This window comes from Diadema setosum, chromosome 10, assembly GCF_964275005.1.
Source record: "Diadema setosum chromosome 10, eeDiaSeto1, whole genome shotgun sequence".
NCBI classification, from domain to species: Eukaryota; Metazoa; Echinodermata; class Echinoidea; order Diadematoida; family Diadematidae; genus Diadema; species Diadema setosum.
Window position 1 is genome coordinate 13,371,104 of NC_092694.1, and position 72,089 is coordinate 13,443,192.

Genomic DNA, 72,089 nt, shown 5'->3' on the forward strand with positions numbered 1-72,089 from the left:
ACAAGCAAGAATAGCTTTTTCGTATAATGTACAAGCACGTCAACAGTACGCGGCAGTTTCTTTTTGATTGGACTGCCGCTATCTACTTTCAGGAGATTAAGTTTGCTACGCTGAACGTTTCACGTTATAAAAGAACCTTCTTCATCCCCATCCGGACAATAGAAAGCGTCGCCTACATCATCATCCCCATCCCGACAATAGAAAGCATCGCCTAAGCAACCACATCCTGTGTACCACCGATGTAGTTGTTGTTGTTCTTTTAGTTTTGTGGAGCTCTCTGGCGGGTGTGCCGGGTGGGCAATTTACTCCAAAGAATATATTCAATTTAAATATACACTTAAATTCAATTATAAAAACCTACACTACTTCTAATTATTTACAAAATCTAATAATAATGATAATAATAATAATAATAATAATAATAATAATAATAATAATAATAATAATAATAATAATAATAATAATTATTATTATTATTATTATATATATATATATATATATATATATATATATATATATATGTGTGTGTGTGTGTGTGTGTGTGTATCAATATTTACAAACGAGATATTTACAGAGAAAGAAAGGGGACACGTTTTAAGAAAAGATATCGCCTGCCTATACTCCTGCACCGACATGCAGGGTTACGCCGTTCCCGTCGGCAAGCAGGTAGAGGACCCGCCCGCCGACGCCGGTGAGGTCTCGGCCTTTCCCGGGGGCAGGCGCCTCTAGTGTTAGCCTATAATATATGATAGGCGAGGACATCATGGAAGAGGAGGGATGATAGAAGAATAGAGGAAAGGGTAAGGACAGAACAGAGAAAACAGACACCGATGCTTTTCGTCCCGTCTCTTTGTTGGGTATGTCGGAGCACTAGACCATAAAGTCTTTGTAGATCCGAGCATGCATCGTAAGAGGGCTTGCTCCATTCATTCGATTTGAGCGACATTATAAGTCGTCTTTAAGATGACAATAGCCTATCAAACACAAAGTTCAAACTTGATGCGCCTCTCTAGCCTGAAATGACTATTCTATATAGACACTGAGGTGTCCAACAAGTTCAAGAAAAGGAAAATTTGGCTCTTGCATAGAAATGGGCACATGGTGCAATTCAAAGCATAAGATACTCATTCATAATTGTAAACTTACCCCAACATTTGAAAGAATGCATGTAACTGAAAGAAAATATCTTTAATATGTTAAATGAAACAAACCATTGGAAATCGGAGAAATCTCTCCACCTGAAGCTTAACAATGTATTGTTATATCAATAATAGTCAAGTTTCTTTACAACTTGTCGTAGCTACCATCAACCTTCTTGGCGACCATTTCTTCGCACTCAGCCGGAAAAGGACAGCTGAAACAAGTTCTGCAGTCGAATTCCCGTTTGAAAGCTGGACAGAATCTCTCCTCCAGCTCTTAAGTATTACAGGACGACATAGATTTTAGCAATTATATTACAACCATCACGAAGGCCGACGACCAGTTAAAGTAAATGCCGCAACAGAATAAAAAGGTAAACCCGGTGTTAAAATACAAAGATTTGATTCAATGGTGTGTCAAAGAACACAAATATCAATGTATTCTACAGCAACAAAAATGACAGAAGTTAACGGAGTTTGACAAAGAACGACGACCAGCTGAAATAAGTATTAGAATGATAGTCTAGTTCCCGTTTGGAAGTCGGACAAAATCTCACCACCTGATGCCAAACAATATTATATCAATAACAGTCAAGTTTCCTTACAACTCGTAGCTACCATCTTTTAATATCATCACAAGCCCCTTTTTACACTTTCACGGATTGCTTCACGAATGACCACGGATCGTCATCCGTGGTGTTCCGGCATGCAAAATATCGATTTTCCTTTCAATGCCGGTGTGAATGCAGTCCCAACTGGTTGTCTACACGGACAAGTACGGTAGCTACAAGGACACGTACGGTGCCTACACGGACAGACAAGGAATGAACGCGGACCACAGCGGAAACGATACGGAGCTAACACGGATATCAAGGAAGAGCACGGATGCAACTGGGTCCCTTCGCGGTGTTTACGCGGATATCCCAAAAAAGTTGACACATTACATTTGCTTTTTCTTAAGATACTTTATCATTCTTGGGCGACATGCTTCCAGAGCTAAGTAATATGTAACAAGCACACCAGAAAATCTACAGCAGATTACATACGCATCTGCTTGTCGACATCATAAAGGCATATCTCTTTGTTGCAAAATCTGATTTTGCGGGAACATAACAACATAAACAAAGCAAAACAAACTAAGACAAATCAACCCCCCCCCCAAAAAAAAAAAAAAAAAAAACAGCAAGAAGATGTGTGTGGGTCACTGAAGATTCTCATGCGATATAAACCTACTAGAGGAGTCGATTGGCTGTCCTGATGGGTGAAGATGTGAGCAAATTTCATTGACTTTCTGAGCTTGTATTGGAAAAAAATATACACGAATTTTTCATCCCGGATGGAGCCGATGCTAATACGGACTTTCCGATGTCTTCACGTAGGCAACACGGAGTAGCCGGTGCCTACAAGAAAGGAATACGGATGCAACACGGAGTAGATGGTGCCGACAAGGAAGAGTTTGTATTGATTTCCATCCGTAATGTCCGGGATGAAAAATTAAGCAAGCTCACTTTTTTTTTTTCGGCGGACATGCCGGATGATCAAGGATGATGTCAGATGACTTCACGAAGTCAACACGGTCATGCCGGAAATAGTACGGATGACCTCGGACCGACGATCCGTGGTCATCCGTGATGCAATCCGTGAAAGTGTAAAAGGGGCTTATAGCGACCAATTCTTCGCACTCGGCCGTGAAAAAAAGAGTTCCGTGTGTGTGTGTGTGTGTATGTGTGTGGTTTATTTTGTATGTGTGTGTGTGTGTTCCCGAAATTAAGACATCATCTCCCGAAACATAATGGCAAGTGAAAACATTTGCATAATTTTCCTTTGGTGCTAGTTTCTGGTTGCGGAAAGTGGGCGAAAAAAAAAAATCCGCCTTTACAGTAAAGTTAAAAGGCGAACGCAGATGACATTCTATGGTATGTTGACAACATGAAATCAATTTTTTTCTTTGTTTTGTTTCTTTTTCTAAGAATAACAAACAATAAGAACAGTTAACAGGGATCGACAAAAGCGGGATGGACAGCTGAAACAAGTTCTTCAGTCGAATTCCCGTTCGAAAGCTGGACGGAAGTAAATGCCGCAACAAAGTAAAAAGGTAAACCTGGTATTAAAATACACACTGATTCAATGATGTGTCAAAGAACACAGAAATCAATGTATTCTATGCAGCTACAAAAATGACAGAAGTCAACGGAGTTTAACAAAGAAAGACAACCAGCTGAAATAAGTATAAGAATGTTAGTCTAGTTCCCGTTTGGAAGTCGGACAAAATCTCTCCACCTGAAGCTTAACAATTAATTCGATAACAGTCAAGTTTCCTTACAAGTCGTCGTAGCTATACCATCAACCATCTTAGTGACCAATTCTTCGCACTCGGCCGTGAAAGAGAGTTTCGTATTTTACCGAAACCAAGACATCATCTCCTGAAACATAATGGCAAGTGAAAACATTCGCATAATTTTCTTTTTGCGCTAGTTTCTGGTTGCGCAAAGTGGGTGAAAAAAAAAAATCCGCCTTTACAGTAAGGTCAAAAGGCGAATGCAGCTGACATTTTTTGGTATGTTGACAACATGAAATCAATATCCCTTTTTTAGCATAACAAACAATGAGAACAGTCAGCAGGGATTGACAGCTGAAACAAGTTCTGCAGTCGAATTCCCGTTTGAACGCTGGACAGAATCTCTCCGCCCGCTCTAAAATTTTACAAGACGACATAAATGTTAACAATGATTACAACCACGCGAAGGCCAACGACCAGTGGAAGTAAATGCCGCAACAGAATAAATAGGTAAACACGTTGTTAAAATACAAATATTTGATTCAATGTTGTGTCAAATACCAAAAAAAAAAATCAATGTATTCTACAGCAAAAAATATGACAGAAGTTGTCGGAGTTTGACAACGAACGGCGACCATCAAATAAGTTTTGCAACGATGGTCAAGTTTTCGTTTGTAAACCGGACAAAATCTCTCCGCCGTGTTTCCTACGCGTAAAGACAAGATAATACAAATTCAATGTCTATCGACTGCGGTCAAGTCTCCTTTCACATCGCCGTAACTACCATTTGCACAAAAGACGGAAAGTCAGCCTGTTATGCCAGTAATGGTAATTCGTCGGGACGATATGCGACGTTTTAGATCACACGGATAACGGGCTTTATGCTGTGACAAGTAAAGCTGAACAAAACATAAACTTGAACACGAACGGCATTGAAACGAAGCCATATAGTCAGGACGTTTCCCGACGGTTGAACAATGATTCGTCGGGAACGATATGCGACGTTCTTAACAAAAAGAAACGCAAGGCACAATAGAAGCCGAACTTTGAAAATAGCTAGTAAGTCGGGACGAAGAGCGACGATTAGTGAAAGGGAATCCTTTCTCTATCGTCGCTTATCGTCGGGACGAATAAACAAAGGTATGAATAGAAAGTACGTGTATTCATATGCACGGTTGCTTATTCATATGCACGTGACGCCTGTTCATATGCAAATCATCAAACGTGCACAATGCGACATCGTCGCGACGAAGATATCTCTCTATCAGGTTTTTCTGTGGTGCCTAAGTTGAAGGTGAAAAGGCACACACACACAAACACACAACTATAAAAAAATGAAACACGTTGCAGACAAATGATTTCAGCTATGAGTGCTACGTCTTGTGTTCATGGATGGGAATTCTACTCAGTATCTATGTTTCGTATATAAGGGAAGGGAAGGGAAGGGAAGATCCCACCCCATTAGAAAATACAACCACGACTACTTAGTGTTGTGGAATCGGGAAAGAAGACACTGCAACCAAAATTAATGACTGACTGAAGTTAGTTATAAAGATGCTTTTTCCAGTATTTCCCCTCATTCTGTAACATTCACAGTGCCCAACACTGCTGATTTTTGTCTATTTCTGATCCCCCTTATAACAAAATCCAGTGGGAAGAGAAAGCCGGGATTTCTGTATTGGTCAAGTATGTTGGTAGAAGAGTCTACAAAAGTGGGGAAATATTGTGATTTATAACGAAAACGGCATGGGACACTTTACAGTGAGAAGACATGTTTTCTTTTCTGTTCGTAACTCCGTTCTGATACTTGGAGTGAAGGTTATTACGCGGAAGTGCTGGCCTCATTCAGCCTCAGTTAACGCAGTTGAGGGCGTCGAGATTGCCCAGGTAGTCGGCCCCCAGCCACGTGTCGTACTCATCGCGGTCATCGACGTCGCTCAGATGCTTTGTCGAATCCTTGAAGAGGAGGTTACTGCCGCCGAAGTCCGCCGAATCGAACATCTTGAAATTGGTTCCGGTGTCACTGCCGAACAGACCCTGCATGTATACATTGTATGACAGGAAGAAGGGGTGCAGATTATGATGAGCGAACTGATAAAAGCGAATCGCCCGAATTCACGGAGGTGGTTTTGAAGATTAAATAAAGGGTAGCACGCGTCCAAAGGGTCGTAAAAAGGCATACCTTGACCTTTTATACGCGTATGGCCTTTGTTAGTGTGGGCGAAGAATCACGTACCTATAGATGCTCTTTGAAATTCGCATACTAGTAACTCATAGATTGATTCAAACTTAGTATGTAAGCTCGGACTGGCATGATAGCTCATTTTTTTATTTTTTTTTTTTTTGGGGGGGGGGGGTGGTAAGGAAGGCAAAAGGGGAGGGGAATGCGGGCAACCATTTTGGCAATCGCAACTGCCCAATTAAGAGGCAAATTGATAACGTAAAGATATAAATTATCACCGATACAGATCACTCAGGATACAGCGTCAAAATTTAATGAATGGGGAAGTTGTATCCCAGTAATATTGCATGGGTGCCATCAATTAAATTGTCTTCCAAAACTGTAAGAACAGAAACAAGTCATGCGGCCTCACACTTAAATAGCTTCTTTTTTTTTCTGGCGCCGAAATGCATTTCATACTAATCGAAAACGGGCAATTAAACTCTATACAATTGTATTTTGAAACGCTTCGAAAGTAGCGACATCTGGAGATGTACCAAAACTCACTTTCACTACAAAATCTGTTAGACAATTGAAATGCCACTTATGACACAATGTTGCCATTTTGAAAACAAAATTTCGTTTTCTCACCATGTAATACACTCCACTGTAATAATAATACACAATGCCAACGGCATTTTGTTATCAGGATCAGATCAAATGGATTAAAAAAAAAAAAATCATCTTTGAGACCTGAGCCTGGTCCAGCAAGTCCCAGATCTCCTCCCTCTCAGCCCCCGTTTTGTTGGCGGCGGTCACCACGACGTGGGCGGGCACTCTGGCCAGGTTGCAGCTCATGAACTGGCCGACGGGTGCCCTCGACCCGTTCAGACACAGCAGCTCGTAGTCCGAGCCGACGAGGTCAGCGTTCCATCCGAGGCTGTCATGGTCCTCGTCTTCGAAGTCCGTATTTTCTGCCACCGTGGTGTGCTTCACGAACGCGACGTCACCCTGTCCCTCCGCAAGGCACCTGTTGTACGTCATCGAAAGAGATGAGAAAGTAATGACCAAAATTGATTTGAAGATTAGACTTACGCAGATATTACATGATACATGATAACACTTGATGTAACAGGGCTACTTCAAAGAAGTTATGATGACAAGAACAAATTACACTGTTGGCCTCAATGGCTCATGTTAACGACACCATGAATTATGTAAACGATGATAACTAAAATGATAATTATATGTAACCGATTAATCAATCATCGAGCCAGATAAGTCTTTTTTCAGAACGCCTGATCCGACCTGCGGCAGCACTTTCAATAATCATTTTAGTACCGGTAATCCTCCAATTCTATTAATCCTATTAGTGGATACCCGCATTATAGAATGCAAGATGTCGCCACTAAAGAAGCTAAAGCTTTGTTTGATTTTTGCTTGTTGTATGTGTGTGTGTGTGTGTGTGTGTGCGTGCGTGCGTGTCGTGCGTGCGTGTGCGCGCGCGCGTGTGCGCATGTGTGTGCATGCATGCATGCATACATGTGCCAGAGACATACCTGAAGGCGCCAGCGTAGCCATAGTACGGTTCCACACCGCTTCTGGCGCAGTGGCGGTCCCCTGTCCCTCTACACCGGCTGCACAAGCTGGCTGGGTTGTCGCCGTTTGGATCGTATTTGGACGATTTTGCACCAGGTACGCAACTACTATTGAAAAATTTGCCTGCAGGTAGAGGACATCGATAGAATGCATATAAACGGTGACAATAGCAACTTAGTTATCCTTAGATAGCATAAGGCATCTCAGCGGGAATTGGATCATTGCACTTTGCATATGAAATGGCACAATAATGGAACTGGATGTTTCTTGGTCCTGACAAAAACACGAGGATCAGTGTATTCTGGGATGAACATCAGAAAGCCTAATTGTCAAAGATAACAACCTTATCAGGCCAATCCCGAGTATTCTTCTATACAGCGAGTGGATGCGGACTGTGACAGGCAATTATAACAGGGTAGATTATAGTTACGTCGTCCATCAGTCATCTTCAAGAATGCTACATGCAGTCCAGTCCAGGAGATCCTGTTCGTTTTTGTGAAATCTGGCTGAGTAAATCAACTGAATTCAGGATGTAGAATTGCCTCATACATGAAGCCTATCGTGTATTATTATCGACACATTTCATATGACCAGAATCTAAAACTAAAATTCAAACTCTGGCAGGTTTCGTCTACCCAAGATATTAACATCAATTTGCTGATATTTATTGATGTCTTATGAATGAAAATTCAGCCATTCATTAGATATCAAAAGTATTAAACCATGCATCGAGATCTATTAGGTCACACACCCACCACCCACCTACTGCTTCCGGCACATTACACGTGGTGCTGTTAACAGTGATGTACCCCTGTCTGATCAGCGTTCCGATGGGGACGTTCCATCCAGACGTCTTGCCAATACCGGTGTGGCAGGATCTTCGCCCGGCGAGGTCGTCGAGGCCGAAATTCGTTTCCTTGCGTGCGACAGCGACGGCCCAGTAGCTGGCATCACCCTGCTCATAGTCCTCGGCAGCAACCGGAACCACGTGATGCTCACGTCCACCAGTGTACAGATCTCCCCCATCAACGGTCATCACGTCAGCATAACCCGCTGTTCGTTTGTTTTCCGAAAAAAAAGACAAGTCAAAAAATCTCGTATTTGGTGTAGACCCCCTTTCTTGTATCTTAATAGCCTTTATTATCATCGCAATGCAACGCTAGAACAATGGACAACCTCGTCCCTCATTTTGATATGTACACACAATGTACGCTTTCCGTTTTTTTATTTTCTTTTTATTTCAGGCTGTCTTCTGTATTCTTATCCCATAATACATACTACCATACTTTGTCAGATCATCGTTTCTTCCATTATCCTAAATAGCTCCCAGTCAACTTTTTAAAAATTCTATTATCGGTTTATTGTACATGTAAATATCCAATACGTCCTATTGTTTGTGAAAACATAAATAAGATATTTGTAATTTAATGTCCAATTTAGAAGATTTTACGGAAATTGAAATTGAAATACAAAAAATGGAAAATCATGTTTTGTTTTCGTTGTATAATCTCGCTTCTTTCTAGTTAAAAGGTGATTAAATTTCTTTTAATTTCTTCACTCATACCAACTCGACGGGATAAATAACCATAGAGGCAATCATTCTCAGCTGTCTAATGTCGCCTAAAAAGATATAGAAACTGGTTGAGAGATGAAGAAGCGTTTGTAGGAAATGAATAGGAAAGAAAGTATGCTCCAAGTAATTCAGAATCGTTTTTGAGGCAGTAGAAACGACGGGAATAGAAGGCCCGCTTCTAACTAAATTTCACGTGATTTCAACAGCAAATTCTGTAATCTTGGTAAACAAAAGCAAAGGAGATAATGTAAACCCACAAAAGGATTAGTAAAAAAAAAACTTTCAATTCCCCTTTTGGATTGTTGATGACTTTTGGTCATCCACACTTGAATAGTTCGTTCATGAATGCGCCCGTTGTTTTGCGTCAAAACATCCTATGGCCCTTTTGCGGTCATCTCGAAGGTACGTGCTGCGTCATGCGCGCTGGCGGCTCACCTGCAATTCTCTCCATGCACGTTCCCACACCTTCCTCCTCGTAACAGGACAGCGCCGGGGTGAGGCCGGCGGCGCTGAAGGCTGCCTTCATGCTGCGACACTTGCGGGTCTCGTCGATGGACGTGGTGCACCATCTCAGCGTGTTTGGCGGACACCTTTTCAGGCCTGTTTCAGATAAGCAGATTTTTTTTCAGATTTATTCAATTTTTACAGATTTATTCAAGTTTTTGTGGATATGCTGAACAACCTGACATCGGCCTGAAAGGGGGGGGGGGGGGGAGGGGAAGGATGTCTCATTCACTACCTAGAATATAGGTGTCATGAACAAATGAAGGATCGTATATGCCGCTTATCACAAGGGCTAGGAGAAAAAAATAGAGATCGAATTTCATAGAAAATTAAGGAATATACAATGATATACCTATCTTTTCTTTGGTTTGGTTAGACGAAAAACCTTTTTGAAAAAAAAAATCTAACCTGCAATGCTGTTAGCATAGCCTCCCAGGTATGTCTTGTAAGTCTGGGGTATTTGCAAATCCTTTAGAGAGCGTGCGTAGTCCTTGAAGAGAAGATCGCGGTGCTCCCCCGAATCGAACATGCGGAATCCCCTCGTGTTGTCATCGGCAGCGAATAGCGGCTGGATTAAAATGAGAGAAAAATTAAGAAGAAAATGCCGAACACGGGTATGATATGATCGTGACGGCCGTAAGCACACATCGTATAAGCATCGACGGGGCTGATTACGTACAAGAGGTCGCATGGCGTTTATAGGAAGTATGTTCTTTCACAGGGGTTTGATTCTACTGTCTTTGATATACCTGACGGAATCATCAGTAGTGCAAAAAAAAAAAAAAAATCGTCAGAATAGTGAATCAAGTAATGCCTTTAACTGTATAATATCATGAAAAAAAGAATTATTCCAAAAAAATAAGAGTCTCTTCTTATGATAAGGATCGACTTTGGCCGTAGCCCGGTGGCCCGAGACCACACACACACACACACACACACACACAAATGATGTCGGGCCACCATGGCCACCAAATTTCCAAATTCAAGGATTTTAGTGGTCCCAACGTTAATGTCGAGCCATGATATATGCATAGGCCGACATGTCACTATAATTTTAGAGGATTATCTCTGTTACCACCACCATCACCAATATACGAACAGAGAAAAGAAAATGAATAAAATAATGGAAGAAATGCATACCAAAGCTGCCCTTAGTACTGACTGGAACGCCTGAATATCGTCCACCGACTTGGTAGGAGAAGTGACCACAGCGTGCGCAGGGGACTATTTAAACCAGATTACGGAGAACATTAGTAAACACATTATTCACAATTATACATACACACACACACACACACACACAATATATATATATATATATATATATATATACATATATATATATAAATAATATCAGTCTCTCTGATATATATGTATATATATATATATATATATATATATATATTATGTGTAAATAAATGCCTATATATCATGAACATACTTATTCTATACTACATAAATGTTAACAAGCATGAATGAATAATATTAATATCAATAATCAATATCAAAATCATGTTCAGTAGAAACATACCGACGGAATGGCTCCTTACAACCAAGCGCAAAAAAAAAAAAAAAATCACATCTAATTACACGATTAAAAAAAGCTATTACCATACGCTTATGTGATGAAATAAAAGGAAAAGGAATAAAGATTAAAACAATCAAGTGAATACATTGACACAGTTTGATGGTGATTTCTCTTTAAAAATTCATTCCAATGGTTGTATTAAGTATACGTAAATCTTCAATGTTCTTGACATTATATTGATGTAGTGGATTATAAATGCCGTCTTAAATAAGTAGTCAACATTGTATTGTTCGTGTAGAAGGGAAAAGAACATTGCTCATTGATAGAGCTCTTGATCCCTTGTCAAACGGACTCGCTGAGTGTCATGGGATCTATAGTGAATTCATGCATAATTATTATTATTACTATTCTAGCGTACCTTGGCAAAGTTACAAGCGGGGGCATCATCGATCGTTCCCCGGGATCCATCGGGGCAGAGCAGGCGGTAGTCGTTCGGGTTGAGAGCGCTATTCCACTGGTCTCCAGCAGGCAGACCCATGTTTGCGAGGAAGGCCTCTGGCTTGATGAATGCTACATCACCAGCGCCCTCTACGAGACATCTGTAAGTGGACACCGAGACCATGTTTTATATAATTATCATAATTCATAGACGTATGACTGTGCCCGTTTGAACAAATTGATATCCTAGTACCCTAAGGATCCTATCTGCCATGTTTAATTGAATGGATCCTTCACTTGGCTGTCACGAAGAAGCTGAATAATGTAAACTGTTCATACTCATGACGACGCAAGAAGGAAGGCGCACGACTTACATCGGCCGATGATTGCAATACAGATCGCTTGAGCCTTTGCCACATGCAAGCTAAATATGAAATGCGGTTAGTTAATAATTGAATAAGGCTCGTTAAACATAGTTAAAAGAGACATTGTAGCACCGATAATTTCTCTAATGTATTTTGACGCTTATCTATTTATTTTTTTATGTTGCAACACTTAACATTTTACCCTATTTCGTTTCCAAATTGGGGAACCTGTTGGGCGCTGGGTCGCTTGGGTATCGCCAAACCTAACTGCATGTTGTCATATTAAAAACGAACAGATTATCTTTAACGAATGAGTAAGCCCATTTAAGTTTTCAATTAACAAACCTTTCTCCGTTTTCGGTCAATCGAGCCATCGGACTAATGTGCACTAGGCCTTTGGAACCTTCGGAATAACGAACCTTCCGATGTAGGTACGTACCCTAAAGGAATAGCGAACCTTCGGGGTTACGAACCTCCGGAATGAGAAACTGTAACCCTCTCAACTCCCCCTCTTTGACTCTTTGTCTTTGTTGGTCTTAGATTGTTCAATTACCTGAAAGCTCCGGCATAGCTCTGATAGAGTTCCGATGAATCGGGCGGGCATTGCGGATTGGTACAGATTCCACACAAGTGGGCGGGGTTGGTGCCGTATGGATTTTTGGACGCGGTGAAAGCACCTGTTGTAGAATGGAAATCAAACGCAAAACGGGGAGAAGATTAACTTAATAAACTTGAACATTCTCTCCATATGATATAAATGCATACAACACACACACACATACGCACCCATCCTTACAAAAATCTCTAACCTTATAATCAGTCTTAATCCTGATTATGTAAAGACGTATCCTCCCCCTTCTCAACTCTGATTCATCTACTCAGCTTTGTAATTCACTGTATAGTAAGTTGTCGTGAATACAGATGGCCTTACATTACACTGCATACTAATGTTGCATCTAAATGTTCTAAGAGCATAATGGTTTCCAGCATGTAATAATATTATGTATAATGTGTTACGTATAAGAGTAAGTCTTTGATGGTTCCTTGAAATTTGCTCCTGCGACAATATTGCTCGCATGGACTATCTGCACGCTAAGCCAAACTGAAATTCTACCCACAAACACACCCTAATCCTAATCCTCCTCATCATCCTCACATCAAACAAAACCTAAAACCCTATCATAACCGTAACTCTATGTCCTCGGAGAAAATAAGAGCGGATAAATAAGAGCGGAGCAATTGTTGCAGGAGCAAATGTCGTGCCACCGTTTTTGACATAAAAACACATCCTTTAAATACGAAGCACATAAACATTGTGCACAATATCATGTAAACTCGATTTCAAATTGACTTCTGTTTAATCATTATGTGCAAAACGAGAAAAGAATAATCAACAAGTCGTAATTGAAATGGGGTGTACATCACGAGCTCGACGCCCACGAGGCATACAACCCACGAGTCATACAGCTCACGAGTCATATAGCCCACGAGTCATCCTGCCTACAAGTCGTACAACTCACGAGTTATACAACTCTTGAGTCATACAGCCCTCGAGCTGCACACTATAAAAGTGAAAAAGGTCCACGAGCACGATATCAACTAAATTAGGCTCATGAGCCGTGGTTCACGAGCTATGGTTCACGAGCGAGACTCAAGAAAAAAAAAAATCCCATAGAGCTCGACATTACCTCAAGGTAATGTACGTACATGTAGTGTATAGAGATCTCGTATAATAAAATTTTTTAACCTAGTGTCGATTTCGTGGGACTTATTTGCCTAGTGGCGTGCTCGCGGGCCTCATTTGCCTATAGTGTCTAGCTCATGGGCCTGTTTTACTTCGTGTCTTGCTCGTGGGCTGTATGGCTCATTGACATTTTTTACGTCTAGCTCGTGGGCTGTGAGACTCTTTGGTGTCAAGCTCGTGGGAAGACCCCATGCACATGTAACCAAGTGAATATAGATTTCAATGAACGTCACTATAGAACTGCCATTTGAACTTAAAACAAAGTTGAATCTCTTTGTCGTCTAATCTGACGAAACACGTAATTCTGTCATTTTAATCTAATTTTTGCTGCACAGGACAGCCTAGCGTGGGACAATAATTCTACCTGGGGCACAGCTCTGGTTGAAGAACTGGGCCACGGCGTTGATGTCGTCACCGCAATCGACGGGATCCATGTAGCCCTTGTCAAGCAGGAAACCAACGGGAACAACCCAACCCGCAGTCCGGCGCACACCCGTGTGACACGACTTCCTACCCTTCAGGTTGGTGATGTTGATGTCCGTATCACTGGCACGAACAACGGCGATGGCATAGTACCTCTCTGCATGAGAGGCAAATTGAGCAAAATTTCTGTAATTATTGAATTTCACAATGTGTCCTTATTGCATCACATAAAATAAGAAATATTACGCACTACATTCTATCATACTTTCAATATCAACGATAACATCAAAAATGAAAAAGAAAAATATACGTTGAATAATAAGTAAAAGTAAGAAAATATCAGCTAGAACAACAAAGAATGGTACAGCTGTAGGGCAGGGAATTGTTGGAAAGAAATGAAACACATAGCGGAGTGCAATCTCAAATTTTAGAAGGATTTGTATACTACGTTCGTGTCATCAGCAAAGTGACGAAGTATTATCAACCAATCAAATGACACAAGAGTCAATTCTTATATATATATTTTTATATGTACTCACAACAAAATTCAGACATTTCCTGTATTATATGAATTAAAATGAGTGTAAATCAATTAATTTCAATAGCAGTCAAACATCTCATCGTAGCAGCATTGCGAATTGACGAGTGAAGAACACTATACTATAATTTGTGGACCAATTAAGAGTAAAAAGACAAGTGTTTTACTGGGGAGAGATGAGGGTGGAAAGAAATGAAGAGCTTTGCTTTGAAAAGGCGCTAAATCCATTGACAAATGATGGATTTAGCGCCTTTTGGAAGCAAGCTCTTCAAATACTAAGGCATGAAGAACTGAGGAACTGTATCTTGTCACGAATAAGACATGGGTGACCGTTACCTCTGGTGTAAATTTCTTTGATGATGGGCACGAGGCCATAATCTTTGCCCGCTTCGTAGATTTCCCCGCCATCCAAGGTGATGAGATCCGCATGTCCGTCCCGAATCGCCTTGTAGCAGTCCTGTCCACAGATAGATAGATAGATAGATAGATAAATAGATAGATAGATAAGTAGATAGAAAGATAGAAAGATAGATAGATAGATAGATGGGGAGAGAGACATGGTGATGAAGATGATGATGAAGGTTTGCATTACCACAACGAAAACGTGATAGTGATTGTTATTGATAATTTCGTCGGCCTCTATATTTTCTACTTCAAAGTGATTATTTCTGCTTTTTTTTCCCTCCAAACTATTAAAATCAAAAAAGGGTAAATAATAGCGAGTCTCCAAATAAATAAGCATAATGAATTGGTTTTCAACTTTAGGTGCAGTAAAGTAAAGTAAAGCAAAGTAAAGTAAAGTAAAGTAAAGTAACAATTATATCAAAATCTTGACAGTTATGTAAAACACTATTTTTATACTTCATCAAAACCCATCATTTTATTCTTCATCCTTCATATACCTTTACATACTTATTTCAAAACGTTCTGAAGACTTTAAAATTCCTAAAGAGTATAGTGAAGATAATTGATATTAGCTGTTGCTTCAGTCTTGTGTAGGCCTGTAAGAAAATGATTATTTCTGATTTGCTTCACCTACACACTAAGAAAAAATGATTCATTCTTGCACCTTTTAAGGGTGCAAAGTGATGTCACACTGGTGGCTCCCTATGGGTGTTATCTTGCACCCTCGAGAAATGGGTGCAAAAGTGGTACCTTGCGCAAGGGTATAACCTTGCAACCTGTGGGTGCACCTTTGCACCGCCAAAGAAGGTGCAAAATTGCTCCCTTTATTGAGGGTGCGAAGTGGTTCCCTTGGGTGCATATTTCCACCCACACTAAGTGGTGCTAAGTTGCACCCTTTTCTTGAGGGTGCATCTTTCCACCCACACTAATTGGTGCTGAGATGCACCTTTCTTGAGGGTGCGATCTTTCTCCCTTTAATTTTCGACGCAACTTTGCACCCTCTCTTGCCTCTACTTTTGGTGCAACTTTACACCTTTCGTGAGGGTGCAAAGAAGCACCCTAAGTTCCAAGATTGTAGCCTCTTTTGAGGGTGCGATTTTGTGCCATATATATATAGGTATAATGTTGCACCTATGTGGTGCTTATTTGATCCATGACTGCAGCAAAATTGCTTCTTTAAAGGAGCCAGTCAGTGTCACTGTCTACGCCTTTAGAGGCGCAATGTTGCCCAGTATAACCTCAAGTGAACCTTGAGATTACTGGGCAATATTGCGTCTCTAGAGGAACAGGCAGTGACACTGATTGGCTCCTTTAAAGAAGCAATTTTGCAGCAGTTATGGATGAAATAAGCACCACATATTTGCAACATTATACCTATAAGGTAAATATACTTAATATACATAACAAGGTACAATTTGGTTACTTAACTACTTTAAACCTTGAATAGTGGGAACTAATGCAAGCCTGTTTGCTCAGTATATCAAACTTATGCTGTTGTTGCACTCTGCAAAGTAAATAAGATTGGTGTAATTTGGATCCTGTGAATCATGAAATGTGTGCGTGGAATTTGTGAGTTTTGAAATGTTAATGTAGAAGTTAACTTATAGTTGTGTTTGAATGACATACTAAAACCAAATATTTACCCAATTACCTTTCCAATGAGGTGAGCACTATCACTATCTATCAAACAAACCCTCTAAGCAAGAGCATACATCTGCATGAAGAAAGAGGTAAAAATATGATTTACATTTGTCTGGATACGTTTTATTCAAAACGTACTTGAATACGTACTTATTCACATAATCTATAAGAATAAGATATGCTTTTTGCCAGTACACAAAGCCTCAAAAAACAAAAGCATGCTACGTACATTTCTAAAGTATGCACCATATCTAAAAAAAAAAAATGTAAGAGGATTTAACAAGTTGTTTGTATGCATTCAAACGAATAGGCCTACATATTTCCATGCGTACAATATTCATGTAACAGTGACGTCATCATGAATCATCAAAAAGATATGTTTCCAGCATAGACATGAATTTATCTAAAATTTAAAACATGTCTTACAATTAGGAGTTTGTTTTATAATGACGACGCCAATTGTCTTAAAGTCCTTATCACGACATGTCTTGGGGTTCACATTTATTTAAAACATGAGATTCTTGGCACTTAGATTACGACTACAATTCATTATGGTTTAGATACTTAACTGACATACGCATACCATATTCAGGTATACGGGCATTTCGATGAAAACATCTAAATACAAGGTATAATTATAATATGAAAATCAAACTTGATACCAGCCCTTATGGGCTACCAATGGAGATTAGGCAGAATCGCAGTTATCATGGTTATGTATTCAGATTTTGTTTTGGGTGATCAATTCGAGTCCCTCGAGCTGAGATTCCGGAACTGCAATGAGCAAATCATCATAATGACTAACAAAGTGACTGAGAATAATACATGCACCAGTTTCTGTTTCGTTGTTCTATACATAGAAAGTTGTTACGTTTTCCAATCCTCTGTAGGCACACAGGGATTTGCAGATCACCTTTGGCTATAACGCCATGGTCGCGTGCAAAATGATTGCAGCTTATCTAACTTGTAGTTTCCGAATAGGGGACTACCGTGCTTATACATATTAATCGGATGATAGACCCCGTCAAAGAGTAAATTGCGGATATCGTATACCATTGTCAAATCAACTTTTTGTTCTGTACACAGTTTCACTGGACTCTTATGAACCACTTAAGCATTACCAAATCATGGAGTATAAGAATAATCTTAAGTCATTTCCTTGAAACGGCTATGAGCGGGAACAGTTTGGCATCATACATGACTAAATGCATGTATTATACAAGGTTTCAGGACACTTTGAACCGTGTCCCCCCCCCCAAAAAAAAAAACAACACACAAAACAAAACAAAGCAAAACAACAACAACGAGTGAAATGTTGTATACCCTAGACCCATTAGTGTATGATCTTTGTCCTTTGAATACATTGCCCATATTTTTCAACGAATAGGCATCTGGATGCAACGTAGGTATATATAAAATGATTTTTTTTTTTAAAGGAAAATACATTTAACCACTTCAGAAATAACTATGGAACAAATAGCATAATATTGACACGTTCCCTTATTCCTAAATGACGTGACAGAAAACTTTCCTCACCGAAATCATTCTGTCGTTATTCAAGTACAAGACATTGGTGATTATATACCTAGTTCGATTAAAAGTATACATGGAGTCATTGCAAAAGTATCTAATGAATAGCATGCTTCAGAACTACATCATTGTCATTTATTCTATGACGCTAATAATAAAGTAATTGTTCCGCCATACTGCCTGGCAGGTTGTAGTCCTCCTACGACGTTTGTTCAGCAAATAAGGCACAAAATAAAATTTTGCGAATTTTACACGCTGTTGCCAAAGTATCTAATCTTCTTTACCACTATTCTCAGACATAAGGTATGCTGATGCTGTATGAATTAGAAACGGAAGCTTCACAAATATTCACCATCTAACAAGGTAAAAGCGAAGTGAGGTCTTGCCCACATATCGAATTTGTGATTACACTGATTTTCAAATGTAAGCTCATTGACCTTTTGACTGTTGACGGAGTCGGACTTCACCAATATCAACACTTGACAGCCATCTTTAGATGTTCTGGGGAGTGAATTTGGTGGTCATATAGCTCAAAAGTGTGGAAAGTTACTAAAAGAACACCACAATACTATGTCGACAGTGCTTACAAGGTGAGATGCAAAGAAAGAGCACGAAATGACATTGTAGAATTTGACAATGACCTACAATATTTGACCTTGAACGCTGGCACCCACAAGGTGGTAGAAGTAACTTCATCCAATCGTATATACATATGCAAAGTTTCATTTGGATACCTCAAACAGTACTTAAAGGGGAATGAAACCCAAATGTACCCGTGGATTGGAGCATTATCATAAGAACACATATGTGAACATGGAAAATCGTATGATCCAGTGGAAGTTATGCATTTTTTAAAGTTTCAGTGTCACTTTCATGTATGGAAACGTATAGGCCTATGAAGAAAATATCAAGGGAATTCCATAAAATCTGATTCTAAATGAAAAGTACAAATTGCCTCCACTTATTTGTCGTTGCCATAATGTTAAGGGTAATATTACCCCCACCCCCTTCTGGAAGAAGTTAATCAAGTGCTCCTTTTGTAATGCTAGAAACGTGAAACTATGCCTATTTTCTTTACATTTCTTTATATAATTTTCCATGGTTGACGTCAAAGATGTAGCTTTCTCATCTCGTAATGGCGGCACTGAAACTCTAAATATATGTGTATATATAGCTCTTCAACGGATTTTCCGATATTCCTCAATTTGTGACGATGTGTTCAACTGCTAAAGTAATCTCCCTGCATTAACTTGTCCACTTGTACTTTTCGTTTCATTTCCCTTCGTGATACAACGTTGCCATAATCGATAACAGACTGATGTACGAACGGAGGGACAAGCTCAACAACATCATTTCTCTGGTGACAATTCCTTGTAAAAGTATACACCATGAAAACTTTAGGCTGGTAAACTATATCAAGACAATTATTGAACAATATCGTTAATGAAATGCAGTAGGTTTTTCTTCGTGATAGTTGCCTGTTCAGATCAAGGCTTGCAATGTACTGCTGAAGTATGCATCGGGTGTTTCTGCCTTGTCTGGGATACTGAAAGCCACAGAGCACCGAAGGCCGGAAACATTGTAGCGAAGGAAGACACGATTGTATACAGGAATTCGGGCAGATTTCACAACCATCCAGCCAAATAGTGCGCAGCATTCACAGTGAAGATTGTGGGATTTAGTCCTGCCAGGTTCTGAAAGAGATTTTGGCATGAATAAATAATGACTGAATAAAATTTCGAAGGAAATAGGTCGTTTACACTATGGGCGGTTTTGTTGCTTACATAAACTAACAGGTTGCAACTATGATCATTGACCAGAAAATGGAAAATTGAATTGATTGCATAGATCTACTTCAGGTTTCTAACGACTTTTGCTGAAATAATGAGAAATGGTTTTGAAATAGCTGCGATATCCAAAACAGAGCAATAATAATATAATATAGGACTCACTTTTTATCACGATCGCTGCGTTTTATTTTGTTTTTGGATGGCTCATCCATTTCAAAACCAATTTTCATCAAATAATCTTTAGAATTCCTCTTAGAATGGCATACTCTCTATTATTTCATAAGTAGGTTCTTGGTATATCACAAAAAGTTAAAAGCCCAAATCCTCACCTCCACCAATACTATATCATCCCTTTAAGCTTTGATATTGGTTTCTAAACAAATCCGGTCGGATAGATTTATTTCAGCTCTTTGTCATATAAGTAAAACATGATAATGTTGCAAGAAATATTCCTCTTATATTTCTAGTCACAAAGCAGATGGAATTCCCGTCTCCCATAAAAAAATAAAAGTGCAGCACTTACTTTGTCACAGACATACAGCATGTCCTCTCCAGGCAGACGGGGAATTAGGAGACAGCATGCCGACATCACTAAGTTAGAGCTGAAAAAAAAGAATAAATGTGGAATAGCCTGAGTAAAGTCATGTTGAAAAGAAAAATCTGGCGAATTTGGACTGAGATGAAAATACACACCTTTTATGTAGGCCTGCATACATTTATGACATACGGCATATTCAAATATTCCCACATTTTCCTGACCAACTCAAAGTCTTCATAACATAAAATAACAAAGTAAGACAACATCAAATTACATGCAAATTTAACATCAGTTTGCTGTATATTTTACACAGTTAGGAAAGGAGTAAGACTTATAGACATCAGCCATTCAGCCGTTGCTGAGCTTGCCACAGATGATGGTCCGGGTGCTGGCCATGGCAATGGGTGTAATGATGCCCATTATGGTTGACACCTCTAATCCTGCTACCACACACACAAAAAAGAGAAAATATAGCCCCTCTACTTATTCATAACATTGATTTGATTTACTTTGATAATACTGGTTACAGAAAGGAAGATTACCCCCCCCCCCAAAAAAAAAATAATGATAATAATAAATAAAATAAAATAAAATAGAATAAATAATATATAAATAAATAAATATAAAAAAAAATGAAAAAAAATGAAGATTCTTGCGGGGTAGAGATGCTGCCTGTATGAGTTACAATCCATCATGGAGTTTTCAGGAAAAAGTCCAAAAAAAAAAAACTGAGAAGACGTAGAACGGAAAAGGCAAGAATGAATGATCGCAATGGTCCACTTGAGTAACATATCTCTCGATTATAGATGGTATCAAAAATTGCACTATAGTCTTATCAAATTTTCCGCAACCCACTAAACGTTGGCTACGTTATAGTAATCGATAAAACTGCGTTCATGTGTAATAATACGCTTTAATATAATATACTTCACGGATATCACATGCTGAAAATCTAGATGAATCAATAACCTGAAAATACATGTATTACGGATTAATCCATTAATGAAACTTACATATTCTGTTGAGGAATCACTCTCCTTCAGAATTGCATATAAGTTTACGTGATCAGGAGAATGCGCGCAACTTCATCATATTGTATCTTGCTTGAATACCTGAAAAGGAAAATCAAGTGTCATGAGTTCAAGGCCACTGTTCATGCGTGTGTAATAATTTTGCAGAAGAGCTAACTTATGTAAATGTGACTACATAACTCACTCCATGGCAGCTTAATGTATAGTTCAATTCTTATGCACTGCCTTGCTGCATACAGGGTGAACTTAAGTCTACCACTAACACTACCTGACTACAGAGAATTATCCCAGCATAAAGATAAGCGTGCAATGTTTGCCATTATAAGTTTAGTTAGTACACTAGTCTATTTATCCATAAGTTTATCAACAATTATTCATCAACTTCAGTTCCCTTCCTTTTATTCGTTATTAATCAAAATAGTGGTATGGCACGACGCGATGTATTATCCTTGGGGATGTGTGTTTGTGTGTGTGTGTGGGGGGGGGGGGGAGGTGGCGTAAAGGTTATGTTAAGGATACACTTCCTATAGGAATATCCGATTCTACGTTTTCTTAACTATTTTGTTTTGTTGTTGATCGGTAAATATAAAGAATTACTTGAAATTGTGATTATGTATGTGTTCACTGTATTGTGAGTATAAATTATGCTTGTATAATAATGTGTATGTAGTGAAAATTGTACCATTTATAATGTGTACATGTACATGAATATATGTGAGTTTATGCATGTATGTAGATATTCCTATGTGCACGCCCATGTACCAACAAAAAGAATTTCCTAAATGAACAATAAATGAATCTGAAATCTGAAATCGGAATGCCATGACGTCTTTAGCAAGACATTTTATCGCTAAAGCTGCTCTAATTCCACAGAATGGTTACGAAACAAAACAAAATAGAACAGAAAACAGCACGCATAAAACTAGCCAGTTTTAACAGAATTCTAAAATGAACATTTTAATATTACTGCCTGCAAGCCTACATTATAAGACATGGCTATACAACCAAAAACATAACAGATACAAGAAATTTGATGAAGGGTAATATCGAGAGTAAGGCCTTGGTCGAGAACATTGTGGATATTTCAAATCATGCTTCACGATGATGTTTTAACTCACCATTTTCCACGTGGTAGGAATCTGCGGGGTCTTGATATTATGAAGTGGACAAAATAATTTTGAAGTCAGAGTTGCAGTAAGCCGCTACGAAAAGCCTCAGAAGAGCTGATCTGCTATGGAAATGGAATTTGCGCTAGATGCTCAGCTCAAACACGCATGAACGAGCTGTACAATGAGCCACCTGGGAGTCAACCTATGCGCACATAAGTTTGCACGACTCAACAATTCATTGAATTCATTAATCATGTTCAAGAAAAGAATGAACATGCCCACACCAGGTGACCAAACTACTGGGTCCGTGAATTGACACTCTAGGAAACATCCATGTCATTATTTTGCATCGAATGTATTCTATGGATTAATAGGCGTTAAAAAAAATCCACTTTTGATTCTTAATAATTCAGTAACTATATATCAGATAACACTATCATTGATATGGGAGATAGTTGTATAGTGTACAATTTCGTTGGAGGCGGTTTAAAACACAAATCAGTTTCATGAAATCCATGATTAATTTCACAGTTAGGTTACAGATTTTGCTCTATTTCCAACCCTCTGTACAAAATGTTCACTTTGCACAGGGGTCAATGGGTGTGTATGGAGTATGTGGTTAACACCCTGACAATGGTGTTGAACAATAGCCAGGGTTTTAATGCTTTATTATTTATTCATGAGAAATTCCACTATCACAGCTAGTCTTTATTCATTCTAAAATGTGGTGTTTGCAAGCACACGGAAACATGTGCTTACATTTTTCATGTGCATGCATTTTACCCTTAGGCTTTACCGTGCATGAATCCATGAAAAAAAAAAGGGGAAAAAAATCAACCCTTACAAATAAATCGTGTAGTTTGCACCCTTATATATCCGCGAGTTTGCTCTCTAAATGATTTTAGTTTATCATTTCCTTTACGTTCACTTAATAAAATATGCATACATAAAATGTGACAATGGTATGAATAAAATGACAATGTGACAAACAAACAAACAAAGCAAACAAACAGCAAAAGATATCAAGTGAAGGGGTGAGTGAGAAGGCAATTGGCCTTATTCAAAACTAATCCCGGAAAAGAAAATACATTGTATATACAGAGAAAAACATTGGCACACACACACACAAACACACACACACTCACACATACACACACATGCATACACAGACAAAAACATGGACCAGCGCATATTAGCAATACACAAGATGTCATTTTCACAAACACACCCTATCTTGCTAGTCTCTTATAAATTCGTAAAATGATATTGGTAACTTCCAGAAAACCTTTCAAGTAAAATACGTTTTAAAGCTTCCTTAAAACTTTGTACCGTTTTCTTACATTTCACATCAGAGTGGATGGAATTCCAGATTTGAGGGCCTTGAAAAAATATTGACTTTTTTTTTTCTATCCCGAGATCGAGTCGCAACGAAAATCTTTAGCGTGTAGTAGGGTTTGATTCCATCATCGCACAGTAAGCATGCAGGGAATGCTGTGACATATTCCATTTCGATTGGTCAATACCAGACGAGCAGTCAAGTATTCTTCGTTAGCTTGTTCGCAGACCCTTCCATCAAAGACTCAACTTCATTTAAAAATGCTCCGATGAATGATTATGAAATTATGGGAGAACATCAAGTTTTATGATGTCTTTAACAAAACATGTACATAGTAGCACCACGACGGTATGCAATATTGTATTCAAGTGTCGATCAACACCATATGGGTCTTTCTTTGAGACTTGTTATGGGCTCAATATTGCACCTTAGCAAGAATGAACCACAAACAGGAAGATATGTCTTTGTAATGGTAATTACGTTTCGACATCCCAACCAATAAGAGATAGGTTAGGAGAATGTTAAAGACACGGGGATACACGAATAGAAATTGCTCAAAAAATGAAATAAAACGAACATTATTCTAATAGGCATGCCTGGGCAGTAATCTGATGTTTCTATTGATAGAGAATTCTATTTGAAGATTCATATCAGTTTGCTTTGTCAGAATCATGAGGAAAAGTGATAGAATAAACCGGCTATCCAGGGTACAGTTTAAACACTTTCACATGAAACAGCTCTGATTAACACTTTTGCACAATAATATTTCTGTTCAGAATTGACTTTTGTTTTATATGTTTTTATCTTAAAGTATAGGATTTCATTTGAAGCAAAATATAGCCGAAATTACGTAAACGTCCACAATGAATCTTCAGATTGCTCAGTGAGACGGCGGCATCGAATCCCGATCAGCGAAGGCACAAATGCACCTGTGGAATTGTTTTGTACAGCAATAGAAATCTGACGACTATTTGAATAATTACATCCAGTTGGAACTTCATCTGTTAAACCTCCTAGGTTATGTGTACAATGTGATTGGTCAATACCAGACAAGCAATCAGGTATTCTACTTTTGTTTTTTTAGTAGACCCCTTTCATCATGGACTCAACTTAATTTGAAAATATACTCTCGATGAATGATTATAGAATATGAAAGAAATTTAAGTTTCCTGATATCAAAAAATATATGTTCATAATATCAGCACAAGGATATGTAATATTGCATTTTAGTGCCGAGCAACACCATAGGATGGCCTTTGTTTTGAGACTAGTTTGGGGCGTAATATTGCACCGTCAATGACCGTGGCAAGATCGAACCCAAAATGAACCATATAAGAAGCAGAGTTCCACCATTTTCTCAAATCGTGTAGTTTGCACCCATTTTCGCGACTTCGAACCCTTCTAGCTCCCTTATTGAACCTTTTTTTCTTAGTGTGTATATTCGTATAATTTAGATTAATCTTTGATTAATCTTTTATCAATTTAAAGCTTATCATTTGGAAAAGTCAAGTCTTCACACCCCCAAAATCTTACTTATGTGACTTTCAAAATGAAGTATTAAATATGTCATTTCCTACATTTATTCTTTTTATTTTAACTGTCTTCATCATGCAGGATACCGCAGTGTCAAGTAAACTTTGCGTACAGAAAAACAAAGCGCCCACACAAGACGTAAAAGCCATCATTTACGCCAAAAATAAAGATGTTTCATTGTTTTTGTATCGTTTCTTTTTCTTTTTTTTTCAAGCGAAATGAAAATAAGAGAACCTGACAAATGGTACACTGTCACGTAATCATGTTTATCACGTACTTATGTTTATTCAAGCACTAACAGTCTTGTCTCGGACCAAGTCATACAATCATACAATACAAGCACATGTTGTTTCTGTCTATAAATAGCCAACTATTTGCGTGTTTTTTTTTTTTTCAATATCTGGGATGCGGGTATATGCGTGATACTGTTTGGCACTACGAAAATTCAAGGAAGAGTTATAGCCTTTTATGTTTTTGGTTTTATTCTAAATCATACCGTATTCAGCACTCATTGCATTTATACATTTCAGGGAGTATCTATTGCATCTATTGAAAAGGCCGATTACTGACCAGACTTTGAAATGACGCATACAAAATCATTAACCTGCGCCCCACGGAATAATAGTCACCACTTGCCATGCAAGAAATCAACTCAAATATCAAAGCATTAAAAAAGCTTATAGCAAGGTCCCTATCCCGTCAGTTCTGTACCCAATTGCCCCCTCCTCCCCTAAAATTCAATGACAACCCAATTACCAATCAAAAACATAACAAATCTTGACCACGCACACTTCCCTTTAATGCGTGTGTGTGCATGTTTCAGTTTGTGTGTGTGTAATGTCATATCGCAATAATTCACACAGTGGCATGTAAGTTTCACTGAAAGAAGATGCTGCTACTGTATATCAACGTCTACGGGAGAGAGAAAATATAAATGATTTTTTCCTTTATTCGAGTCGTAAGTCACCCGGGCCAATAGACATAGCTGCACGTATGTTGCCCCAGGAGGTCGTATCGCTGTCTGAAGGAATCACAGAATCAATTCGTTATTAAACAATACCGTTGCCAAGATACTTTTAACTGGTGACTGTGTTTCAACGGTTCTTTCAAACATAGCTCACCCAGAGATTGCGCTATATCATGTACATTGTTTTGTATTGCTCGCACGCAATAAACACAAGTTTTATCTCGCGCAAGTTGTACTATTACACAGTATAATTATTATAGACATCCTTTGTAGACACGTGTATGAAGGAGCAAACAGGCAGGATATGTGTGTGTATGTATTCTCATTTCTTCTTTGTGTTGTTCTCATTTGTTCTCATTTGTTTTTTTTTTCTTTTTTTTTCTTTCTGGGTCTTTTACTCAATTGTGTGAGGCTTTGACTTATATATATAATTGTATATATATAGTTATATATGTGGAAAATATAACTACTACCAGTATGCGACCGATTCTATGATCCATTGTTACCTTACGTTCAGGCTGACTTTGATAAATACGGTCAGAGAGAAATAAACATATAACTGCAAAGCCACATCTATAGACCAAATTACTAAAAAAAAAGTGTGAAACATTTTGCGTGATATTCATCTAAAATTTTCTGTCTCTGTACCACCTCCGGAATTTCAGGCATCTCCCCTTTCCTCCTTAAAAAAAGAAACCAAAAAAAAAAAAAAACCCACACACAAAAAACCCATAAACAAATACGAAAACAAACAAGAAACACATAAACAAATCAGAAACACACATATTTACGAAAGCATAGATTTTGACAGCCAAAGGAATCAACAACTCTGTCTGCGGGGAAGTCACTATTCTGGCCTTTTTCAGTTAAAGTCAATGTTTTAGCTTCTTCAAACGATAAAGCCGATTTGTTTCTAGAACTTCAAACTCATCTGAAAAGAAAAAGAAAGTGAGTAATAATGTTCACATGTTCAATTTCTCTATTGTCTGGCAATAAATAACACTGTACGACAGTGTTTGTTGATGCTTGTTGTTTGTTTATGCAATACGAGGTGTTTTCTTTCTCCGTTGAAAAAAAAAATCATCTTACCCCGACCTGCTTTTCAAGCGATTGTTCTCCTGGATGTTTTATGACAGGTGCAAGTGTTAGTGACACGAAAGTGACTTCACCCTTGTTGGCCCGAGACACGTCTCCCTACCGGGAGGGGAGGGGGTTGTATTTGACGTCTCGATTCCAAAACTCTAACACTAAACGCACTCCCCCCCCCCCCCCCCCGTCACATGAAATTTCACTCTCAACAAAACTACACAAGTCTGAAGAGGTGTGTCCTCAATGCTTCAGGTGACTTAAATTAGTGATGTTCATCAAAGAGTATGACAGAAGTTTCATCAAAATTCTACATAAAAACAAGAAAATTATGACTTGTATGGGATTTCCCAAATTTTTACAGGTTTTCACTAATCTAAATCAGATGAACTAATGACATCATCTTCCTGACCTTGACAAAAATCTTCATGAGACGCTTTTTTTCTCAGATTAGTGAATATGAACGCGAAGTATAGCTTTAATCCTTTGTGTGGTTTGAGTGATGATAGGACTGAAAATCACATAGCCTTGTACACACTGTCCAAAGTCCCGGGCACGAAAAGTGTTAAATGGCTTTATCCGCCTGGTGCCTAGTGTCCATTTTCAAGCATGACGTCACCAGGTTGAACGGAGTCGAGTTACCTTGTTGCTGAGGGCTTGCATCTAGTGAAATCTAGACATTTTAAATGTTTTTTCTGTAATTTGTCAACTTTTGTCACGTCTTGTCTGCTAGCTTGTTTTTCCGTGTTCGTTAAATTCTCTGAAAGGGCAGTAAAGTAAAGACTGTGGGGAAAATTTTATGAGTGAAATTCTACCTGTATATCGATCGGATCCGTCAAGATACGTTCACAGTCTTGGCTCATAAAAACAGATTTTTGATTTATGCCCCAGGACTTTGCTGTGGGTGTTTGATATACACAGGCACACACTCACGCACACTCTCACACTTTTACATACAAACGTGTAATGTGCTGGGTTTGTTTGAAATCTATATATTTCAATACATGATCCAGAACATGCTTATAAATCTCAGAGGACGAATACAGGATTTCTAAATCCGCTGGTGTATGACGAAACTGCTGATCAGGGATACTGTAGGTGTTTCCCCTTTCACCAACTTCAGAGTTATACCATGAAAATTCCCGGATATCCGGGTGCGAAACATAGCATACAAAACAGAAAAAAAAAATGAAATACAAAGCAAAACAAAAAGCCATGAAAAATAACCATGGGATGTTTACCAAAAGAGAAATTGCCCATTCAGCAGCAAAAGTGATCGAGAGAGAAAAAAGAAAGCAAAGTATTATATCATGTTCAACGAAGAGAAAAGTGCATGTTTTGATTGGGAAGGAAACTAGGGATGAGTGTATTGTTCCCCCTTTTTTTTTGTGCAAATAATGCAAATTTAATGGTACCTTCTTTCTCGCTCTTTTAACGCTGTTCTTCAGCATGCACAGCCTGCTAAAAGAAAGGGCCTATGAGCCAGGTATCTTAATGTATAATAATAAGATTATATTTTCAGTAAAGCATTGGGCCTCCTGTTTGCTTTCTGATTTTCTTCTCTTTTCTTTCGCAAGTTAACCACAGGAACTTTGGACACATACAAAGTATGTCTCTTCTACAGGGCTCCAGCGCTTCTGTTCTGCATGTATATACATATATATATATACACACACACACACACACACACACACACACACACACACACATATATATATATATATACTGTATTTATATATAGTTATATAATTATATATATGAAAGTGCTTACATCCCTGACGAAGGGGGAGGCCCCCCCCCCCAAAAAAAAAATCGGATTTTAGATTAAAATTAATGGAATTGGCATTTGTGGCATTATTGTTACTATAGATACATATATGTCCATATGTTTATGTGTATAGAATACATGTATACATTTTCTGCAAGTTTATACCTTTGAACATCTGCACACACATGGAGACACATAGACATGCGAAGACTAAGAAATTTCTTGTTTAGGTAATCACATGAAAAATATGTAATCATTTTGACTTATAGAAATTCATATTATATTAAAACTAAGCCAAAATAAAGTTTTTTTTAAACTTTCTCATCTTCAAATAAATAAACAAAAATAGCAAAATGCCGTACGCATTCGGCTGCACTCAACTTCAATCTATCTCTTGAGTTAAGAAAAATAACAGTCCGTTATCAAGATCAAAATAACCAAATACTCAGTCGGTGTTCATTGGATGTTCTTTTTGAACAGAAAAACAGAAAAAAATCCCCCCCCCCCCCACAACCAAAACGAACAACAAAAGATACACCGATCATTCTTCCGATTTTTGTCATGAGATCGGCATACTTCTTTGACCGCTTGGATGTTAGTTTTCAACTGCATTCATTATTATCAGTGCGCAATACACACTATCAAGGCTTTAATAGGCAAAACACCAGCTGTATTCAAAGTTGGCACTGATTTTATTTAAAACGAATAACAATTAAACAAAATTAATGACCTTGATAGATTATACAACTGCAAGTTTCATGTGTGCTTAAACTGTAAAGATATGCGTTTCTAAAGTAGATTTGAATTGAGTTATACAGGCAATTTGTCTAACAATTTGAATTTAATTACTACCCAATTGTCACATTCAAAGGGCAGTAATATCCATTGTGGAAGAAGGTGAATCTGTCGATTTAGTGTGTTCACACTGTGTGTTCAGATAGCTGACTACGTGAAAACGCCCCGAATTTAACAGTGTCAAGATTATTTCACACTGTGCGGTTTTTTTTTTCTCAGGATATTCACATAATAATGTTAGGTTTCACACTTCGAATTGATGATTCACAACGTGATATGCTCGAATCTGAAAGTAGGAAGAGAATCACGCTGTGTTCACAATAAATTCACACAGTGCTTCACATTTTGTTTCACGTTGTGGAACACTGTGTTCTTCAAGCAGGGGAGGAAAGTCGTTAACCACACACACGGAGGAGAAGATGAGAAATTGTTGCTAGTAATACAGTCATGAAAAACATTCATATTTCAACTCTTCCATTTTCCCGCCGTTTCAAACACGCTAGTAAGCTCTTTCGAGAGTTAGCTATTTGCCATTTTCCTGAAATTTCTTCTCTTTTTAAATGAGATATCTATAGAGCTTCGTATTTTGAAACACTGTAAAATCAACCATGATACACACAAACGCACACACGAAATATCTGCATTCATTACCCACGCCGATGAAAATCGGCAGGGGGTTATGTAAAGGGTTCCGTATGTTTGTTTTGTTTGTTTGTTTGTTTGTTTGTTTGTTTGTTTGTTTGTGTACAAGATAACAAGAGAACGGGTAAACGGATTTGCACGAAATGTTCAGGGGATGTTTGGATAATGGCAGGAAAAAATCGATTAGATTTTGGTGACAATCGGTTGACCCTTGCAAATTCTGTGTGACCTTGAAGTTTTGACCCTATGGTATAGTGACCACTCCGAAAATTTCCCGTTTCTCACTTTGCGATTTTCCGCTACCATACGAAAACCTAAACTCCCAAACGATCCGACTTCGCTGCTCAAATGTTCGTAAGAATTCCGAAATTTACGTTTAGGCCTGTTTGAGGGACTATGTCCTTCTAGATTTATGAAAGTTCGTTGGTGCAAAATTGCATCGGGGACGTTGCGGCGCTCGTTGGTGACCGCATACTGGTGCAGTAGACATTTGCATTCAACCCATGCATTGAATAATTCCCGTAGACACTAATCATAGGGGTAATTGCCTAGGGGGTACGTAAATTTTGTTTTTCTTTTGCGCTTTTGCGGATACCATCAAAGATCGTACACTCATACGACATTTGATATCATCACACTCTCGGCTTGCTATAATCAAAATATCAGAAAATGGCGTATTTCTCGATTTTTAGCGTTTTTCGGCGACCCGTCGCGTAGACAATACTCTTAAAACTGGACTTAATTCGCGCGCGCTTGAAAGTTCCGATTCTGCACTTGACGGTGGAATTTGGGATTTTCGATGGATTTTGGGAGGAGACTAAAGGACTTTTCTGTTGTGAATGAGTGTTACCGTATGTGAAATGATGTGATTTGCGTGTGATGTGACTGTAGAACCAAAGATCGTACACTGAAGTGTACGATCTTTGGTAGAACTCACTGGCTGGTGATAAAGCACACTGGCAATTAAGTGACCGAATTCTGGTAGATGACCGAATGCACATCATGTTTACCCGACTGTGTACTTAAGGCGTGGGTCTGCCGCCTTTGACGGCCCCTCTCTAGTTTCTAAATGCCTAGGTTTTAAATGCCTACTATAAGCTGATACTCCCGATTACACATTTCCTTTTCTTTACCCCCTTTACACCCATAAGAAGAGTGTAACGTCAGCTGTTTCTAAACACAAAATGGAATTAAATCTCATGTTTAGCGAAAAGCACTTGCTTTTAACAGGGGGGTTCTTAAAAGGGAAGGATTTTTCTTTATCTTTCCATACACTGGAAGTATTATGGTCATCCGGTTAGAGTACTGGAATCTTACTAAGGATACTTTGAGTTCATGACCGGCCATATCCCATTAATGCATACACTCTGTTACAAAATTGCACAAGATTATTGAAACAATTTTTCGTCTCTGTATTGGTGCATATGACAAACATTGAATCAGTCCCTACTATTGGTAAGTGCTATAAAAGAACTGTATGTCTTCATTGCATTAGCTTTGTAATCAAGACATTGATATATGTATTGTTCTTTCAACAATGAAGAAATAGACATATGAAATTTTAATTTTATGAATTCATGAGTTTTAAGACGATATGTGCATATTTCATGAGCCTGGTGTTAATGCCGTTTAAGAAAAATAGAAATATTAATATCACAATCATAGATGTTCCAGATGAAAAGAACACAATACGTTCATAATGTGTTCACATAGTCGGCTAAGGTGAAAACGCCCGAATTTAATTGTGTATAGATGATTTCACACTATGGTGTGGTTTTTCACAGAGTTTTCTTATAGTCATGTTCTACTTCACACTTTGAGTTGATGATTCACAGTGTGTTCACAACATCAAAACGCTCGAATTTAACAATGCGAAGAGATTTCGCACTGTGTTTGGGACAATTTTTTCTTTTCAGTAAGGGTATGACCTTGAAGACAGTCCATTAGTACTAGGGGGATCATGGAATTCTGTAAAGGGGGGGATGACTAATATTTCTGGTGTCACTTCCGGGTTTCATTTCATTTTTTTTTTTCGTTTTATTTCTTTTGTTTTTAGCGAAAAATAAAGGGGGGGGGGGCGTGCGCCGGTTTCGCCCCCCTCTGGATCTGCCACTGAGTACTGTAAACATTAATCCATAATATGTTATAAAATGTGCTTTAGAATCTCTGCAAACTAATTGGTCAATATTATTGTCAAGCATTGATTTTTACTGATCCGCACTGAGCCATGCGTCCGGTAAAATCCGAACGCATGGCTCAAGTCTTGTATAATGTTGTAGGTGTACCGGACGCATGATGGGGAAAATGGTTGTAGTTTATGAATTTACGGGCCCATTTTATAACACAATGATGCACAGGCCTATTTCGTGGATCAGTGAAAATTGGATGTTCTCGTTTAACTTTGGTATATATAAAAACCCACTCGCTGTGCTCGTGGGTTTAAACAGTTCTAAAGTTAAACTCGCGCATCCAATTCTCACCGATCCACTCTGTCCTGTGCATCATTTGTATACTGATGTTAAAGGGACTGTATAATACTGGTTGAGGTGGGGATTCAGGTTTATAACATTCCCTAAGTGAGATAATGAAAAACCTCTTATAAAATGTGAAAGAGCATGTAATTTTAAGAAGGATTCAACGTTTATAAGATGAAAATTGTTTTCAAATGGCTGAGATATAAAAACCTGATAATAATAAAAGGTGACATGCAACGCCTATTATTAGGATCTTTTTGTTTCATCTTGTTTTTGGATATCTCAGCCAATTCAAAACCGATTTTCATCAAATAAACTTTTGATACCCTTTAGAATTGTATGCTCTCTAACATCTCATAGAGTGGTTTATGAATATCTCGCAAAACGTTAGATGCTAAATCCTCACCTCAACCAGAACTGCACAGTCCCTTTAAATCTTACCGCATGTTCTTCCTTCCTCACGCAATCCACTTCGAGCTCCAAACTGTAGGCTACAAAGGAGTTGTTCATCTGAACGCATTTGGCCTCCTCCTCGTCCGAGATCGTGCACCACCTCATAGGAGGTTTCTTCTCCTCCGATGATGCGGTCGTATCTGGAACTGATAAAAAAAAGAGAATTAGTGATGCTCTGTGATAATAAGAATTTTGATAACTGTACAATCACAATGATTATGATAAAACTGGTGATGATGATGCTCAGGATTTTATTTTCGTTAAATTCCTATCGAGCACCCTTCGAACACGATGCAGTTTTAGTCACAACGATTTGCACCACTAGCGTATAGAACTTAAAAACAGCAATAAAACGTGAAAACAATACCGTTCATGATGATGATAATCATAGCGTTGAAAACACTATTTCAAACTTAGGTAGCTGAATTTAGCGATTGTCGAACATGACTGACTGAATATGAATTTTATGAGTTGTATGCTGCCATCACTGAAAAAGATCTTTGAAAAAAATAATATAATAAGGCGTCTATTGAATGGTTCATTCTACTCCTAAGGGCTTTTTACACTTGTAAAATTTTACTTAGCCCCGGACCAACGGTGGGGCTAAGGGGGGGGGGGGGGGGCTTAGCCCCACCGTTGGTACGGGACTATCCTTAGCCCACTTTCTGTTTACACTCGTTTTTGCCAAAGTGGGCTAGTAGTAGAGTCATCTTGGGTGGTTCCGTGACCAACCTCTCTGAACCTTTTTTTCTCAGTGGATTTGTCATTCTTAATCATTTTGAAGGAAAATGAGCTCCTATGTACCTCACAAAAATGATGGGAATTTTTTCTACAGCCCCAAATTCAAAATGGCCGCCAAAATGGCTGTCACTGCCTATATCTCAGTAACTAATTCACCTATAGGAGGTTGATTTTGGTGTTTCGACATAGGTTTTGGGGGTTAAGAATTACCATGCTTCTTTTTTTTTTTTTTTTTTGGGGGGGGGGGGGGTAAAACATGTTCATTGCAGTGAAATCCAATATGGCCGCCAATATGGCCGCCAATATGGCCGCCAATATGGCCGCCGACATACATTTGCTATTGTTTCTCGATTTCTAAGTTGTCTAGAAAGCTGATCTTGATGTCAAAACAAAGGTTATCGGTGTCAAGCTTTCTGTTGATACCATAATCTGGAATGCTTACATTATGATTACATAATTTTTAACATTCATCACATCTGGAAAATTTTGATGTCGCCGACTGTTAACTTCAAAGTCCAACATACCTTAGTAGTCGGCTACATCACTATCTCCACAGGAGTCACTGACACTATCAGTACATGAGGCATCAATGTATGAGTCACTGTCACTATCAGAATTACTCTCTGCACCATTGCTGCTCTCATCACTGTTGCTCTCTGTGTTTTCCTTGGGTGGTTCCGACATGGACAAGGGAAGTGGGGGTTCTGTTGATCGTACAGGTAGACACAGTCCGTTTACCAGATGCCATCCATGTCCTATCGGTGATGGGTGACTTTGCATCTGAAAATGCTTAAGCAAATATGCAAGATAGTTTGCACGAAGCAGGTGCTGATACAAACTGTCTGAGTCGGGCATTAATCGCATGGTGCTCTTCTTCTTCTGGGCCCTCCACTTTGCAGCCCGGGCTTCTCCTGGTGTCTTGTTTCTGGAATTACCATAGACGTAGCGAATGACGAACTGTTCTAAATCGCTGATGACATCCTGTGGGGCTGGAAGCTGGGTGCCACATTTTGCAAGCAGACTATGGGCCTCTTTCGAAGTGACCAAGCGTCCTACAATCCGCAATTTACTTGCTCCGAAAAAAGCAGAGTTATGGTCACATCCACTAATGACATGTATTGCAATGATGGATTGAGACATTGCTTCACTGCACAGACGTTTGGCATCAATCAGATGATGTTTGCGTTTCAAGCACAAGTTCCCTGACGTCCTATGAGCAACATATGCTGCTTGGACATAGTTGTCAGTGTCTTCTGTGTCAAGTATAACTGCTGCTTTGTAGCCATCTGACCGAAGTGCACTATACATCGTGAACATGGCAGTGTCTGCTTCAGCTTGGAAGCATAGGAGTTCAGGCAAATCCTCACCCGTAGTGAGATTCCGTGCGTAACTGCCTACTACACAATAGATAATCTCGGTCCCTGTTGTTAACGCCACTTTCTGGAGTTCCTTTTGAAGAAATGCCTGTAGGCGGATCTTGTTAGCAGGCTTACCTAGCAGGGCATGGAAATCCTTGCTAGAGGGAAACTTGTCCTCTGCCTTCATGAAGACATTCTTTGTTGGCATCTGTTTCTGTCGAAGTGTCCTTTCACTGTCTTTAATGTTGTAGTCCTGGTCGTAGGAATCATTTACGCAAATGATCCTCTCCGCATTTCGGTGCCTACTCTTGATAGTGTTCACCACTTTCTGTGCATAGTCGCCCCAGGTATACTGGCTTCCGTCCCTCTTCTCCCTGTCCTCAATGGTCGGGACTGCAAGACGCCACATGAGACCCATGTCAATAAGGGATGTATACACCTCAGGTTCTGGAGTCTCATCCATGGTCAGTTTTTGTAGAAGTTTGCTTTTCTGTGACTTGCGGAATGTTCCGTTTGCATTGAAGATAGAAAGGCACTCAGGCGTGACACGATGCTGCAAGATATCTTCAAGTTGCAGTGTCCCACTGCTGTCAACTAGTCCAACAACTGACGCCATGGCATCGCGCTCCATTCCCTCCGCCTTACCCTTCAAATTGTCGGCTACTCCTCTTTTCACTTCTTGACTGGAAAAGTTCTTTCGCTTACTCCGATGAACTCTGTCATTCAAAGTCTTGGTTTTCGAGTATACCCTCTCATCCATGAACTCCTTCACTTTTCTCCTACCATCCGTCTTGGCTGATGCCAGATCTACAGCAAGGGAATCGCAGGCTGGGATTCCTGACTGAAGGGACCGCAGTGTCTGGTTAGCATGGTCAAACGGGTCACACTCAAATTCATTGAGACACGAACTAATATCCTGCACCGCTTGTTCATCCTTCCTTCTTTTGCTAGATGAGCAATCTGCATGCTCTGTTTTCCTATGCTTCTTGCGATTAGCATGATGATGAACAGCTCGTCTCACTCGATTGATGTTATTCACGTTGCGTGTATTTGATAGGAGTTGTTTCTCATTGTTCAGGATGGCCAGCCAACCAGACTTCAGCTTGGAGCCTTTGTTCATAGTTGACTCAATCCATATGTCCAGAGCGACACACGAATACGGATTTCCTGTCATGGACTGAGCAAACAAACCATCTTCCATGAATGCAGCCTGTTTCTCAGGAAGGGTATCAAGAACTGCAATGAAATCTGGAAGATGCCGACCATACTTGTCATTGTCGTAGATTTGCATCCATGGAAGCATCAGTTTGAGCGAAGATTTGTACTCATTCCAGTTGCTTGTTCTGAGTGCGTGGATATTTTGGGTCAGAATTTCCACCATTTCCATGAAGGATAACCAGTATTCTGCCAAGGGGGCACCATCGAAATCCCTGAACAGTGTCTCGATAAGGTCTTTTACCTCTGCATTGTGCTCTAACCCTGTGTGTACATCCGCAAGTCCTTGAGCATCAATCTCATGTCTGAGTTTGGCAAGAGATGACTTCACCTCTTCGGATAGAGGAGAACCTTCCAAACGCTTGTCTAGGGCATGATGAACCAGAGTCTCGTAGAACAGGCGAAGACAGCGAACCCCACGCTTGAAGTGTTTTCCACGGAGGGCTTGATCAACCGATCCGTCTGCAATAACACCTGCAGCTACCAACACATCTGAGAGACCCGATCCATGGAACCTTTTGTATATCGTGTACATGAATGACATCTGAATATGAAAGGCACCCATGAATGGTAAGATTTTGCTGAACTGTTGTGGGTTTTCACTTTTCAGCTCTAGCATGAGCACGTAGACAGGATGGTCACCAACGATAATTGCGAAAGGCATCCTTTTCTCTTCGATTGCCTTTGCGAGCTTACATAGAACATCATTGAGAACAGTCTTACTGGGTGGATCGGGATAGGTCATGTGGTATATAGCTCGACTCTTCTCGTCAGCATTTGACATTCTTGCCTGGAAACCTGAAAACCCTGGTACAGTCTGTTCCTCCGGTTTAGGACGTGTTCGGTCATCCTGAGCTCTAGCCAATGCATGGATCACACCACGAGTTCTTTGCATGGATGTGTCTTGAGGAGGGCTGTCATCTGTGGCTCGTTCTCGAATAGGCGGTTCCCCACGCTTAACTGTCTTGTACGGCTTGACGTGCTGCATTTCGCCTCCAATCTCTTTGAGAGATGTTGATAGGAACTGAGGTGTTAAGTTTGTTCTCTCCTCCTGATTTTCAGAGGGTTCATCAAAAGTGTCTGGCTGCACGAACATGACGTTAGTTCGATGCGCCTGGCCAGCACCAGTCAACGTGTCACTCTTAAAGTCATCATTGTCGACTACAGCAATTGCAGGCTTCCCAAAGGCAAGTTCGGAGGGACAGTTAAGGGAACCCTTGAGGTCACTGAACACCCAGAAATCTCGCAACATCAGAACGTCATTGTAGCTGATGCCTATGCCATCTTTGTGCAGGAGGTCAATGATCTCTCTACTTTTGGTTAGTCCATGCAGCAAGACAGAGAGATTCACCTCAAAGGCAGTGCGCATTCCCGTGATGTAGCTTGTGAGGATCGACCCAATTGAACGGACAGCTGAATTGTCGTCAACTTCTGACCTATTTGGGTGTTTTAGCCATGTTATCAGCTTTAAGAGGAGCTCATTGAGGTCCTCTTCTCTCTCCAACTCTGATACATTTGGAGGCCAGGGAACAGTATTTGTCGCTTCAACTTGCTCTCTTAGTCGTACTGCAACATTCTTCACCAACTGGTCATCGCTTATACCCAGCGAAGATAGTGCTGCTTCTACGTATGAATCAGCCGCTCTTCTATCAAATACCATTTCACTCACATTTTGCTGACTGCTTTTATGAAACCCGATGTCTTCCTCAAATTCCTTTAAGAGAATCTCCTTCACGTAGCTCGACTTTACCTTGGCTTCATGTCCATGATTTGAGATAATTCGTTGGTAGTCCTGCAGTAGACTCTGCACTGTCCGAAATTCATGGTTCTCAAAGATCACCTGACGAACGTGATTGAAGAAGATGGCTTGTGCTTCTCGTAGATTAACATTCTGCAGGTGTTGAGTAACTTCATCTGAAAGAGGCTTGGCATGGGAAATGTAGTCACGCCAGCAGCCCCGGTGGTAGCGGATTTCCCAGCCGAAAGCTGTTTCACAGTCCGGAATTGATGCAATCAGTGTATTGAGCCTCGACCTCAGGACCGGATCTTCCACATGTACAGTGTGTAACTTGAATTTTTTCCAGGCGTCCTTCGTTGATAGGAGGAGCAACTGCCCCCAGTCACGATGACTACTTTTGTAGGGACCTCTATTGCACCACACGCATACGTTTTTGTCGTGCACAATACCTACACTTGACCGGAGCTTCTTGGGAGAAAAGGGGCTGGTGGCTGGAGATGGATCCTTCTCACCTGATTGGTTACCTCCAAGATCTTTGTCTAGTTTGCGTTTTCGTTTTTCTGCTTGAGAAAGACAGCGCTGGCTAGATAAACTTGTGTAACAAGCGCTGTGCATGTAATAACCTTCTGGCCCATTCTCCCAGTCCACATTTTCATGTACGTTTTGAAAACGATCAAGTTCTTTCCATCGTAAAGACTTTTCCTGAATGGAATCCCATTTTTGGTCAGTGATATTATCCAAACAGTCACTTTTGGTACATGTTTGACCGCAACATAGAATGCATGCATGTTCGTAAGACGTCGATGACAATTCATCGCTGCCACTCCTTTCGGGATTCATTTTATCCATCACTTTTCATGTCAGTGGTTTTCATCAGGATGTGTCTGACAATGAAAACCAATGCATCATATTTTAGGGAACAGGAGTGTAAAATATTCAAAGTAAAAGGAATAACCTTGTCATGACACAACTTTAATAAAATTCATAGATATTTTCATACCACCAGCTTTGTCTCTTCTTTTGTTTTTTTCTTTTGGTGAAAGTTTGCAAAAAACATCAAACAAGAAAAAGACAATTTTTCAAAGTTATATAACTTACATGTGTAACTTGATTTGAACATGACCATCCCTGATGAAAATTATGTAAAGTTTATGTCATCATTGGATTTCAAATGACATTCATTGTGAGCAATGTATTGCCCTCAACCATGCTCAGGTTAGCATTTTTTGCCAAAATATGTCAAAAATGTGAATATGCCTCAATATGGTAGTTAGTGCCCAGATACCCCTCCCCCACTATGTTTTTAATTTTCTTCTTTGATTATCAAGACAATACAATTCTGCTTCCAATGAGCCCTCAACCACACTCAGATGTTCATTCTTAATGGGGATGGCTAGTAACTGATCACTGGGAATCAATGCTGGGGAATGATTGTTCCAATCCTTGTGGGATTCATTTAAGAGTACCAGGTACATTATATATCTATTATTTTGTGAAAATTATTTGAAGAGTGTGTTTGCAAAAACCGATACTTAGTAAGTCCATTTTTGAAGATTTTTAAGTACGGTCACTACATATAAAGGTACATTTTTTAAGTTATGGCCAAAAGAAGCGAAAATTTTCTTATTATTCTCTTTATTTTTCTTGACCTCTAATCGCAAATATCTGCACTTGGCAAATATGGACTTATCGGTTTTTGCGAACAAACTCTTCATTTGCATCAGAATGGTATCATATTCAAGTAATGTGCAATTTAATGTTTCCAGGTTAGCATGCCTACACAGTGACAGGGCATTCACCTGCACATTACTTGAATATGAGACGGTTCTGAAGCAAATAGGCCTATTTTTTTCACACAACAATAGACAATGTACTCTTAGATGAATCCCACAAGAATTGGAACAATCATCCCCCAGCATGCACTGATCAGTTACTAGCCATAACCTTTAACAAAGTTATTTATTCGTTCCCATACTTGCCAATCTGGGCGCACTGTGTATTGGTATACGTTGGTGTGGCATTATGCGTCCCTGCGAAATTACCGGTAGGAACAGGCTACTCTGTAGCAACACTGCAGTGGGCGGGGGACCATTGACTCTGTTCACAGTCACAGGTTGTACCGTCTACTGTCATTACTGTAACAAGCAGCTTTGGCAATTTGCTAAATTGGCCTGAAAAAAAAAATGTAACAAGATTGAGCCCTCATAGACTAGCCTTGTCTGTGAAATACCTGGCTTCCTCGGTTGAACTGGACATACAAAACTATTTTGCATCTCAGTGCACATCCAGTGCACAATGTCCCATGGTGTGCACAAAATGAAAATTAAGCAGGCCCAGGATTTTGTGGAATCCCACCAACGTTACATTTCTTGAAAAGGGTTAGGCCTTTTATTAATCACTTTCCCACATTTAATTTTCCTTATTTACTTTCTTGAAACCATTTTAACTTTAAAACCTTATGAATACACACATCAAAAATTAATCTTGCTTGTTTAATAGGCCTACATGAACAAGATACACTCACACACAAATACACACACATACACAATAATCAAATTATACAGACAACTTCCCATTCAAATTTGGATTGAAGCAGGTCTTGTCCACTTTTTTTTTAATCTGGGTCTGAATATAGAGACTAACTAGTGTAGGGCGCACAGTTGAAAAAAAAAACAAGGATTTTAGCGGCACTTTTCAATCAAATGAAATAAAATAAAAAGGGGTTGTATTGTATTTTCTTAACTGACTCATTTTATATTACAAGTAAATAATTGCTGATTCTGAAAAGTCTTCATTTGAATAGTTTTTAAGATATAGCGCAGTAGTTCAAACATTGCCAACACCAAATCATATATGTGGGACTGAAATGTTAAAAGCAATTGTTAACTATCTGATAGAAAATAAGAAAAAACATAATTACACAAAAAACCGGATAATTACATCATTTTTTAAAAGGTAAGTAAAGGGTGTACTTACAGATTTTGTTATTCAGAAGCTTGAAATGTCCAGAGAGTATACATTGTAAAACAATATCCCCAATAAAGGTCCATTGTTCACAGATTCATCCATTGTTACAGCAAGGCCAGGAAACTCTTGACCAATCAGATGTGAGCACTCATGGAAATTAGGGTAATCCCCTGTTGTGCTAGTCTATGACTTCAGACAGTTTGTACATTGAGTGGCAGGGCTTTAAAAAAAGTGAATTTGGGCTGTAAAAAAAAATTCCCATCTTTTTTGGGAGGTACATAGGGGCTTATTTTCCTTCAAAATGGTTTAGAATGGCAAATCCACTGAGAAAAAAAGGTTCGGAGAGGTTGGTCACGAAACCTCCCAAAATGACTCTACTATAGCCCCACCAATAGTACGGTACTATCTGGCCCTGCAAAATAGCAGGGGTTAGCACCGCAATTGCGGTGCTAGCACCGCAATTGCGGTGCCAAGCAAGTGAGTGTAAACAGAACGAAAAAATAATCCTGGGCTAAGCGACGGAGACGAAGTCCGACCCTCACTGACCAATCAGAAACGAGGTAATCAAGTGCTGCCGGTGCGTGCGTGTACGTGTACAGTACACAGCGTAATTATGAATATTCATGTGGTTTGGAAAGTCCGGGGCTAAGAAATACGAGTGTAAAAAGGTCAGTTTTCTCCTTAGCCCCGGACAAGAGATAGTACGGGACTAATTGGCGAGTGTAAAAAGCTGAAAAAATTTGGTACGGGACTAACGATAGTCCTGGGTCAGAGAAAGTCCGGGGTTAAGAAACACAAGTGTAAAAAGCCCTTTACACTGTTTTCTAAGGGAAATACTGAGCCACTTTTAGATTTTTTACTTTTTCAAAGTGTAAAGCGCTTATTTTTATCCATATTTTTATACCGTCGTATGTACATAATATAATTCTATAATTTCAAAGACTGCTTGTAGCATGTAGAGAGTAAAATGATAATACAGCTCAGATCTTTAAGAGCTTTTGAACTATTGCTAAACACCGTCTTTATTAAATACTTGTTGTACTGTTATAACAATTGCAGTATGGAATGTTTACTCAAAGAACACAAGTCTATAAAGTGACTAGCAGAAAGGTAAAGGAACAGTTAGCTATGAGCTAAATCCCTGTATGATGATTTTTGCAGGCAGGTAATACAAAAAAAAAAATGATAGTAATGTAGATCACCCTCATCACCAGTCTCGGTGTTGATGTGTTTTTTATGCTTTTCTGGAAAGAGGTGTGTTATTAAATTTGACATGACATTTATTAATGATGATCAAGGAGTATCGTTATAACATCAAGTCTTGAAATCCAATAGTAGGAAGGGAATCATGTAACAACGCAATGACATAACATAAAAGTATATATGATTTCGAACATATCTTCGGTAAAATGGATAGTGCACTCGCCTTTGCTCTAGTGGGTTTGCAGGAACTTGCTCACATACATTTTAACCATAATTGATTTTAGCTGCATTCTTAAAACCACTACATTTAAAAAAAATATATGTACCTGGAGATGACATCGAGGTGGGAACCCAAACGGCAAATGCGATGAAAACTAGCGTGATCATGGCGGGATTCGACATGTTTTCCAAAGTTGCAAATACGATTCTCACTCAGATTTGTCAGAAAACGTGGGCAATCGTGCTTGTGTCTTTCGTGCAGTGGTTGGTTATGATTACTGCTGACCAAATTCCTCGAGTTGCGAGTCTATTCAAGAGAGGCTGTCTCGGATCATCTGCATCAACAGAGGGAAGAGTAATTTTATGAATTGTTTAAAACTTTCTTAAAGGCTGGAAGACGAGCTAGAATTTCATTGGTCCAGAGATTGACGAGCATGCGCATGGCATTGAGAAGAGCGCAAGGTGAACTTGAACGCCATGCCTCAAGAGTTTATTCAACCGGGCCGGGACTGTCCCCGCTTTACACCAAACAGGACGAGTGAGAGGGGTTAGGGCGTTAGGTGTCAAATGTCAATCTTCAGCCAGACGGAATGTGATCTCGAATTTCGGAGCCTCCAATAAGAAATCATACGGAGAATGTCAGTGGTTGGGAAAGAAAACAAGTACCCGTACCAGTTCGTGCGTCAATTTTGTTCTGGAAGGATTCCACAGTTCCAGGATGTGATCATGTTATATCAAACTTGCGAACGTATTGCACATATCTGTTTATTTCTTCGTTTGTTTGTTGTTATTGTTCCATATTCAACGTTTCAACAATGAAACCATGAACGTAACAAACAAAAAAATGAATGGGTAAATTGTTAAGTACAGCATTTAGGACAATTAAACATGCGAAATATGAGGAATCTACATAAAAGCATTGTTTGTAAGGTGTAGATTCCCAGGTGTTGATATGAGATGAATATTTACTTGATGTTTACAATTGAAAAGAATAAAAATTCATGAATTAGGGAAATAAAAACGTTGAAGAACATAAAAAAAAAGACAAAGAGAAGACAAAGAAAACAATGTCCGCAGCACAAAATTTCTAGAGAGTTGCGTGATCACCCCAACAAGGTACAAGTCAGATACATTTTCAATGACAAGATTTATACAAGATTACGTGCCACTGATATCGAGTAATATTTGAATGTATAACTTTTCACTTCCTGTAGTCAATCCTTCGATCACCACTAGCTTTCCTATGCTGATTCCATTAGCTTAGCATCAAATCAAATCAAATCAAGTTTAAACGGCAAATTGTCATTTTTTTTTTGCGTGTGTGTTTGGTTTTCTTTTTCATTATTCTTTGGGGACAACTATCAAGCACCTGTTTAAGATAGAGCTCTGCATTTTCTTACACTCTAAAACTAAAAACAATGTATTGTTGACTTCTTTGATTTCATTTGATTTGCTCAAAGACGTTGATAATCATTGTGATCATTATACACTAGCTGATTTACACTTTTGCACATATTTTCGAACGGAATTGATGTTTGTTTTATGTGCTTTATTATAAGGTGAAATTTCATTGCATTTGATATATAGACGAGCAGCATATACCCAGGGTGGAGATGAATGCGTGTGCGTATTCAAGTGGATTTACTATATTAATGACGTTCACTTAATTCTAAAAACATAGAAGTTGCTTATTGTAAATATTCCAATTTCCATTTCATCAGTTCTCAAAGTCCCTTTCTGGCCTACATCAACACATAACTTGTCACATTTTTACCTCCCATAATCTGCTGCAGAAATGCCTGCCGCCCAATGAACCAAATGAACTTTGAGAAAATCAAATCTTACAGTTTAGACGCATTCAAGCGAACAAAAGATGGGATGTGCAAATTAATCCAACAGGTCAAATAAAAACCCATTTCGAGAGATGACTCATGAAAACAGAGTAGTTACACGTTGACTGAGTGCATCGATACTGATAGTACGTGGAGAGGAGTTAAAGGAAGTCAGAATTTCATCATTTTGTCAGGAATATATGCAGGTGTCATAACAATAAAATCTTCGGTTGTGAGTAAATGAGACTAAAACCACGATTCGTACAGACGTGGCTACTAGCTACAACACAATTATAACATTTCTACCGTAAATTACAGAGTAGGTTCTACCCTTATGTTTATTCTGCTGTTGTTTTGATATGATGGCAGTCACGATTAGACTGGTACTTCAGAGAACATGAAGGCTGCCTGACTCTTTTCATATCTAACGCTGTATTTTACCAACTAAAACGCCGGATGTTCATGAGCGAGACTCGTCATGACGATGGCATAGCAAATGACTTTATGGCACGATTCCAATCCGTGAGCATTTTGCGAAATCGTGGCTGGAGTATCATATATTAGTTTATTCGCTTGCCACTTAATTCTGGCTCTACCATCTCCGCGTGTCATTCTTTTCCCAGGGCCCGTAGCGTAAATATCTATAATGTATTAGAGGTGAAACACTACTTCTCCGTCTTCATTATATTACTTCACTAGTGATGCTTACAATGATTATGCCTGGCCACGTATATCCCAACACTTCTTAATTAAGTTTGCGTACTCATACAAATGTCGGAAACGTTGTAGCAATATTTGGTAGGTGAGTTAGAGTTCGGCATACAAAAGACACAAAGTCACATGAAATCTCTCGATAACTTGTAAACTGTTCTTTGTTATGAATAATATATTTTCATATTCTTACCTATTCTTCTCATTTATGTCACTGTGAAGAAAAGATAATACTCTTCGTGTGTAGATTAGATTACCAAGGTATATGCTGCGTGTATGCTCTCAACACCTTAATATTTGCCTTCCTCCTGCTTGTGTTTTTCCCAGCTCGATCATTCTTTCATTAAAAAAATGTCAAATTGTGTTGAAATTGTCGTCATATCTTCATTAATGACAGCTCAATACGGTAGTCAAACCTTCATAAAATTGTCGGATCAGTTTGTGCTTTTATCGCATATTTTCGTTGGATTAGATAAGTGTCATCTAGTCAAGGACATCTTGACATGGGTTAACAGCAAAATACACGCAATCTATGTCCCATATATCCCACTACGCCTCTTTGTTATAATTTGTTCTATATCCTATGCGGGAATGACATCTGAAATATATCTTGTACACGGTATTATTGACATGAATCTCATATATATATGTATATATATATGTGTCATAATACCTATGTTGTATATATTGTATCATATTACATTATCATATAGTACTTTTCAGAACCGTGGTACTAATTTGACATCTTCTGAGATGCCCCTGAGAAATAATCATACGTATATATATATATATATATATATATATATATATGTATATATATATATACATATATATCTATGTATATATATATACATATATATCTATAGATATTATATAACACATTTCCTTGTCTCTTTGTTACATTGTTGTAATGATTTCGTGTCATTACATATATTTAGTTAAACTTTTCAGTGTATTCATATTTTGCTGGAAATGAAATATATAACTTGAACTTGAACTTGAAATACTGTATACTGTATATACCAAAAGAAAAAGGATTAACCACAGTACCAATGTTCTTCCGGGTATCGGATAGAATCGATGAGGTTTCGGGAAGTGCATTAACTTGAAATGGCGTCCTTGTATACTTGTCGGATAGACAGCACAAGAATCATTGGTTTCCGGTGCCTAGTTCTCAGTGGCAGTCAGCCAACCCGCTGCATTACGCTGTTTGATCACAAGTCTTTATGCACAATTAATCTTATTAACTAAAAAAAAAAAGACTGAAGATGGGACATCGTTTTCCAGACTTTCAAGAAGTAATTTTGTGTGTATTCATTGCACTCTTCTTTGCCCATGGAGATGTACTGGCGTGCGGGAGAATTTGTAAGTAAACTTTGCACAATTTGGTGGCAGGAGTGAACTGTAAGACTTTGGACGCAAAGCTGTCTCCGAAATGCGTTATTGTGCGCACCAGAACACTACAGTGTATAGGTTTTAGTTTGGCAAGCATCGTGGTTTAAGCGGCAATGCCGTTAATTTCTCGTTCGCATTGTTTACTGCGGAAAACATTTCTGTTAATCTTATTTACTCTGTTGGAGATCATACTCTCTCAATATCTTGGCAACTCATTCTGATCTTCATATTTTGATGATTATCAAATACTACTGGCCGTTTGTGTAAGGTAAGGTGATTGCCGCACAGACGATCCCACTCCTTTACAATGGTTGAGAGCGCCATGCGCTATATTCTTTAAAATTTGAAGTTGTGAATTAGTTCGGAACATAGGGTGAAATTTTGTTTGCATATATCCTGTATTAGATGTAATTATACGTATATGATCTTGTTAAAGGTAAGATGGTAAGATGATTTGTTCTGGTCTTTCTGCACATGCAACTAAAATCGCAGAACTGAAAAAAAAAATCAGGGTGCATGACATCATAAAGATTCCGTAGAACCAACCCGCATATTCAAAGCGCAAATTGCAGATAAGGAATCTGCTCATAAATTCAACCTCTCTAAGTACACAAGTTAACTTTATTGAACGAAATTAGAATCAGCCGAACGAAACGAAGCAAGTTTCAACCAAAATCGCACATTCAACGAAGATTACTCGCATACGAAACAGCAGTTTTGCGCATGCTTTAAACTGATCATTAATGTTTTATTTTACACGCAAAATAAGCGCGATTAAAATATCAGATACAGCTCCTTTTCCTGTTTGTCACTACTAGTTATGTTATCAACAATGGTTTATACGGTCGTATGCTGCTACTGTATTGCCATAATCCTCAAAGATCCGTCTTTATTTTCATTCCCTTGTGTGCATTTGCTCTCGACTTGCCGCCGTCATTCCTCCATTTGTCTACTTCCTGATGTTATCAATCCATCCTGTTTTCTTACGACCTGGCCTGACCGTCCCTTCTACCTCTCCTTCCATACTGTCATCTAGCATGTCTGGAGAAGGCTGTCTAAACGGGTGCACGTAACGAGACCGACACCCAGGAGTCACACAGCCCACGAGTTATACACCTCGCGAGTCATACAGCCCATGAGTTCGACATTAGGCAAACAAGGTCCACGAGATGGACCGACACATAAAGCCCCGTATTGCATCTGTCGAACTCGTGGGCTGTTTTTGCCTAGTGTCGAACTCATGGGCTTTACGACTTGTGAGCTGTATGACTCATGGACCTGTTTTCAATGTCGAACTCCTGGGATGTATGACTCGTGAGTGTCAGTCTCGTGGCGTTTCCAAAGTCCATAATACGCAGACAGCTTCCTGTCCCTTAATTGGGCAAGCAGAAAACCCCTTCTTCTCTAACTCTTATGCTCCTTTGTGGAACAATGCATTTCTCTTCCCATCTCTACATCTGACCTGTAGCATTCTACGCCTCACCCACAGCTCAGATAATTCTGTCATCTTCATGTAATTATTCTTTACTGTCCAACTTTCTGCACCATAGACTCTGTGATAGAAGGCTACGTACCACACGAGAGATTTTACTAGCTGCTTCTTCAGTTTCAAGCTGATTTCTTTTTGCCTTCAACAATCAAATTTAGTTGGCTTGTGAGATCTCTTGCAATTGCCTAAACCTAGAACAAATTTGAGAAGAACCGGTTCAATGTAGGTTAACTGTTTATCGTTAATTATTACATCTTGTTCATGAACGTACGAGTTTGTGCCAATACGAAAGTAAAGCACACTCTTAACATATGACGCAACTGTCCCTGTTAGCTTCTATCCTCTTCGTGAGAAGACGCCAACATTTTGGATGCTCATCTGTATCTGACAGGTCGTTTGCCATTAAAGCTGAAACGTTCTTCTCCTTTTGTTTTCAAGATCCTCGACTAATGGACTGTCACGAGGGAAGAGTGGAAATAGCTAGCAACTATGGTATGCTGTCTTTGTGCAGCAACAATTTTGACATAAATGTCGCCAGCGTCATCTGCAGAGAACTGGGAAAGCCGGGAGCTAACCGCGCCGTTGTGGTTTCCAGATCGAAATCGGCCGCACCCTCGATTGCAAACGTTTCCTTCACATGTTTCGGAAATGGTAAGGTAATATGTGTATCTGTATCGGCTACCGGCCCAAACCCACGTTACTAACAAACGTTAAGGTCATAACAACTATGTCTCACATGTTAAGTTACAGAGAAAGAAAGTGCGCCTGGTTATAGGGGATTGCGTTTCAGTCATTTTGTTTGATCGAAAACGTACAGTGGGGTGTCAAGTGTCAACATCGAACATGCTATAAGAATCGAGCACAGTCTTTTGAAAGTATTAAAATACTATTATAAAAAATACACAAACACTGACACACGCACACACACGCGCACACACACATAATGTCACAATGGTAAGAGATCGCGAAGTTTCAGATCGCGATCTTGATGATATCGAAGTTTTCCGCGAAAGTTGTCGCAGCTACCATAGTTACCCGTTTTGTTTGCGGCATCGATCGATTGTTTTCGGGCCGTGCCTCGAATGGATGCCCCTGCTCTTTTTCAAGTTACAATAACTTATCAAGCTGCCAGACTGCATTCTCCTTTTTCTTCCTTGTACACGCGAACTAGAGCACTCAAACTTTGAGAGTTTAGCCGCCAGTAGGCGCGTTTATAATAGAAAAACTTCGGATAAAATGATCGCGATGTCAAACCTCTAGACAGGCGCGGTATGGTATAGAGTCGGAATGGTAGACATTATAGCCAGCATATTTTTGCTTTTTTTACAGTGTTATATTGATTTCATTTAATCGTGATATTGTGTATTGGAATGTTTTATTCCCGTTGTAATTTTTTAATAAAAAAATAAAATGAATGAAATGATGTGTCAAATCATGTAACGGCAATCGGGCGGAAGCTTGGTCTAGCATGTCTAGCGGATGGGATAGCAATTAGGTAGTCGTGGGTTCGAATACCACCGAATATGTAGGCTCTGTATATAGATGCCCATGTTCGTTATTATGACTATAGTTGAATAACGCTGTATAAATGGTGTTTATCTACTTCAACTAAAACAAGGACACTTTGTCAATCAGTTGCAATGTCTTGAACGGTAGACTATTGGTAAAACTTTTGTACCTTGTGCAGAGACTGCGTTGGACTCATGCACAGCAGATTTCAACCAATGCTCACTGGATTACGAACCAGTTGCGAAGTGCTACAGTTCCGGTAAGCCTCCTCCTACTCTCGCTCGTCTTTTCACTATGTTAGTTTTTCTTCTTCTTCTTTTCTATGGAGTCTAAGTAGGAACAAATTGAGTGACAATAATCACATCTATGACGACAAAGAATGAGAAAGCATGCCTGTCCTGTGTGCTTATACGCATGCATTTATACAGAGTATGTCAAGTACCAAAACATTGGCCAAAATAAACGGTGACACCCCGACAGGAGTATAATGTATATGTAAATGTTTACGATATATACGGAAATATAAAGTCATGTCAAATTTATGTGCAATTATCGCTCAAGGGAAGCACGGAAATATTGACTCGAATGAAGAAAAGTAAAGGTTTCTTTCCCAGCTCAGACATGTCAGAAGTAAGAGAAATTTCAAGTGATTTCAGCGTTTCATATATATTTGCACTTAACAGGAATGACAGTCACAACCAGTGAAGAGATGGTGATAATATCAGAATGGTCACATATCAAATACACTTAAAGATTGTTATTTTCAAGTTCATAACAGCAGAATTTGCACGTGTATACGTAAGTAGGACTGCACTTTATGTATACTATATGTATCGGTATGCCTTATTTCCATGCCCTTTCAACGTGAGTATTTTTAGAGCAATTGCCGTTAGGATTATGGCAATTTTGGTCTATTTGATGATTATCATAATGATTTTTCTCTAAGAACATGAGTGCTAAAGGGTTTTGTTGTTGTTATTGTTTCTTTAAGAGAGTGGATACCTAGGTTGTTTTGGCGAAGCTTCAGTCGGGCATCTTTTGGATGGTTCCACGTTCACCGACAATAGGATGACCACTACGTACTGCTGGCGCTTCTGTCGAAGCAGCGAATATGCCCTCGCCGCACTTGCTTCTGGAAGCACTTGTTTCTGTGGAAGTGGAAATGCAACCCTTGACCTGGCCAGAGAGACGGACGCCTCGTGTCAGAGCACCTGCAGCGGTGATCCAGAATCGAACTGCGGCGGCGATTTTGCAGTTTCACTCTTCAATGGTAAGAACTGCAATTGATTCAAGACAGATGAAAGATGAATTCAAAATGGGCAACAGAATGAAGTAACCTGTACTCTACAGATTTGTTGTTACAACATAAACTAGGAGAATAGAAAATCAAAGGCTCTTGTATTTCAGTACTCTCCGTGCAATTAAGTACCATTTTCAGAGTACGACTTCAAATCATAATAGAGGAAAGAATACATAAGAAAATTATTTTGTGAATTTTCCAGAAAATTTGAAAGTACGTAAAAAATGTGTCAATGTATGCATGAGTGCGTGTTTTCTTTTTTTTTTGGGGGGGGGGGGGCAATGGCTGCAAAAATTGTTCCTTGACCGTTATAAAGTAAAAAAAAAAAATGTATGTAAGCATGGCAATTGTTTAATGCAAACGGTGTAACTTTCCATACATTCCATGTCTTTCAGAAGGAAGGGCTTGCAAAACAAGCTCGTTGGAAGTCCTGTCGCATTTTCTTGCTGAAATTCCGTCATAGCCTCCGTTGGAAAGGACATAGTGTCTCGTAGTGTTGAGCACAATGTTATATGGGGCGTGAAAACATTACGAACACAGGGTGAACTCTTTTCACAGTGTCAATCAAAGCGTTGGAACACTATGAACACATTGTGAATCATCCATTCACAGTGTGAAAAAGAATATTATGTGAACTCTCTTTGAAAATCCACACTAGAGTGTGATACTACCCGACCTTCGATCACACTATAGTTTCGAGCGTTTTCATGTAGACGACCATGTAAGCACATTGTGAGCACACTGTGTTATTTTCAGCAGGACTATCTTTGAGCTCTAATTCTATGATATTAATTGTAAATGATATACTACTGATTGCATCTACATTTTCTATCATTCTTCTTTTTAGTTTCCTCACTAGATGTGACAGCCATGTCTACGAAACCTACAGAAGTCGGGATTTCACTTTCTGAGTCCCCTAGACGTTTACGTGTTAACCTGCTGAAACGTACGAGGAATTATACAGCTTTATTGGCATGACTGGTTAACTTTTTTTTTATCTCCTTTGCATTTAAACAATGAATTGACGCATATCCTATTTGCACTTAGTTATTGATGTCGTTTTTCGTCAAAAGAATATATTCTGCCTGACGATAATAGACAATTGTCAATCAAGATCAAGGTTACTTTTTAAAGTAGAAACGAAATAAAAATCAACAAAGAGCACCAAAATGCAGTGTGACTGTTTATCATGCCATTTCGCTTGTAATTTGTAGTTAAATCTTTCTTTTTTTAAACAAAGTGGCGTACTAATTAATTCTACAGCATACAAACTTCCCTACAGTGACTCACACAAAATTTTACTGGTCATTATAGTGAGTCCATAAATACCAATCACATGTAATTGCCAAAAGTGCAGCATTTTTTTCTCCAAGGGCTATAGTGTTCGAGTATTATTTCTACAAGAAAAAGAAAATCTACTAGAAGTAAATATCTTTCAAAGTCGAATAATATCGAAATATCGTCTGCAGGAACTAGGCCTACATCTCGAGTCATGTGGCAATAAAATTGTTGAAAGTAGACACTATACATCTTGTATTTACATGTGTAATTACGTGTTTTTGTATTTTTATTGTCTTCCTTTTGATGAAGGGTCAAAGAAACCACTTGTTGGCACAAAGTTTCCTGTTTTGGCTTTACTCTTCAGTCATATAATTATACACCCAAATATGCATTAAATACAAACATAATTACAATTGATATGATAGTGATTTGAACAAATTTCCCCTAAATGTTGGATTATTTTCAAGATATTTATAACAAGATCATGTCTCCTCTTGTCTACTTCAGAAGGTACAATCATCCAGCATGATTTTCACTTCTGCTTTTCTATGTTACATTGTATATGCTAAATTTCATGTTTTTCTCTTTCTGTACTTGTCTTCTTGGTAGCTTTTTGTTGCTGCTGGCAGTCACTCATATTAAATTCTTAGCGAAGTATTTGAAATCTTTGAGTTTTTCTACTTTTACGCACTTCAACCTTGCAGTACCTACCATATGTTTAGGCGTCGCCCTGGTCATCGTGTCGCTCTATGCCGTAACGATCACAATCGTCAGCATAGTCCTACGGTGAGTCTGGGCAATAGCAGTTTTGATAGATACTTTATTTTCTGCAAATCAATATATACATAAATTGAATAATCGTGAACATGGGAAACATACAGAGTATGTTTGAAACAGAGTCGTTTGACTAGCATTAACAACGATATAAAAGGAAATTAATGATATTACAGTATGCGTGTCTATGCAGCTGGGATTACAATAACAATATTATATTAAAGAAATGATAATGCAGAGGGTCGCCATTGTAAGCATTGCTTGAAAAGATGGCCGGCCCGAGAAAAAGGTAGGTAGGTAAATTGGTAAACAATACAAATTCTGCTGCGAAGATAGCAGGGGAAAATAAACTCTGATGTGTGATGGTGGTGAATGTGCGTGCGAGTGCTTGAGAGTGCACAGGGGCAGATAGGCTGAGATTTGGAATGATAAAATTGGTTTGCTGGAAGAGGGAATGACTTACGATGTTGCTACTATCGGGAGACCAACATAAGTCATATAAATTATTCGTGCTTAATTCGTATTTGAAGTATACTGTGATAAAATATGCTTCTTTAAGTTTGCTTTGAATGAACACAAGGAGGCACACTGTTTCAACTCTTCAGGAAGAGTGTTCCATGTATCCGAACCGTGATGACAGTTAAAGGGGTGGTATAGTTTTGGTTGAGATGGGAATTCAAGTTTGAACTTTGTTAGGGATAATTTGCTTCTAATAGAAACCACTCATAAGAAATTTTAAAGAGCATACGATTCTAGGAGGAATTCAAAGTTCATTCAATGGAAATCGGTTTCATAACGACTGAGATGTTCACAAACAAAGCGGTCCTGACAAAAAGTGGGACCCAATTTTGATTCGGACCACTATGTTTTGGTTTGTCTTTTAATATCCCAGGAATTTCGAAACTGATTTTCATCAAAATACCCTTTTATTCCTCCTAGAATTGTATGCTCTTCAATACTTTATATGACTGGTTGCTAATCATTTCTCACATCTCGTCCAAAACTATATCAGTCCTTTAACCCCCCATGGTGTCATTCAATCTCGAATGGCTATCAAAAAAGTATTATACTATTTTTTTTCCTTAAGAACAGTGCCAAAGTATCGATTGAGCTTAAAGATGATAAACAACAAACAAGGGTGTACTCTAAACCCTTTAAGCACTTTGTGTGTGTTGTTCTTCTGCCTACTCCTCTTTTTCGTCCTTTTCATTTTCTACGACTTCTTCTCCTCTCCCATCTTTTTTTTTCTCCGATTTCGGCCTTCAGTTCCCTATTTTGTTGTCTTCCACAGGAGAAAGCGAAAGGATCGACCGCGAAAGGATCCTAAACAGGTTGACCAAGAAAACCAAAACCCATACAAAGGATTGCAAACTTTGTCAACTCCGACCGCGGACTACCAGGACTTGGAACCGATTTCTGAGTCGAGAATCGACGGCAACAATGATCGTGCCTACCAGAATCATAAGGTTGTGGTGCCTAGGGGGAGGAAGGCGTGTCTCCAGGCTAAGGACCTAGGGGACAGCGATGACATTGAACACACACCTTGCACTCCCGTTGATAATCCTGCGGAAGAGAAATAAGAAACATCTCGTGCTTTACACTGCAAACAGCTGATCCACCGAGTTCCCCCTGACGGTTGATTGTGACGCCACTTTGTCATACGGTGAACAACTCTTAATTTTATCGATTAAAAAAGGAAGTCAATTTTCTTCCCGAATCTACCCTATAAAAGCGTTATTAAGGATTAAGCTTCATTTAGGTGGAAATTATTGTTCCAAATTCAGACACTCAACTGCAGAAATTTCAGAAACTGACATAATAGGTATATATATTTTCAACCGTTACGTCAGAGTATTTGCCATTAAGCGTTGAAGGCGGTTCAGATTACGGTATTTACTTTTAGCTTGGGCAACATGGAAGTATAAGACTATTAAGTGATTACGACATGAATTTGGGAGCAGTAAAATATAATGGAAAAAGTGGTAAACCAAAAGTACAGATAATACGAGTCAGGAATGCTCCACCTTCAACGACGTGCCAGTAAACCTCTGAGTTTACATAGCGTTTACATTGTTAATCGTATAAAGTTTGAAGAGTAAGGCATTAATAATTTGCGTATTCTTGGTGTAACCCAAATAACCACGAGGACCGTCCGGAACTCAATTTGAAGGCAGCATATGGGATGATAAAGTTTGCAATTTCCATTGAGATAAAAAAATAACAAAATACTATCCACCCACTAAAATTTCCTGAAGGTTCATAAGTTTAGATATAATGTCACCCTTCAATTTATGGAAAAGCTAACAAGAACAGAAACATGATTGATCAAAATGGGAAATGTATGAACCATATCTAGCCTCTGGAATCAACGACCAAAAGAAAAAAAAATAGCTCAACAACAAAAGCAAAACAAAACAACCCAAAGCAAAACAACACCCGACGGCAATAACAACGACAACTAAATGACCACGCTATTCCTTTACGCAAAGTACACTTTCCTTTTATGTCTTTATGATTCGAAGTGTTTACAGGAAATTTAGACTCTGAAATATAATGACTGACTTCAAACTGAAAGTAAAATTGAGGAAAGTGACACAACACAGGGGTTGCGGTGGGGAAGGCAATATAAAGAGATAAAAATAATCGATTTTGTACAAGAAATATAATCCAGGAAATAGGCAGGAATCAGAAGTACGGAAACAGGTAGTTATCTTGAGAGAAATTGTTTCTCTGAAATGCATACTTCACCATTTCAAGATAAAAAATAAACAGCTTTGGTGCTTCAAAATAGTTCTGAAATGCGAGTTATGGATAGAAACAGCCAGCGTAGAAATTTAAACCAGTATAATCGATCTTAAGTATTGTTAAATATACAGAATGTGAACAATAGTTATAATGTAATGTTTCCAAAATAAACCGCCTAAAGTTACGGTTTAATGAGAAAAGTTGTGATGTCCTCTTATATTTTAGGCTTTACTGCAAAAATTTTGTATGGTAGGATTTTTGTGATACAACTTACCTACACAATGTGCATCACAATGTGATATCTTGAACATTTTTTTAAATCACTGCTCGCAAATGTAAACAGGACCTTTAAAACCTGTACAGTTAAGTTGTCACTAGAAAGAGACAACAGTCTGCGAGTACATACGTAGCAGGAACAGTACGTCTTTCGGTGTATATCTCGTATTCCTGAACGTCGTAGAGTACATAAGTAGATTGCACAGTGTTTTGAAGCACATGATATACACAGTAATAGATTGCAAGCCTTTCATGTCATGGTACATTGTATTGTTTTCACATAATTTAACAAGGACATGCAAGGCAATACACAAGGAATTAACGCTCTTTATAAAAAATTCAAGGATATAATCATGCATGTGTGTATATACAACTATAAGATAAGATATCTTCGAAGAAGAAATTAAAGGGAACAAAAGGACACTTGCAAATTTTTTGAAGCAAAATATTACATTTTGAAAATGAATTTGTCGTATTTTCATTAGTTTTCTTGTTGTTTACATGATACAGCAAATAATTTGCGTTAAAGGAAACGTTATGAACTTCTTTGATGTCTTGAAGATGTGAGGATAGTATTTGTGCAGAATGAAGTGCTTGCATAAGAGAAAAAAATGTTAAGAGGAAAATCAAGAAGTTGTTTGACAGACGAATGGTGAGTTGAATGTTATATCTCATTTTTGCCGTTACATAAATTTTGCAAAGAAATTTTTGTTTACTTAAGCTTTGTTATGAGAGGTGACAGCAAAATGGAATGCATGTAAATGTAGGAGATGAACAAAATGGATTCTTCGTAGCTATGTTTAGTATGGCAAGGAGATTCTAGATTTTTGATATTTAGTTAAATATTACGTTTTGAGTGACCCACTTCTAGCCTCGCTTTTCAAAGAACCACTCTTTTCCATTCTTACTTTTTTGTCAACCTTGCAAAGTATGCATGAATACCTGCTCTTGGCTATTCTAATTAATTGTAAATATATCTTGCTTTTTGCTCTACAATCCAAACAACATTAGGTAGTTTGTTATTAACTAATAAAATAATGTCGTTTGTATATTTCATGCTTTGTATTTTGCGTCACTCTTTTGCTGGATGTAAATAAATGATGAATGATGATGATGATGATGATGTTCAGTTTGTATCAAGTGAACGACTGTGCTTTCTTGAGTATATGAGATAAAGTGTAATAATGATAATGATAATAATAACAACAATGATAAAGAATGTTGTTGGTTTATGTGCGCAATTTTCCTTGGGATCCCCTTTTCAGCTGTTTAATTTTTAGGAAATGAATCATTTTAACTTACGTTTTATCCAATTTCGACAGCAGTTGGATATACTCCGTATACATAACATGTCACGACATAACATGTCATGGAAGACGGCGATCATAATATATTGTATACGTGTATAGGTTATATGCATATATGTGTGATACATATACAGTTAATAACATTTCTATTGTTATGCAAATAGGTGAAACTGGAATTAATGTCAATTTACAGAGGACAAATAAGAGTAAAAAGTTAACACCCAATCACCATCACTCCATCCTTCACTTGTAAGAAAGCTGCTCAATACTAATAATTCCTCAGGGGTATGAATAATTTTGTTGTATATATATATATATATATATATATACATTCTACTGTGTGTGTGTGTGTGTGTGTGTGTGTGTGTGTGTAGTGTGTGTACTTAATTCACACATTCAGCATTCAAAAATTATGTAGTAGGCCTACTAGATTATGACAAATCTAAAGATCATGGATGTGTATCTTTAACGTCTATACAGTTCAATGTTTTCTAGCTGTATGTATACATTCATTTTTTTAAATTGGATTTTGGCACTTTTAAAACAAACAGGAATCAAAAGTTCACGCTCTGATGACGTCATAAAATGTAAATACTGTTCTCTGGATCAAGGGGAGCAGGACACAAGTTTTGAATCAGAAGGAAACTGCATTGCCATACCAGTATTACAGGCACATTTTATTTCTTAAAGGGGATGGCTAGTAACTGATCAGTGGGAATCAGTGGGAATGCTGAGGGATGATTGTTCCAATCCTTGTGGGATTCATTTAAGAGTACATTATATATCTATTCTTGTGTGAAAATGATTTGCTTCAGAATGGTCTCATATTCAAGTAATGTGCAGTTTAATGTTTCCAGGTAAGCGTCCCTGGTCAGTGACGGGGCATTAATCTGCACATTACTTGAATATGAGACCGTTCTGAAGCAAATAATTTTCACACAACAGTAGATATATAATGTACTCTTAAATGGATCCCACAAGGATTGGAACAATCATCCTTCAGCATTCCCACTGATTCCCACTAATAGGTTACTAACCATCCCCTTTAAGCTCCCATTTCGCTAGGATCGCGCGGACGAATTATGGATGGCCTCTAGAAGCCTCTAGAGGCCCCCATATGATTAGCGCGCAGACGCGACAAAGTCTTGAAATATATACGATATACGCAATTTATTACACCTCCACAGTAACACTGTCAAATAATCTTGATGTTCACCTGGTAAGATAGAGAGAGAAAGATAGAGAGCTGGGAGAAATACAGGCAGTAAATGATACATGATGTCTGGAGACAAACAAATAATTAGAATGAAAGATATAGAAGAGGGTATAGTTGGATATATGAAATTATGTAATAAATGTATACTCTTTGACATCGTAGTATTTCAGGTCAATTGTAATACTGTGTATACACATATTCATAATCAACGTAGAAAATAAACGTTATCATCTTATTTCACAACTGTTTTACCAATCATCATTGTTATTTTCAAAGCTGTGCGTCCACCATAATGGTACGTAATTGTACTCCTGCTTATAATATAAGTATACAGAGAACGTAATTTTTTATTATTCTCAAAATAATTTAAATCGCCTTTCAAGTAAACTATAATGTAAAAATAAAGTCTTAATTAATATTACAATTAGCCATATATATCATTATAATTACCCACATTATCATTCTTAAAAGCAAGAGAATATTAAGTAGAGGGGTGATGGTTGAGTTATTAATTTTCTCCTAATCGTCTCCCTTTACCAAATGAAATTTGTAAGATCGCAACTGCTGATCTGTAATATGACAAACATGTCGCGAAAAAGGAACAGTGAGACTCGCGCCTGCTTTTCGGGCAGCGACACTAGAGCCAGGCTATCCGTGGTTGTCCGGCAGTGACACGATGAGCTTGGGACAAATATATACCCAAGCCCCAAAATTCCGACGTTGTTATGGTAAGTAGTCAAAATCGAACAAGGCATAAATGAAAGCAAGAGAATATTAAGTACTGTAGTTGCGATCTTAAAAATTCCAATTGTTAGAAGGACACAAATTGAAGAAAATTCATACCTTAATCTGGGCGGTGAGTTGGCTCAGTGGGTAGCGCGTCTGCCTCAGACCAAAGCGACCCGGGTTCGAACCCTAGTCTGGACTGAGCAATGATGTGTGTAATCATACCGTCCCCTCTAGCAAGAGGCAGAACATTCTGTCCCTCGGATAGGACATAAAATGGAGATCTCGTGTGTGAGAGAGTCACAACTCATGCACGTAAAAGATTCCGCTTCATTCATTCATCGCAAAGAGTAGGGTGTTTAACCCGGTGAACTGGTCCCGTCTCATATCAAACTGGACCCCATGGAAGACCAGCTTAGCGTAGCTGAATATGGACTATCCAACCATCTTTTCAATTGGAAACAAACAAACAAATAAACAAACCTTCATTCCTCTACTTAATAATCTCTTGCATTCAGAAATGCCTTGTCTGTCGTTTATCAACACCCCATTCATCAACATGGACATATATTTCCCATAAATTTTGTCAAAGTTAAGGAGAGAGTACCAATGAAGAGTGTCAATTCGTGGTAATAAACGGGTTGGGGTGATTTGCAAAGACCTGTAGAGACAACTCTAGTTTTGTTAGCAGAGCCGGCATTAATAGCCACTGTGAGCCAGCAATTTCTAGCTTGCACATCCTTTCCACACCTGTATGCAGAAAGACATTATACATATATAAATACTCAATGCTAGATTTAGAAAAAGATGACATCACTGTCTTTCCTGCTTTTCAGGACGAGTCGTCATTTTGGGGGCGTCATAGCAATTTTTCCGTATCAGTTATTTCTGGTAGTGGTTGTTTCCTTTTTTATTACCTCGTCTTTAATTTTATAGTACAGCTTTAAGAGCCCTATTTTACTTTAAACTAAAACAAATATCTGATCATTTCTCGGAAACTAGAAATTGTGGAAGCTTTCATCTTTTGCAATATCCAGGCTAAACTGAACAGTGAATAGACTGATAGATAATAAGGAACAAAGAAATCAATTCTGAATAAAGAATTCCCCACTGATTGCTGAGTAATTTCCTGGAAATATTCCATTCTGACTTCACTGCACGTACATGACATTATGCTGTTCTCACTGTCAGCGCCAGTCGATTTGACCCGGGCGGTCTGTAGTGATAGCAATTCGAGTGACATGCGCATGCTCCTTGTTCTCCAATATTGCACGTCCCGTTCCAGAATATAATATTCATCGAAATAAGAGAATAGAATCTTTACAAAAACTACACCACCGGACGTCAACATCACTGGTCTTTGGACAGAAAGATATCGTCGTGAGCTGAGAAGTGGAATGGTTTCAAACTTCATATAGGCAGTGATAGGTGGACCAAGCAGAGTTGAGGGCAACAATACTATTCAACATCACAGGAAAACAAGAAGGGCATGCACATCCACGTCATCGTCAAAATCTGAATAATAATCTTATACAATGAGTGACGGAAGGGGACACCGTATTTTCCTGATTGGTCAGGTCAACGTGCTCGTAGCTGTCATCATATTTTTGACTGGTTTGAGAAATGTAGGAGCCTACGAAGTCGGTATGTAAGATCTGAGTGAAAATTTTGAAATGGAGTATTAAGTTTGTCAATGATTTTGTTCATGTATGGGACGGTATACAAAACGTAATGTAATGCTTAGGAAGCAATAAACCGGTTTTTGTAGGAAAAATTGCAAGACCTGTTAGTCACATAGAGCAGATAATTGTAAGATTGTATCATAACATTTAAACGACAATATCTTCATTAACAAACTCCACTGGGTATGCCAGGGAAAAGCTGTGACTTTGTGATCATACGGCAGGATGTTTTTTCTAGGCCATTATTTTGATGATATCTGTCTTACTTCCTATACTGTTTTCTCCATTTTACTGTTGAACTGACGTTGCGGATATGCTAATGTATATTACATTTTCATGGTTATTTCTTCTTTCTTATTATTTGCTTCATCACTAGAAAATCTACTGGCCTATTCCCCAATTTTCATTTCAAAGAAATTAAGAAAACATATGTAGAAGTCATTTGCTAACTGTTCATCCGCAACCTTTTAATACACAATCCTTTCACAAAGTTCTTCAAAACCAAAATAGGCCGAGAACAGCCGTAAAATTGGAAATGATTAAATTAAAAAAAACGAATACAACTTTTCGATTTCAGTTCAGAATGTTGCGTAGTGATTTGGGTAATTTAGGAAACTCTGTCTCTGGCAGCAATAATGTACAAAAGGCTTCCTTTGATCAGGATTTCCTTCTCGTTTTCGCAGCCGTTAGGTTAGGTGGGCAGAAAGGAGCATCTGAGGGTCATGTGGAAGTAATGCTGGGCGACCAATGGAAGACACTGGATTACACGTCTCTCGACAACAAAACCCTCACCGTGATTTGCAGACAACTGGGATTTCCAGGAGCCGTCCGTTTCAGTCGAGTTCCGACACGGGGCACCACGGTTTCAAATATTCACTTCACATGCACAGGATGTGGTGAGGACTACATTAATACCCGTTCCATATACGGAAACCTTGTATACCTGGTCACAAAATGTAGACAGCAGCGTCAGCATTCTCTGCTTAGATTCATGTTTATCTGCTTTATGCTGAAATAAAAATGGCTTTAATTGGTAAATCCAGTTTCTTCTGTCAATATCTTCTGTTCTTTTTCCGTATCAAAACTGGGTGAGTTTTTGTATAATTTGCCTTTTCCAACGTAGTGCCCTTGATTTGCTATAAAACATGTACTGTATACACAGTAATAGAGGCAGAACTCACCAGATTTTGACATCTCTGACACCGTTCGAGGGCTCACATTGGAAAGAAAAGAGTTGACTATCCTATCGGCGAAAGCTCTTTTTCTAATTTCACTTACGATCAATATTTCCTACTGTTCGATTGCACATGCTGTTGACCGTAAACATGGTAGGGATACATGTACTACTTTACTGCTGTTGCACAGGCCGATTTTCACGCTGTCTTTTGCGAAAGGGACGGGTTTATTAGGCTACGGTCACAACTCAGAGCGGCGACCCACCAATTTGTACCCTGCTCGGCCGCCGCCGAAATTTTGACACCGCCTAGCAGTTTTTGTAGATGTCAAGCAAGCTATAAAACCCCAGCGATGCCCGAGCGATGCCCGTCGATTCCCCGTCAGTCACTGGTCGATTTAGGTGAAAACTTAAATAAGCTATCGGGATCTTCTCCGCACAGAGTCCGAGCAGTCACCGAGCGATGCCCCATCGGTATCCTGACGATCTCCCACCGGCCACCGGTTCATTTTTACGAAATCGCTCAGCGACCAACGGGTGATCGATATGTCATCTACCGGTGTCCCGTATGCGTACCGGCGGTCTGTGCCGGAAATTGCTTACGAGCTACCTAGTGTTATTCAAGTTCTTATGTGATTTGTAGTGTAATAATCAATTAATTAATCAAGATAAAACTCGAGGTAAAAGATTTAAGAGTTAAATTACCAGCTACGAAACTCAGCTATGTGAAACCACAGATAACCAGAAATCAGGAAATCAAACAGGGAGGCAAACCCAAGATGGAACAAATTTAGAATTTTCCAAAATATCTTTGCTTGCTTGTATATTTTTGCAGTATTTTTCTATTTCTATTCAATTTCATATTTTCATTTTCCCCATCTCTTGTCATTCATCACTTCTTCATTCAATAGGCCTTTAATAAACAATGAGATAACCAAACCATATATTCTTATGTCTACACACCGACACTAACTTTTAGCTTTAATCTCCTTTGCCCCTAAGTGGTTGTCCCTGTACGTCTTCCATATCACTCTTGTTGGTAGCCGAGATGGTGAGATGGTGAGATGTTGGTGGGGTTTCCTTGCCTCTATTTCTCCCTCGGTTTCTAATTCCGTATTGTCCTGGCTTCTCTTCCCTATCTAATCCCTGATTCCCTTCAGTGCTTCTGTCATTTTTATCATCTTTATCATTTTTAATCCATAAATCCTTCGACGATGACCGCTCGATCTATTCCATTTCGTTTTCTCCTGTGTTTTTGTCATTTTCGTCTCTATTATTTTTGTTTCCTAAATAGCTCGGCGGCGACCGCTCAAGAAGGTCAGTGTTGGGCGGTTGCTGCTCGGACAAGGAGCGTATTTTGGGCAGCGAGTGATAACTGAAATTTTAACTCCGCGTTAAAACTTCAGCGGCGACCGACCGATGCCCTAAAAATCAGTGGTGCCTGGTCGGTCACTGGCTGATCACCGGTCGTTGTTTGACCGAAATTGGCTAAAAACTCGCCTACCGGTCACCGAGCAGGCTAATTTTGGGGGTTGTGACCGTATCCTGTGCATGAGATTTCCTTGTGATGTTACAACCACTTTCATTATTTTTTCATGGTATTGTACAATTTTGTAAACGACAATAACTTCCTTTAACCTTCTTTCATTTTCAAAATTGAAGCTATACGGACATTGATATCTGTGATCGTTTGGGGACCATACGTACATGTCGTATGCTGGTATGAGCGAAGAGGATAGTGAGGCCCGGAAATCTTTCCTGAAAAAAAAAAATAGTTTGTGAATACAAATAGAAATATGACACTGAGAGGAACAAAACAGGGAAAGTTGGAGAAAATTCAAATTAAAAGAAAACTCCTGAATATTACGAAGTTGGGATATTAAAGTGAAACACAAATTTGCATCTCCTTCTGAATAGGTGGGTGTTGCCATTTTTGTCTAAAATGTCAAAGAATAATGATTTTTTTTTTTTGGATAACTTCTTAAGACCTGCAAATGTAAAATAAGAAAACAAATCGTGAGTATAGATAGAAAATGAGGGAATATTGTCTATCACTTTGCAGTTAAATTGTTGTTGTGCCTTTTGTTTCGTAATAATTATATCATATATGGCATAGATTTTGTCTGCTGTAAACGGAAATACACATGTTCTACCAACTCATATCCTGACAGAAACTCGGCTGAGCGACTGTCTGCCTGGCTGCGGTACCCCGAGGAGTAACTGCGATATAGCTAGAGTCACATGCCATAGCTTCGGTAAGCTTTATAGAATGATAACTCATTCATTCATTTGTATCCATATCAAACATAACATTTACAAAAATCAAAATGTAATTGCCTTGGTACAATTCATTCATTTTGAATGGAGGGATCATGTTACTTTCGTTCTATAAGTTCCATAAGTTATGATTTGCAATGTGTATTCTATGTCTTTTGTATTGTGTTTCATCGTACTACAATTTCTATCTACTCCATGACTGAATTTCTCTTTTCAAATTTTTTCTTCGAGACGCTCAGCGCTTAGAGTCAGTGTACAAAGCGCTTTACAAATGATTTTTATTATTTTGGAAAGAGGTTTATTGAAATGATCTACAAACAAGAATTACATTGGATACCCGTTGAATCTCGCATTGTATATGTATTTAAATTATAACTGTTTGTTTTTCATTGCATACACGGATCTGCTCCAGAGTACACGTTAATTTGCTGACACATAATAAATCTCCCAGATGTTTAAGATCATCCGATTGTAGATTGCTCGAGGAAATCATGGGGGATTGGTCATTTACACGTGCTGGACCTTTGGAATACATGTGGAATCGGTTGCCTCAAGTATCGGTTACTTTTCGAATGTTGACTCGTTTAAAGTTGTCATTAAGACTCATTTGTTAGTAACCGTTTTCCAGTAGAATTGTATATTATGATTTTTTTTTGTCATCATCATTATTGTGGCATTCATTTCCATGTGCATGTTTGTGTAATGGTTTTTGTACTTCATAACTCACTTTTCCAACTGCGCCTTGAACACGTTCGTTATGTGGAATTGACGCTTTGTAATTACCCTGTATTATTATCATTGTCATTATATCAACTTAATCATTTGATAAAAAAAGGTGGCAGATACAATAAAAAGAGAAGAGAGGCAGAGGTGGAAACAACTCATACTTATACTTCCAAGTACATTTTATCAAAAATATAATTTTATAAAGCCTTTTATAAACTCGATCAACAAATCCCAATACTGCCACCCTGACCCCCCCCCCCCGCCCCGTCTCCTCAACACCTAAAAAAAAGCCATAGGAGAGGATAGACCTTATAGTTTCGGGAGATTCTTGGAAAAAGAGCTGATAAGTCTTTACAAGTAATTTGTAAAAATTCACATTTCACATTCGCATTTGAAAGTGAAACAATATACAACATAACCTCTACGTTTCAAGGCCAATTTTACCCTGCAATTTTACCCTATCATATGTATCACAATTATCGTTTTTATTATTCAAAATGTATATATTTGTTCGTACAAAGATTATAGTTGTCCTAAAAATCATTAATACCGCTATTAAAGACGTAATTTATCATTTGGAGATGAAACAAAAACCCAGCACTAGTGCTTCAAAATGATTTTAAAATGTGAGTTATGGATAGAAACAACCAATGTAAAAATTTGAACAAGTAAAATCGATTGTATTGTTAAAGTAGGGTGAACGAGAAAACAAAGGACGATATTTATAAAAAAAGGTGATTTATACATTTCTGGAAAGCTTAAGTCTCTAGGAATATGAATGATTAACTTTCAGAAGGTAAAAACGTCTCCAGAACGATGGAGAGATGGTGTTTTGAGGCCCCCTGAACCCGATCTGACGGCGAAATTTTGGTGACCAAAATTATGACGTCACGAAATGTGCGCTGTGCTACCACTCCATCCACACAGTGGGCTCCGTCTATGGAGGGCCGTTGCGGACGTTGTTCGTTTGGATCATACGTATGGAGAGGCAGTATGCCCGTTTCCATGTATGCCCCAATCGAGCTGTGTCCGCAGCGGACTTCCATATCCGTCGCCTCTCTCTCGCTTCTTCTACCACCCCGACTTTGCCACTGTCACTTTCAGTGTCAGTGTCACTGTCATCACTCAATTCACTCTCGATGTCAAACTCAAAGTCTTTCCGTACAATATAGGGTAAAAATCGGACGTTTTAATGCCTCAGCCGAGAAAGCAGAGGCAACTAAAGACAGGCCAGATATTGCATCCACTCACCAAGAAATACGTAATTTCTGAATGGCGGCATCGATGTCCCGCTGCACTCGTAAAGGGTTTTGTTCATTTCGTGACGTCATATTTTAGGGCTCGAAAAAGACGACTGTTCCGGAGCGAATATCGATGAGGCAAATCAGTCAGTTTCTCAGTGGCGCGAATATCCTTTAATAAGTCACATTAAAAATCTGTTTTAAAAGGAGAAATTTTCCTCTGCTTTGACACCTTCTTTTATATGATTTTCTTGATTTTAATGTCTCGTTCACCATACTTTAAATATATAAAATGTGAACAAAAGCTATAATAAAAATGTTTCTACACTAGTTAAACCGTGAGTCTACAGGTATGGTTAAATGAGCAAAATGGTGATATCTCCTTATGTTTTAGGCTTTATTGCAAAAGTTTTATAGTGTAGGATGTTTTTTGATACAACTGACCTACTTACATGCATCAAAATGATATCCTAAACATTTTTTAATCACTGCTCCCAATGGTAAACAGGACATTTAATTTTCGTCATTGTTTATGTTTGTATATAGTTAAATGAATGATTTTTTTTTAAAGCTTTATCATGGGTTATATGTGACCAACAAGTAACAGAAGAACAACAATACACAATTCTAGTAATTATTTATTTCAGGGATATTCTATTCATGGATTTTCAAATAGTTCCATGTCGAAAATTATTCATACCCTAGGCTTAAAGTCAAATGTCTTTCTTGGAATAGTAGCCAATAGCCTAGCCCTTGTTCTTTATGACTGTTTGAAGACGATTCTTGTACGACTCCACAAGCTTCTGGCATGTCTTATGCGGAGAGTTGGCTCACTCTTCTGCGACAAAAGCCTCAAACTGGGTCAGGTTTGTCAGGTTCCTAGCCATCACTGTGGTCTTCAAGTCTCGCCACAATTTCTTTGTCCGATTCAGGCAGGGTATTGACTTGGGATTCCAGGACATTGGCACTATTTTCCATGATCCATTTCTTCACTACCTGGGCGGTATGTTTTGGTCATTGTCTAGTCTGGTCCTTCCACGTGTGCCCGAGTTGGCATTTTTTAAGTGGACTCCTTCACATATCATCAAGGATCCCAAAACAATCCTCCTTTTCACGGTTCTTTGGATCTTGATGAAGTTCCCGGTTCCCACGGAAGAGAGGTATCCCTAAAACAATTTGTTTCCACCACCAGGCTTGATGACGAGCAGAGTTCTCTCTGAGAGATTCCCTGTGCCACTGGCCACTGTGCCCCTCCAACACCCTCCCCCCTCCCCTTTCGCTCCATCAGCTCGCTCTTGCTTGGTCGCGTTCATGTATGACATTCAGTGTAAATATTAAAGCAGGAAGTTTATTTGGATGGCACTATTCTATAGGCAAATTGTTCAATAATAATCTACATCAAAATATACTGCTACCTTAAACAAGTGCGACTGTTTTAAGTCGATAAAACAAGCAAAAGTATGCATCAAATTGCACCATTTACAACATCAAAATGCAAAAAGTTCTCACCTCCTCCCCCCCCCCCCTTTGCTTGCTCCGTTCGCTCGGGCTCGGTAACTTTGCTCCCTCGCATACTAACAGCCTCCCCCCCCCAAAAAAAAAAAAAAAAAAATGAAATCCTAGCTACGCCGGTCCCTTTCCCCGCTTGGTTTCCCTAAAAATCCCTAAAAGTCTGGGAATTGAGAACTTCCTGTGAATCCCCCCCCCCAAAAAAAAAAAAAAAATAATAATGTCAGTCCAAAAAATCTCGTTACATTTAGAGTCAAAACGCACCCCCCTTGAAAAATAAAAGCTGGTGACGCCCCTGGTATTTGATATAGCTGTGCGCAGACGGAGGCAAACGAAGAAAACGTGCACACACTGATGGTTGACGCGCGGCTACTATTTTCAGATTTGGCTACTATTGCAGCGCGCACTAGTGCGTGCTGATTTATTAACATTAATATTTCACAATTTTTGGCATTTTTTTGTGATGGAATATAAACTTCACGAGAGTTCTTAAGATATGCTCTCACACCTCTCAAAATTAAAAATTTTGTGTGCAGATACACTTTAATGATTTGAGGACAACTTTTTTGGCGCGTAGAGTCAAGTATTTCAATAATGACATGTTGTCAATATGTAGAACCCCCTGATACAAATGTACCTATTTTCACAATGTCTCTCTTCTGTTTCATAAACACGTACGTCTGTGAATATGCATGTGTATTTATATGTACGCATCTTCGAAATTCTGTCATTGTTGCAAACAGTAATTACTCTATATACCATTGTCATAATCCTTACAGCGTAGGGCTTAAACGGCATGAATACATCTTTCGTGTGAGTGTGTGTGTATGTGTATGTGTGTGTATGCGTGTGTTCTTCTTTCACATAAAAATGTTGAAATGAATTTCAGAAGTAAGAAAAATCCCGGAATGCATTTAGCGTAGGACCCTATACGTCCAAGTGGAAGCGTTTACTTTTACCTACAAATTTTACTTGTAATTGGTTTCAGTATGATTGTATACACAGCGTAGACTAGTTGCACTAATAAAGTGTCGACGCTCACATAAACACAACACTCTAACCCAAAACTGTCCTTTGAAATTGGGAACAAACAAAACTTGGCATCTGCAGGGAATTTAAATTGTGTTTTTTACCAGTAATGATACATTTGCAAACTGTATTTTATGACATAACATTTTTCATATTTTTTGAAGAGTGATGTTACATTATTGTGCAATGTCAGTAGGCTTATAAGTTTGAGTTTTATAGTTATCAAGTTCTCATACTTTGTAATGTTATATTATAATTATACAATTATGTTACATTGAATTGTAATATCATCGTATTGTATTATATTACAATAAATACTACATATACTTTTGTCTGGTGAAATAATGGTATACACCCAGAATAAGAACCAGGTCATTTCTTGATGGAGCTGTTCCTGATTTGACTTGACAAACTTACTCTGGAATGACAGTGTCTGTTACACTTGCTGCATAAAATTGAGGTTGGCTGTTAAAATATGGCCACAGTACCTGTCCGTTGTTTTAAGAGGTTTCCACCCGTCAGCATTTTCTAATTTGTCCGTTTTTTCCAAGCTTGATGGTATCCATGTGGTAATTGTCAATTGTGATGAGGGAGGGGTTTAAACTCCCTGGCTATTGACGTAGTTCTCATGATGCCTGATGGGAAGTCCGAATTCCTTGCCTTGAGAGCATGTATCCATGATAGTTTGGCGGGCTTATTTTGTATGGGTTGTGAGTGCTGCATCATCTACATTTTTCTGATAGGCGCATCCCTATGGTTCACGTTGTTCTTTGCTTTAATCATGTAATTTTGTAGTTTATCATAATGCATTATTTTCCATCAACTATTATAAAATTTGCACCTGCGACCTGGCCGTTCCTGCAACAAGAGAGCGGATACGCAGGCTGTTTCGAGTTCCGGAGAGAGGACCACACATTTAACGATATGAACTGTCTGAAAACCTATGATATGACCATCGGCCTCTGCCTAGAGTTTTGTCAGTCGAGGGAATACAGATACTATGGACTTGTAGCCGGAGACCATTGCCATTGTCAAGATAACATCGTCGGACGGCCTAAGCAAGGCGACGGATCTTGCCAGGCTATGTGTAGCGGAGATCACTCTGCTCCCTGTGGTGGGGAATCTGCTATTGCAATCTTTGAAGGTATTTGTTCACTGAAATGTCTATAATGTCCATTGATACATTTAACGAGGCGATCCGAGTCAAATTCTACCCAAACGAACTCAGACAAAGGATGAGAATACATAGCAGGCCGATGTCTTCAAATATGTTCATTGTTCTGATTCAGAATATGTTCCCTTGTAAATGGATGGATCATACAAGATGATAGAATATAGCATGAGAGAACTGAGCAAGTAGAATATGACGTTTGGCTACTGCGCTTGAAGATATTATTTTTGAGCAAATTAACATGATATCGGATTGTGTTTAATATCACTGAAAGAAAAGTTATCACACTTTCGACTCATCCCTAAACATGGTGATGTAATGGATAGATAGAATGAATTATGTATACTAACATGTTTTTGCAGAGGATGGTGCCTTTATATACATTGTATCTCATATTGTTGTTGTTGCTGCTTTTTCAATCAAAATTTTCATGTACTTTTTCTTTTCGAAGAGGGGTTCAAACTCTACAAGCATTGTCTTTTCTGTTTTTGCACGAAGTGCATATTAATATTTCACCTCAATTACCTCAGCTCCTATTACAATGTATCGTTACTGTAAGTCTCATTTATTATCGTTCACTCTGTACAAATTCAAAGGCAATATTTCTATCGCTATTAAAGAAAGTGAGATGTATAGATGTTATGCTACCGTGGAAAACGGAAATAGATTTGAACTCGAACTTGGACTGGAATTTTACGACTTTCATTTTGTTATCATTCAGCTTTCGTATTTACGTCATTTTTTAAAATTCATTATAATTTGTTTTAGTTCCACATACTCCGTCTTGTAGTCAACCTCATATTTCAACTGTATCAACTGTGCAGCAGCCAGTTACGGATCTATCCACTGCAGTATCATCGTCTGAAAGTGAGTTTTTTTGTGTTATGTTTTTATCGTTTGTGCACCTTCATTCTTAAAAAAAAAATCCAGTGAAAATGTTCACTCTTGAAGGAGTGACCTCAGAAATCACTCAAAGATTTTGGAGTGATCAGTGAGGTCAGGCCACATTAGTTAAAACAAACGATATTCACTAAAAATTCATTCCAATTTTACTCTAAAATCACTCTTTTCTGTTATTCACTCCTTCAAGAGTTTCACTAGATTTTCACTAGATTTTTTTGAGAGCATGTAAACGTGTGTCTGTGTGTGTATGTGCCTGTGTGTGTAAGGGATGGCAAGAGAAGGTAATTCTGGTACGACAGGTTCCCATGTATTCCCTCAATTTTAGTCTCACATTTCTTGTATGGTTTCGAGGAGATAAGGATTTGGGAAAAAAAATGGCAGTGTAACCTGGTCTGAGTAAAATGGTTCCTAAATAACTAAATCACCATCTGCATAATGAGGTTCATTAAAACTACTGTAAAGTTGTAGAAAACTGAAAAATAACCTCTATATCTTGGAAGTGAATGTGGTTGGATTGTGTGTGTTTATGTAAAGAAAATATTATTATCAAAGTTTTTCAGACCTCCACATTCTTTTTCTTTTCTGCTCTTATAGTGATGTAGAAAATTTCGCGCTCCGTTGAACCTCAAATTTATACTGTAGGAACGTGTGAGTCTGCAGATATAAATTCTTTGGAAAAACCAACTCTGAAACAACATTTTTTGTTTATATTATTCTCTTCCTCTTTGGACTTTTCCGTGAAAGTTTCAGTGAAATATAAACATTGTAAAATATGAGCAAGCAATCGAGGATCAGTTTTTCTTTTACTTATGTCTCCGCCCCCCCCCCTCCCCCGCCCTTTGGTATGGATATTATTATGTCGATTTGAATATACTTGCGTGGGGTCATTCAAGGAATTGAGAGATCAGGTAAACTCCTAAAAGTCCAACTACCCCTATTTCAGAATTTTTCGTCGGATTGAAGCTAATCGTAGTTAGAACACTATGT

At 38.6% G+C, this 72,089-nt stretch overlaps 1 protein-coding gene across 1 annotated transcript; it reads right to left on the reverse strand.

The window, feature by feature from the left end:
- Window positions 1-5,202: 5,202 nt before the first annotated feature.
- LOC140234082 (melanotransferrin-like) lies at window positions 5,203-43,012 on the reverse strand. The gene is made up of 13 exons (XM_072314161.1): window positions 42,937-43,012; window positions 33,377-33,534; window positions 14,627-14,747; window positions 13,694-13,909; window positions 12,139-12,262; window positions 11,201-11,381; window positions 10,395-10,478; window positions 9,663-9,822; window positions 9,186-9,350; window positions 7,940-8,230; window positions 7,138-7,300; window positions 6,332-6,608; window positions 5,203-5,454 (listed from the first exon to the last, which is right to left on the reverse strand). Exons 1-13 carry the CDS (start codon window positions 43,010-43,012, stop codon window positions 5,269-5,271), a joined length of 2,202 nt encoding a protein of 733 aa, XP_072170262.1. The 3' UTR covers window positions 5,203-5,268.
- Window positions 43,013-72,089: the final 29,077 nt, after the last annotated feature.

Coding starts and splice junctions, on each gene's coding strand:
- LOC140234082 (XM_072314161.1), bottom strand. CDS start 43,012: ATGTCGAATCCCGCCATGATCACGCTAGTTTTCATCGCATTTGCCGTT. Junction 12,263..13,693: donor CAACCAGAGCTGTGCCCCAG/GTAGAATTATTG, acceptor ATTCTACAACAG/GTGCTTTCACCGCGTCCAAA. Junction 9,351..9,662: donor CTATGCTAACAGCATTGCAG/GTTAGATTTTTT, acceptor TATCTGAAACAG/GCCTGAAAAGGTGTCCGCCA.